The sequence below is a fragment of the Rana temporaria genome, chromosome 2 (genome assembly GCF_905171775.1).
Source record: "Rana temporaria chromosome 2, aRanTem1.1, whole genome shotgun sequence".
In the NCBI taxonomy this organism is placed as follows: Eukaryota; Metazoa; Chordata; class Amphibia; order Anura; family Ranidae; genus Rana; species Rana temporaria.
Window position 1 is genome coordinate 442472981 of NC_053490.1, and position 72089 is coordinate 442545069.

Here is a 72089-nt window from a genome sequence, read left to right on the forward strand (position 1 = left end):
AGATGAAGGCAGCGCCTCTCACTTAACACCACTTCATAAGCTTGCCCTGATGAGCTGCAAAGATTAAACAAATAAAATAAAAGCAGATGAAAGGCTGGCTGGATGGCTAGGCACTGTTTGGAAAAAAGGGTGGATGGTGGATGGTGGACGGCTGCCGCCTCTTTCCTGTATGATTATTTCAAAAGTTATCACCATGGGCTGTGTTTGATGAAAGTAAGAGAAATAAAATGTTATCAGTAAATGGAACTGGAAACTATCACTTAAATAGCAATGTATGTTTTTTTATACATTCATTGCATAATTAGCATTTAGGAAACTTCAATATATATTATTACAATGTGTAGTGGATGGTGTTTTTAAGCTGAATCAATTCCCCTAAATATATTATATACATATCAACGCGAATTCTAGAAAAAAAATCAAGCATTTAAAAAAATCTCACTGCACAGCTTTAGATACTTGTTTTGCAGATATCATTTGTGGGGATTCATAAAAAATGGGCAAAAGAACTCTCTAGCCAATCATTAATATTTAAGTGAAGTCTCGTCTATTTTTTCTCTTTATAGTCCTGTACCATATCTTATGATTTTAACTTATTTTAACTAGGAACTGCCTTAAATGCCTTTTTCTCATCCACTCTTTTTCTCCCGCACCAGTGTTCTGTAATAGAATGTGTTATTTGCACGAACGATCAGATTGTGACTTGCAATTTACTAAACAGGTGAATAGCTGGAGGGTTCCCAGGCCTGAGGAGACAGGGGGCCACCCACTGAAAGTTCGGTACTCTGTAGCAATTGGGTAAGTAGGTCACCCATGCCGTGCTGTATCTGAGTTCTGTAAATTTAAGGAGAGGAGGATTGTACTGGGGGAAGACTGACCTGGGGGGCAGTGTTCATTTTGTCAACGAAAATGTTTTCGTCAAAGATTTCGTCAGCGGCATTTTTACAGTGATGAAAACTAAACGAAAAGTACAGCACATTTTCATCCACTGACGAAAACTATGATCAAATTGTTCATTAACGAAAACGGGACAAAAATGTGAGTCAGACGTTTACCCTTGTGAACTAACTTCCGTTTTTTCACAGAGCTCCACCTGCTTCCGGAATCCGCTCCCAGCAAGCAAGCACACGGTGACAAGATGACTGCCAGAGACCTGAGAGTGAGAGAGCAGCACTGTGCATTACAGGCCAACCAGGTTGAGGCTCAGGCATGTACTGCCCATTGAGGCTACCGGGAGTTTCCTGGTGGGCTAATGGTTTTAGTGGGCTGGTTTTAGTGACAGTGGAGGTAGAGTGGGCGGGGACTCCCAAACCATGTCCACCAATAAGCTAATAACCCGATATGCAGCTGTTTAGAAAAATAAAACTTCTCCGGGCCCCCTGTGTTCAGTGGGGGCCAGGGGACAGAAAGCGGACTATTTCATCACTTTCAGTTTTGGGTAGATTAATCCGCAGCAGCACACTACCCAGTTGATGGCCAGCCTGTGCTATATCAGTGCACTGAAGCCGACCAGAAGCGCTGCTGTGGATTCATTAGCCTAAAGACGTATTCCCTTGGCTAGCCCTCCCACTTTATGCACTGATGTGAGAAGGAGGAGAATAAGTGAAATAATAAAAGAGGTGAGTGAGGAGTATATTTTTAGGTAACACATTTTCATGCAGAAAAAATTTTTTTGTAAAACTTGGAGGACAGATATATGTTCTGTCCTATGCCTAATAGTGCAATGTTTTTACTTACGTTTTTTTTTTTTTTTTTGCGCAATTGCATATAGTTTATATACAGTTTTTTTGCGTGTTTGCAAAATGAAAGTGGGCCAGTCTGGATGAAGTCCAGGGCCAAATTTTTTTTCAAGTCCAGTCCCGACTCACAAGACGACCGCGTCTCCAGGCGCCCAGAGCAGAGCAGACTGTGAGTGTGTGCAGTTGTGTATTACAATTACAGCACAGCAGGCCTGAGGCCTCCACTTAGGCCACCGTCTGTCCAGACTGAGCACTGTTTGTGCAACTTTGCATTACAGGCCTCCTCTGACCACTGGCAGGGGCATCCAGGGCACTGTGCATTACAGGCCATCCCTCAGACCACCATCCAGCACTGTGCAGCATTACAACAGGCCTCCTCTGACCACTGCCCTCCAGGGCACTGTGCATTACAGGTCATCCCTCAGACCTGCCCGACACCACTGTCCAGAGCACTCTGCAGCATTACAGGCCTCTTCAGACCACCGTCCAGAGCACTCTGCAGCATTACAGGCCTCCTCAGACCAACGTCCAGAGCACTATGTAGCATTACATGCCTCCTCAGACCACCATCCAGAGTTTGTGAGTTTGTTGAAACCTTAATACCATAAATAATAACATGATATTAGATTTTTTACTCCAGGAGTGTATAATGAGTTTTGAAATTCGAGATGCTTAAATAATGCATTATTTAAACACATTCGATTTAGTAGACTAAAATGTACTGGAGATTTAATCGACTAAATAAGACTAAAACAATTGCAGAAGACTAAAATGGGACTAAAACTAAAATGCCCTTTTAGTCCTAAGACTAAAACTAAATCGAAATTTGCTGCTGAAATAACACTGCTGGGGGGGGGGGGTGTAAATGATTGCACTTGAAGACAGACTTACCCAGGGAGGGGGGAATATGCTGGAGGACAGACTGACCTGGGGGGGTGTTGTACTGTGTGACAGATTGACCTGGAGGGGATGATTGCACAGGGGGAAGACTGACTTGGGGGGAGGACTGTACTGGGGAAAGACTGGCCAGGTAGCTGACCTGGATAGGGGGGATTATATTGGGGGACAGATTGGCCTGGCGGATTGTACTGAGGAATAGACTGTCCTGGAGATTGTATTGGGGAACAGATTGACCTGTAGGGGATGATTGTACTGGGGGACAGACTAACCTGGAGCAAGGGAAAGATTTTACCAGGGGAAGGGACTGACTTGGGGGGATTGTGCTGGGAGACATAATGGCCTTGGGGGGTGGGGTTGTACTGGGGAACAGACTAACCTGGAGAGGGGGATTTTTAATGGGGGGGTTGTCCTGGGAGACAGACTGACCTCTAAAATTAAACTGGAGGATAGATTGACCTAGGGGGATACTTAAGATTGGTGTTGGGGTGGAGAAGATTAGTGATAAGAGAGTGGATTGAGAGGGGAAGAGGATTTGTGCTGGGGAGGTGAAATTTAGGGTAAATTGTTGTTCTAAGATGGGAGATGAGGGGGAGATTTATTCTTGGAGGTAATATTTGGAGAAAATTAGGGCTGGCAGAGGGGATTTTGGGGAGCTGGAGAATTTGTGCTAGGAGGGTCAAGTTGGGGGGCTATATGTGCTAAGAGGGGGAGGGGGGTTTTGGGTTGAAAGGACTTGTGCTGGGGGAGGATCTGTGCTAAGAGGGAAAGTGTAGGGGGAATAATATTTGTGCTGGGAGGTAAGATTTGGGGGTGGGAGAAGTCCTGAGAGAAGGTAATTGGGGGGGGGGGAAGGTTTTGTGAGTGAAAGCATTTGTATTGGGAGAATTTGTGCGGGAGCTAGGGGATTTGGGGAGGAGAGAATTTGCACTGTGGAAGGGGGAGGAGGCGAAGGAATATGTTGGAACATTTTTCAGTGGTAATTGTGCTGAGATTTATGCATGTCTGAGACTCTTGATTGTGGCACTGCAATAAAAGAATATTTTGCTTTAAAAAAAAAATTATTAAAGTTTTAACAGTATTACAAACACATATTTTGTCTTTTCATTGTGAAATATACAAAGTCAACAGAGAGACTCTTCCATATACCAATTTCTGAGGAAGCCTCCTCACATAGTATGCATGACCCATTTTCACAACCTGATATCACAATCTACTGTGCTACTTTGTCCATGACCTATAGCATGTACTCTATTGCGGGGCCCAGAGCATCCCCCACCCACTGGGAAGAACCAGCTCCCTGTCTGTCTTTCCTCCGGTCACAGGGGGGGGTGGTCCTCCACGCCCCAACAAGGCGATATGTCTCCGAAGGCGAACGGGTAAAAGATGAAAATCAAACTCAACATTAAAAAATGCAATAAGGGGGAAGAAGAATAACGAGAAAAAACGATACAGAGGGGAAAGCAAAGAAAGAAAAATAGGGAGGGGAGGGGGAACTATGGCTCCGTGCTTAGTAAAGCCTCCCTCAGGAGTGCATCTAATTTGTGATCGCCCTGGGATCGTTCGTCAGATATCTGATCCAATCATTTTATCTTGTGCAATTGCTGTTGTTAAACATTAATTTAGCATAAGCCAAGACATTTTATGTTTAACCACTTAAGACCCGGACCAAAATGCAGCTAAAGGACCTTGCCACTTTTTGCGATTCGGCACTGCGTCGCTTTAACTGACAATTACACGCTCATGCGACGTGGCTCCCAAACAAAATTGGCGTTCTTTTTTTCCTACAAATAGAGCTTTCTTTTGGTGGTATTTGATCACCTCTGCAGTTTTTATTTTTTGCGCTATAAACAAAATAGAGCGACAATTTTGAAAAAAATGCAATATTTTTTACTTTTTGCTATAATAAATATCCCCCAAAAATATATATATATATATATATATATATATATATATATATATATATATATATATATATATAAAAAATAAATTCCTCAGTTTAGGCCGATACGTATTCTTCTACATATTTTTGGTAAAAAAAAATCGCAATAAGCGTTTATCGGTTGGTTTGCGCAAAATTTATAGCGTTTACAAAATACAGGATAGTTTTATTGCATTTTTATAAAAAATAATTTTTTTACTACTAATGGCGACGATCATCGATTTTTTTCGTGACTGCGACATTATGGCGGACACTTCGGACAATTTTGACAAATTTTTGGGGCCATTGTCATTTTCACAGCAAAAAATGCATTTAAAATGCATTGTTTACTGTGGAAATGACAGTTGCAGTTTGGGAGTTAACCACAGGGGGCGCTGAAGGAGTTATGCTTCACCTAATGTGTGTTTACAACTGTAGGGGGGTGTGGCTGTAGGAGTGACGTCATCGATTGTGTCCCCCTATAAAAGGGATGACACGATCGATGCAGCCGCCACAGGGAAGTTTACACACGGCTCTCCCCGTTCTTCAGCTCCGGGGACCGATCGCGGGACCCCGCGGTCCCGGAACGTCGGACCGGGTCACGGGCGCGCGCCCGCGACCCACGGCTGGGTACATGTACAGGATGTACCTGTACGTACATGTGCCCAGTCGTGCCATTCTGCTGACGTATATGTGCAGGAGGCGGTGGTTAAGTTGGTCAAATGGCAGGGCTGCAGACCTCCAATTTCTGGCTACAGTTATTATGGCTGATATGAATATAAATGTAATGAGCCTTCCTTGGAGTCTGGATGCTTCAGCTACTCTGCCACCCAGAAGTGCATGTTTTGCGGATTTAATCAGGTTAATCTGGGTAAGGGTATAGATAAAATTGTACACCCTCATCCAAAATCTCCTGACCTTGGGGCATGTCCACCATATATGATAGGTGGATCCCACCTGGCCGCATCCCCTGAAGTGGCTCCAGGCACGAAAGTGGCCGGTACCATATACCATCTCAGTAAAACCTTGTAGTTAGCCTCTATAAATGGAGGTATTTGTGAGCGAACGAGATGCTGTCTCTGACAAAGCGTGCCACTCGTCAAGATCAAGGGTTTCTTGAAGATCTTTTTCCCATTGGGACATGTAGTTCAGTTCTGTCGAGACATGTCAAGATAGCGTATATAGCAGATATGTGACCCCTGATTTTATCATATTGCCTGCACAAGTGTTCCATGGGAGACATTGTTGCTAAATCACCTTTACGGGCTACAGTTTGTACATAATGGTATATTTTAGTAAATCTATAACGCTCAGTGGATGGCATTTGATATTTTTCTACCAAAGATCGTTCTGATAGCATTCTTTTGTGGTCACAAATATCAGCTATCCGTATTAAGCCCTTGTTGGTCCACCATTCAAATGCGGGGGGAGTGAGGCCCGGGTTGAAATCCCTATTTCTCAATAAAGGCGCTAACGGATTGTGGGGAGATTTAAATTTATGAGACCTAGAAAGTCTATCCCAAATTTCTAGTGAGAAGGAAAGAGTAGGACATACTATAGTCGGTTGCTCTTTCATCGGGAGCCACATGATGTGCGATATTGGTTCCGGGCGACAGGAATAGGATTCCATAGTCATCCATATGGCTTTGGGTTTTTGGGAGTGAAACCTAGTGAGTTGGGCCAACTGGGCCGCGTGAAAGTATTTCAGCAGGTCGGGCAGGCCCAGTCCCCCTAGGCCTCTTGTCTCCCCATATAAACTGGAGAATTTTATTTTGAAATGCTTGAAGGTCTGTTCGAACTAAAGACACAGGTAAGGTACGAAATAAATATAGGACCCTTGGTAATACATTCATTTTTATCAAGTGTAGTCTGCCGAACCACGAAGGGGGGTGGATCTGACACCTAGCTAGATCCTCTGTCAGCCTTTTGAGCAGGGTAGTTCTTGCTATACAGCGTTTGGATTGACTAAGTCAAACTTATTCCAAGATATGGAAGATCCTCCGGCTCCCATAAAAATTGGTGGGTTTGTTCTAGCGTTTTCTGGGTGAAATTCAGTAAAGAGAGTTTCAGTGCCCTTGGCTTACTATGGTTGATTTTTAGGCCTGAGATTTCTGAAAATGGTTGTAAGATTGCATACAGATTGGGGAGGAAAGTGATTGGCATGACAGTGCCAGCAGGAGATCATCAGCAAAAAGCAGGCACTTATGCTCGTCCTCCCCACATGCAATGCCCTGAATATCCGGGCATTTACAGATTCTGATAGCCAGAGGCTCTATCGCTAGAGCAAATAGCAGCGGGGACAACGGGTTGGGAAGAGTACCCCCTGAGCATTATTGAAGCCAACAGGGAGTTATACAGCGTCCACGGGAGGGCCAAAAAGCTCTCGCCAAAACCAAAGCGATGTAATACGTCAAACAAGTAGTCCTATGAAAGGGAATCAAAGGCCTTCTGCATATCCAGCGAAAGCAGCATTCCCCGTCTAAGTCCCTTGCAATCTCAGTCAGACTGGATTGCTGAAATTCGAAATTATCCTGCGTGTCTGATCTGGCGCCTGTCAATTTGGGACGAAGCCCGCCTGATCTAGATGAATATAATGTGGGAGGAAAGTATTTAGTCAAAGGCCAGCACTTTAGTTAATATTTTTAAGTCCATGTTAATCAAGGAGATCGGACGGTAATTGGCAGAATCCCCATGATCCTTTCCCGGTTTTGGTATTACATGCAGATAAGCTGCATTTTCAGGATTTGGGATTGCGTTTCCCCGTCGCAAATCGTTGAAGTAGGAACATAAATCGGGGGCAAGTATCTCAATGTACTTTCTATAGTAGTGGCCCGGAGAAGCCACCTGGCCCTGGGGCCTTGGAAGGGTGGATTGCTTTTATTGCCGTCCTAATCTCTAATTCTGTAAATTCTTTGTCCATCAGTTCCTTGTGGTCTTATGTTAGTTGAGGTAGGTGGATGTCACAAAAGAACATTTTCGCTTTAGGCGATGCATAAGTAGTCGGCAAGCTATATAGTCTGGCATAAATTTTTTGGAATTCCTTGAGAATTAATTCAGAGTTCTGTGTGGGGTGCCCAGTGGGCAGTCTCAATTTAGGTAAAGTTGGAGTGTATTGTCGGGGTACTAGCTTCCTAGCCAACATTGTGATTGGTTTATCTCCCATTGTGTAGAATTTATGCTTGTACCAACTAATGTGCTTCTCTGCTTGGGTGGTCAAACTAAGGTTAAGTGCCATGCGGGAGATGTGTCCGATCACTTATTGGTCCTAAAGTATTCACTTAGCTCTTTTTCAATTTCAGTGTATAGTATGGGGTCGTTCAGTAGGCTTGCATTAAGTCTCCATGGAGAGGGACTGGGTTTGGTCCAGAGTCCTGTTGTGTATAGTTTAATCGGGGAATGGTCAGACCAGGGAGTTGACGCCTGCCTTTCTGGTTCAATGTATTCCACACACATCCCCTTCACGCAACAGTGGTTTCCTTGGATTTGGGTTTTATTTCCCCTCTTTTTAGCTCTGAGTGGATCCGCTTGGTTCACTTTGCCATACGAATACCGCCGTGTTTATTTTACATGGCACTCCCTTATGCTCCTCTGCGCGCCTGTGATCTGCTGTTCTTTGCAGACAGTGATCCGCTCTCTCTCCTCGGATAGGCGCTCTCACCACCAAGGCGGGACGCCCATCTATAGACAGGCCCGCCCACTGTTTAGCTACACCCCCAGCATAGACTGACAGGCTGCGACGCCGTGGTCACTTGATTGGCACTGCGATACTACGTATGTCAGCCTGCGCCACGCAGTGACGTCACCAGACAGCGCTGCACTGACATCCATTACCTAGCAGGTTTAAATAGAAGCGCCTGTACACCAGGCAATTTAGGCACCCTCCGAATTTGGGACTAACGCCATTGGGCTTTTATTGCATCTACCTCCAGCAACTGTGAGTACATCCTCCCTTACCATGTGGATGTTGTTGGCTATCCTCTGATTGTGGGTACCTCCATTGCCATATTCTGTCCTCAATCACAGGTCCCCCCCTAAAAATTTCCTCTACTGACTAATCAAGGTTCTTCCTTGATACCCAGACTAGGACTATCCAAACCGGATCCACCTGAGCAAACTTCAAATGTTTTCAAGGGTTTCATTAAAAAACCCCCCCTTATCGGGTAAATATTTTATATATCACTTTGATTGATAGCATAAATATATAAATTCTCGGTAACGCTCAGGCTTCTCCTATTCAATTTATACCAACACCCCCTAGCTAGTCTGTCCAATCATGCAACATTAGTCATAATGCCTCCTCTCCTCTCTCCTTTTTTCCCTCTTCCTATACCCACCCAGGACCTTCTTTTGTTCTTGGACACGCACAGTTGCGCCTCTAAAATCTGAGGGGATCTTATCCTGAGCCCATAAACCACATCGATACCATCAAGGGATTACTCTGTTCGTGCTACAAACGGTATGTGCACCTTTGAACCAATTAAGGTGTTATTAGGATTAGATGGAGCAGTATATCACCCTTACTATGTGTCCCATGCTGCTGTTTTACTATTTTTTAGATTAAGATTTTATACACCTTACACTCCTGTGACCCCTGATGATGGTCTTCTGTTTCCTCACAAGACCAGAAACGCGTCGGGCATCCTCCACCGTCCCTTGGAGAGTGTTTTTTTAATTTTATGTTGTACAATACACTGCTTTTTGTGTTGTTACCCTCCCCTCTTTGCTTATATTCACACTTGGTGCACTTCTATCCTTGGTGTTGTCTATTTGCATACATTTTCGCAACTGTTGTTGTATACATATACCTTGATCGTCAAGGTTTACTTGTTAACAAGCATCAACCGTATCTTGCTTGGTCCATTTAAATAAACTTTTTTATCAATTTTGAGTTTGGCCTTAAAAGTCCTTTTTTCGGGGGTATCTCTCTTTCTTTCGTATTTTAACCAACGTCAAGTGTGGGAGTAAGGGGGTACGCACCAAGATATGATCTATCCAGGAATAGGTATGATGTACCTGTGAGAAGTGCGTGTAGTCCCTAGCTGTGGGATTACTTTTCCTCCAGGCATCAATCAGGTCATAGAGGTGAAGTAGGCGTGCTACCCTACTGCTGCCAGTTGGTGGTCTTTTAAGTATCGGTTTGGCGGGATCTGATTTATCCATAATCCTTTCAAACGGTATATTGCCGTCTCCCCCCATGATCACCTGCCCCTGCACCTTGGGCATCAATATCCTAAGCATTGTACTAAAAAACTCTGTCTGTCCTGTATTTGGGTCATAGTATGAAAAAGAGAGACCAGCTGATCATGGAGGCGTCCAACCACCATAATATATCGGCCACCTTTTGTCTTTCACTACCGTGATGGGCATGAAGGGGGTTCGCTTTGAAAAGCAAACGGCCACTCTGTCCCTTTTGTCGGGACCACAGGCTAAATAGTATTGTGGATATTTCACATTCAGATATCGGGGGGCCGAGGTTTTAGAAAGATGGGTTTCTTGCAGTAAGAGGACATCTGCTTTTTGTTTGTGGTAAAATTAGAAAGTCTTGGTTCTTTTAGTAGGGTAGTTGAAACTATGTACATTGTGAGTAATAATTGAATAGTAAGTGGAGTAACTGTTGGCCATTGTGGTAAGGCAGAGCACTCTTACCTTGTGTCACCGAATAATAATACGAGGCTGCTGGGACAGGCGTCAACTTCTGCTTCACCCAGGACCAGTTAGTAGTAGTGGAGCACGGAGCCAGAGCTCGGGGGGGGGGGCAGGAGGGAAGTGGGACAAGAAGGGAAAGAGAGAAACAAATGAATACAAGAAAGACAAACATTCGGCCATAGGCTTACCAAGTAGGTCATATGCAAACATGTAATGTGTACATAGATAATTGAAGTAGTAAGGTAGGTTCAGGATTTTCATCTATGCATATACATACATGCGTTTTTGTACACTTACCTACCTTATTACTCTATCTAATATACATATTTATGTTTAGAGCCAATATTCCTTATGGACCCATTGAGACTCTTGGGGATACACAAACTCCAATTGACTTCAATGAATGGGATCTGACTTTGATCCTGACAATACCAGGCACTTTGAGTTTGGTATGGTTCTTGAGGAGAAATCCCACGTAAAAAAAAAAAAAAATGGCGTAGAAATCCCCCTCAATTCCATACCAGTCTCTTCGGTCTGGTATCGATTTTAAGGGGAACCCCCACGCCAAAATAAAAAAAATGGTCCCCCCAAAATCTAATATATGAGGTTTCTAGCCTATGTACATAGTGATCCATGTCTGCTCTAGTAGGTAAAGAGCATATATATGATTTCATATCCCATTTTTCCTTCTCCGTTTCCTCCATTCCCGCTAATGGTCTTTCTGTGTCAATTGGTGAGCTATTTCTAAAATGTCCAATCTCCTCTCCCTCTGATGTTCCTAGACTTGTAGATGATTCAATTACGGGTATATTCAGAAACCCCTGTGATACCTGTAGCGTTTGTGATGTTTGTAGGGATTGTAATTGTTGGAAGAATTCCTTGATATCTGCTTGTGTTGATTGTGCTCCTGTACCTGGTACTTTTATTTTTATTTTCTGTTTTAGTTTTCTTTTTCTTCTGTGATTGTGGGGTTACTCTTTTTAGGTGCCATAGTCAGAGAAAAAAAATTCTTTCCCTTTTTTTTCCTCTTATCCTTAATTTCTAATTTCCAGCCTCTACCTTCAGTCCTTTAACAGCCCTTTTAAGACCATACAGAAAACCCAAGAAGGAAGGGGGGGGGGGGAAACTACCAAAGTGCAAAAAGTGACAATTTTTTTTTTTTAGCTCTCCAGTTATAAAAGGAAACACAAGGCAAGGGAAAAAAGGGGAGAAGGAAAACCCTCTCCCTGGATCGTCACTTTCTCCACTTTTCTTGGGATTTTTTTTTTTTTGTGACAAATTTCAAACAAGTTTTAAACAAATTTCAACTTCAAATCTTCAAGTTTTTTGTTCTACTTATTGTAAGAAAAATATTACAAGGCATATATAGGAATATTGGATAGAAAAAGGTCCTGGACTGCCGCACTCCTTAAAACGATGTCTTTTATTGCAAATGAAATCCAAAAAACAACCAAAGTAATGCAGTCAAAATAAAGTGAACAAAAGGAAAAAGGTGGCGGACGTTTCACATCGTCTGATGCTTACTCGCAGCTAAGCTACGAGTAAGCATCAGACGATGTGAAACATGTCCGCCACCTTTTTCCTTTTGTTCACTTTATTTTGACTGCATTACTTTGGTTGTTTTTTGGATTTCATTTGCAATAAAATACATCGTTTTAAGGAGTGCGGCAGTCCAGGACCTTTTTCTATCCAATGCACCTGCGCATAGCCAGCACCCTTTTGGTCCAGTGGGACGGAAGCAAAGCCAAGGGATCAGCAACTTTTAGAGCGGTATATTTTCTCACTTCAACTACCTGGACTTTGCATATATAGGAATACTGTCTTTTAATTACCTTTTTCCTTATTTCACCACTCGACTGTGGTTTGTGGATTCTGTCCCAGAACCCAACCACTTCTTTACTCTCTTGTGGCTCTTATGGCTGAAGTTTATTTTTATTTGTTTTTTTATTTATTTTTCTTCGGCCAAACTCCTCAGGCTTCAGTTTCTTTGAGAATTCCTCTGGCGTCCCTTGTTCGGGATCCCCGTTTTACTTTTTATTCCTTGTATTTACTCCTTTCACACGGACTTGTGGGCTAACAAGCTTGCAGACTTCCGAACCTGCGAGCCGTGGCCTCGTGTACTCTCCGATCTCTTTCGGTTCCTGGCTCCGCCCTCTCTCCGAGCCCGGCCAAGATCCCCTGATCGTTGCCGATTATTCGCCGGCCACTCATCTCCATTGGAGTCGTAACCTCCACAAGTGCCCCGCAGCACTCTGAGTCAGTACCTCCCACAGGCAGGTGGGCGGGCGGTCTCCCAGACTTCTCGGCACTTCTCAGCCTCTCTACATCAGCGTCCGTGTCACAGCTCCACTGCCCAGGTCTCCTGCCCACACCGACCCTGAGCCCAGGCGTCTACCCGGCTCAGGACCAGGGGACCGGAGACCAAGAGGCCAGGAACTGAGTGAGGATGATTTCCTCAGGTAACTTACAAGGTAGCTGGTGGAGCTAGAGTATTTGCTTTCCAGGTTGGGGTTGACCATCTTTGGTATCTGTCTTTGTACCCAAACTACTGATCAGGTTCTGTCTCTTATCAGGGAGAAAGGCTCATAACCCACAGCCATAAGTGCTTCAACCATTAAGATGACATTCCTCAGGTTATCTGCTCGGCCTCTCCTTCGTGTCTGCTTGCAGGCAGTATGCTGCTCTCACGGTGCCACCATCTTGGTTAGCAGCTCCGCCCCAGGTTAATGAAAACAATCTTCTTACCTTCTAAATTGTAATGTTCACCCATCTAATCAATATTTTAGCTAAAGAAAACATGACTGCTGTTCTGTTTAACATATAATGCATTACAAGTATGGAAATGCAAATGAGTATTACCCTTTAGGACAATGCCACCCATTTGGCAATTGTTCAAAATTTGGATAAAGGCCACAGCTGCTGATATTTATAATGGAAAAGACCACATAACATTTATGATGAGGCCCCATAGATAACAAAACATTGTAGTGAAATGCATGAAATTACTGCCATCTACTGATGCTTCAATAAGCGAACATTGGCCAAGAAAACTAAAAAAGAACTAAATATAAATACAATGATTACTTAGTACAGTAAGTGAGACCACAAAATGTCAATGTATGGAATATCTTTATTTGAATTTAATCAAATAAGCTGTAGCAGCTATATTTCTGAGAGGTCAAATTCGTCAGATGAAATACAACCAGAATATCAGTTTGATAAATTTGTTCTATTTAAACTAAGTAATTCAGTTGAATAAAAAATAAAATGTTTACTGTATGTAAAATAAATAGATTAGTGTACCTCTCTAGTAGTTGTATTAATGCACTACCCCAGGCAAACCTTTTAAAAATAAAAATTGATCCACAGACTGCAATATTCACCTTTAATCCAGACAGTACTTTTTTTTTTTTTAAAACAAGATGTCCGCAGTCTCATATTGAACAATGCCCAGCAATACTCACCCTGGAATACTGTGGATATACCATGGGTGCAGGGTCTCCTGAGCCCACCCACTGAGAGGACGTCACCATGGCACCCTTCATTCACAGCATAATAATGGAGAGTGACGCTCGTCATGTCAGCACCACTGTCTAAATTATCTAAGACTACCCCACCAATGGGAGATCAGAAGAAGAGGACCCTGTGCATCTTGTAATAAGCATAAGTCAGCTGTGCCAGCACAAAGCTGGACTGAAAAAATGGATGCTGCCAAAATCAATATACTCAAACAGACCTGGTTTACCTTATTTAATTGCAATGGGAAAAAAGTAAATGGAAATAACATGGAAACCAGAATCCGACACCTTGGGAACGTCTGTGTCACAGGGCCCCTCCATCACTGACACCACAGATTAGACAGAACAGGGAAAACTGCTATTGTCATGTGGAAACTAGTCTTCTTTTCCTCATTAATTCATAATTGCTTGGGTATGACATGCTTAAATAAATTTTATTTAAAATGTTTCCTCATGTGTTTGAATGTCAAATGAATGGGGACCACATAAAAACCATAAACATTTTTCACTGAAATTGCCTTTCTTTGTATATTTTCAGAAGCTGAAATGAATATTGTGCTACATAAAGACAATCTTTACAATAGTGAGCACATACCTAACAATAACTGTGATATAATAGATAAAGATATTATGACAAAAACAACGTTGGTGTTTTTACAAAGCAGTCAAGTGTTTAATAAGCACCACAATGTTCATCCAGAATGGCTGATCTCAAAGCTGAAGACGGCAGGCATTCCCATATGCACCAGTAAGTAATTTTTATGGGGGAGAGAAGTAGTTTTCCCCATAAGATATAATATAGTCTTAAAACCACCTCACAATGTATACTCATCGCGTCTCTCAAGGAAAGGCATCTCATTTCTTCCACTCTTCTTCTAGCTTTGTTTCTTATACTACAAAAACAGAAACAAATGTTTTTTTCCAGAATAAAAGAGAACTCAGTCCATGACTGAAAACATGCCACTGTCTCCCAGCAACTTTCTGATTTAGTGATGAAGCACCAGCTGGATTTTTAAAGGTACATTTTGTTGGCTAAAGCACTGTTTTATCATAAAATGGAATTTTTTTAATAAAATAGTTTTTACCCTTTTTTCATCCTTTGTTGCATCTCCATGCTGCAGCATCTTTGCAACTACTTTCTTTCTATGCATGCACTCCAAAAATGTCTGGATGGCAATTCTTAGGGTCAGTGCCCAGATGGCATTGACAGTGGACCATTCTTGCATTCACTGTGTTGAAATGGCCACGTGTATTCTCCACTGGAAACCCATAAGACAGGGTGACAGTAAAGGAGTACGACTGGCCCATAGGGACAGAGCTTTGTCATCCATACTATTAAGTGGCTGAACAAGGTCCTACATGGTAGGATAACCAGGTATTATTTCAATGAAAGCTGCAAATTAAAAGCGGAACTTTATCCAAAACAACTTGATAAAAAATAAAGTTCTTTAGCAAGGAACACACATTCCACATTAATAATTATGCTACCAAAATTAGTGTGTGCTGTAAATTACCTCCAGCATTGCTTCTGTTTCTTCTTGCCAGAAGCTGCCATTTTACTGAAGTCCAGAGCCCTGAACAGAAGTAAATCATAAGGTGGAACTAAATTCATCAATTTTAAAGGTTTGAAAAAGTTATATTCCTTGAATGCCGAGATTGCTAACTGTCACATTTGCTTGTGTCCTCAACCAAATGGTCAAACTATCAAACGGCTGGTGTCATAACTAATCACATGTGCAGTACCAGGGCAGTTGTAGATCAAACAGAAGCAGCTTCCTTGGCTGTAAAGCATAGGAGGATTTCATTTCACTTTAAGGCTGTCAGCAGATCGGCCTTTACAAAATCGTCAATGTCTAAAATAGAGAGCAACTGAGCATGTGCAGAGCAAAATAAAACAGTGCATTACTGCATTTTAAACAATATAGACACTTCTTGTTAATGTTTTATATAGCTAATTTTCTGACTCAAGTTCCGCTTTAAAGTGGCATTAAACACAAATTCAAAGTGATTACCAATCATTAGATGTGGTGGCTGCATTAGTTTTATTTTGTTTAACACTTTTTCCCTCAGTTCACATGTATGCGAATTGGATGCATTTTTAACCGCATTCGATTCGTATAACATGTGCACCGGACTGGCTTGCAATAGAGCCTGTTCACATATGTCCGGGACAGCTACAGTCTGTTTTTAAAAAGAGTCCTGTGTGATTTTAGGTCTGGTGCAGGTGCAGGTAAAAATTAGAACCTGAATTGGTGAACAAAATTGCACCAGACTCCTTTTAAAAACAGACTGCAAACCACAGCTGGACGGACATGTGTGAACCCAGCCTAAAGTGGAACTGAACCAGTTCATAAACACAAAAACAGTTACATCCCCCACATTCAGTGAATATTAACTATCACATTTGCTTGTTCTTTCAACCAAGCTGTCAAACCATCAAATGGCTGGAGTCCTAACTGATCACATGTGCAGCATCGTAGCAGATCAAACAGAAGCCAAGATGGTGGCAGCTTCCTTGGCTGAAAAGAATAGCCAAAGCTATATGTGTCTATTCAGACACAGAGCCGCGGCCCGCCCCCCCCCCCTCCTCCTCCTCCTCCTCATTGGCTGACTGACTTTGACTGACAGCAGGAGGAGTCAATGGCGCGGCGCTGGTCTCAGCCAATGAGGGGTCCGGGCAGCCGAGACACTCCTGCAACAATCGCTGGATCTAGATGGACCTCAGGTAAGTGTTAGGGGTGCTGCTGCACACAGAAGGCTTTTTATCTTAATGCATAGAATGCAATAAGATTAAAAAAATAAAACTTCAGACTTTACAACCACTTTAAGGGGGGGCGTGGCCTGGACATGCAGCGGTAGAGACATGTTTCTTTGGAGCTCCAGCGCCGACATTGCTAAAAGCTAATACCGTTGCTGCTTCCCAGACCCACACACCCGGTTACCATGAGGAAGAAGTCGGGTAAGACTTTCTCTAAGCCTGGGACTCCCTCGAGCTCCATTAAAAGATTTCTCTCCATGGAGTCGGGAGATGCGGAGGTCGCAGACGGCCTAGGCCGCATTACACGTGGCAGCAGCTCCGGAGTGGGACCCACCCCCCGTCGCAAGACGGAGCACAGGCATCATTCGCCTGCATCGACGGCCTGCTCGGAGGGTGAGAAGAGTTCCCCTGGTCGGTCGGGTATCACAGCCTTGGTGGAAGATTTCCCGACTAAAGCCGAGTTCGCCTCTATGTTCCGGAGCCTTGAGCGCTCGATCAAGAAAGATCTCTCTGCAGTAAGGGGAGACTTGGCACTGGTGTTGGAACGTGTAGAGGAGTCGGAACTCCGTTTGGACCGCCACGCGGCCGCCATTAGAGACTTGCAATTTACAACAAGGTCCCTCACAATAGCGCACAGGATGGCTCTATATAAGATCGAGGACCAGGAGAACCGCGCCAGAAGGAACAACATTCGTCTCAGGGGGCTCCCTGAGGCGACAGGAGATGATGACCTTTTACACTCGGTCCGCGGCATATTTAATGGCCTACTAGGCCTCCCTGCAGACCACCCACTCAAGTTGGACAGGGTTCACAGGGCCCTACGCCCCCGCAACCTGACCTCTGATACCCCAAGAGACGTAATATGCAGGCTCCACTATTACGAGGAGAAAGATCGCATTATGCGGAAGGCCCGCGAATCTCCTACCATAGACTTTGATGGCGCTATGATATCTCTGTTTCCTGACCTAGCCAGAGAGACTTTGGAACGCCGTAGAGCATTGAAACCCCTGACGGAGAAACTCAGGGCCGCTTCCATCTCATATCGCTGGGGCTTTCTGTCGGCTCTTATTGCCCACCATAGAGGTAAGGCCGCTGTGCTACGTTTTCCCGAAGACCTGGAAAAGTTTTGCTCTGACATTGACATTACTCCTCCGGAGCTTCCGGGCTGGCAGGATGTCATCCCCTCTCTTCCCACCGCCCAAACCCCCCAGTGGCGAAATGTAGGCCGCGGACGTCGTTCCGCTACACTGGAGGCCCTTCCGCAGATGGAATAAAGTGTATGGGGTCGACAGAGGCCTCATAACCCCTCTCTTTCGTACATCCTTCATACCAGTTTGGGGGACCCAGCCTGATTGCACTACGTTTTCACTGCCTTCCTGACGTTGCAAGGCTCCGAGCACGGGGTTGTGCTTTTTCCCCAAAGGGATGACAGTACTTAGTTGCACAAGATGATGTACCCTGCCAGGGGCCTTCTTGGCATTTTTTCTTTATTAGAGAATTGACTACGTTTTTCGTTTCGTACAAATCACCATGCGGTTTGCTGGTCCTTATCCCTAAGCTTCGTTGGAGACCCTTCCTCTCTATCTCGCTTAAACGGTTTAAAGTGGTTAAGTTTGTGTTATGTTATCGTTGCAATGTGTTAATTGTCGGCGCTGGGATTCCTCGGCGGCGACCATGACTTTTTCGGTGCTCGCGGCCGGATCCCGGTGTGGTTCCGCCCCCTTCTCGAGGGAGTGCGGCGCGTCCCCACACTCCTATGGCGTGGTCCCTCCGGGGGCTGTGACCGTGGGGAGGTCGGCTCGCTCGCACTGCCCTCCTTTGCACAGCATTCATTTGCGTGCACTTGCAGGTTGCTCCCCCTCGGGGGCTAGTATTGTTTTTTGTGTTACTACTTTCTGTCTCTCTCTTCTTCCTTTTTCTCTGAATTCTCGCAGGTGCCACCTTGCTCATGATGTTGATTTGCTGCCTCGTTGTGAAATCCAATGGCCACGCTGAATTTGATTTCCCTGAACGTCAGAGGTTTGCATTCCCCAGGTAAGAGACATAACTTGTACAGGGAGCTGGGTCGCCTGCATGGGGACATTGTGCTCTTGCAGGAAACCCACCTTACGTATACTACCTCTGTGAAGCTCACTTCTCCTCAATTTCCACAATGGTATTATAGCCTGTCTGATGTTTCTAAATCTAAAGGTGTGGCCATTGGATTCCGCAGAGGGACCCCTTTTACGTTAGAATCCATGCTTAGTGATGACCTGGGCCGTTTTCTATTCTTACAGGGTAGCCTGGGTAACATGCCATGTACTATCGCCACCTTATATGCCCCCAACAGAGATCAAGTCCCCTTTATAACCTCTACCCTTAAAAAACTCAGTGATTTCACGCAGGGCTGCATTCTCCTCGCCGGGGACTTTAATGTACCCCTAGAACCCTCTCTTGATACATCCTTGGGCCAGTCATGTATTTCGCAGAGGTGCCTATCGTACCTGCGTAAATGTTTACATACTGCCCAATTGATGGATGTGTGGCGGGTCATGAATGAATGAATGAATGAATGAATGAATGAATGAAAAACTTATAAAGCGCGGCGCATGCGAACTGAATCGATACTGGGCGCTAGTTGTTCGTGTCTCATGACATCAAAAGAGCAGAGTTTTGATCTGTCTTCTGAAAGTCAGGTGGTTTTCCTCCAACCGAATGCTGGTTGGTAAAGCGTTCCATAGTCTAGGACCCTGAAAAGCAAACCTTCTTTCTCCTTTGGACTTGTATTTGGTTTTTGGTACCCTAACCAGATTTTGGTCGGTGGATCGCAGAACGCGATTCGCATTGTGAGGTTCTATCTTGTCGCAAAGATATTGCGGAGCCTTCCCATGGATGCACTTATGTGTCAGGCAGAGTGCTTTAAATGCAATTCTGTCTTTTACTGGCAGCCAGTGAAGGGTTCTCAACGAAGGTGAGATTGATTCCCATTTTTTTTTCCCAGCCACCAGTCTGGCGGCCGTATTCTGAACGACTTGCAGACGGGAGATTTGGTACTTTGGGAGTCCGAGGTACAGGGCGTTAGCATAGTCCAGTCTGGAATTCACGATTGTTCCCACCACGACTGCTACGTCTTCTTTGGGGATAAATGGAATAAGTCTGCGTAGTAGGCGCAACAGATGGTGCGCTCCGCTGACTACTGACCCTATTTGTGCGTCCATTGTCATGAAGGTGTCGAAGATGACCCCGAGACTTTTGACTTTGGAGCTAGGGGTGATGATTTGGCCCAGAATGGGCGGCGGTGTCCAGGTTGTTGCCAGTTGACTCTTTCGGCTGGCGTGAAACATAAGGAGTTCTGTTTTTGAACTGTTGAGTTTAAGATAACTCTTAGTCATCCAGTTTTCTATCAAAGAGAGACATTTCTCTAAACTGGGATGATGATCCTTTTTGTTGCAGATGCGAAAATACAGTTGCGTATCGTCTGCATAAGAGTGATAGAGTAGTTCTTGGCTACTGATAATATCAAAGAGAGGGCGAAGATAGATGTTGAAAAGCACCGGTGACAGGGGGGATCCTTGGGGGACTCCACATGACACCGTGCGCTTTTCCGACGTGAAAGAACCCAATTTAACTGTTTGTGATCGGTTTTCAAGAAAGGAAGAAAACCATGGTAAATCACCTTCTGCGACTCTGGCTTCCTCAGCCAGTCGCATCAGTAACAGTTTGTGGTCTACCGTGTCAAAGGCTGCGCTTAGGTCCAGCAGAACCAGGAGACAAGATTCTCCTTCGTCTGCGGCCTCGAGGGCATCGTCCCATATTTTGAGTAAGGCCGTTTCTGTCCCGTGTCCGGGACGGAAGCTTGATTGTAATGGATCCAGTAGATTGTGGGTATCTAGATGCTGTTGCAGCTGTTGTACCACTACTTTCTCCATTATCTTGGAGAGAACATTTAGGCCTGTTATGGGACGGCGGTGAGTTGGGTCCTTGGGATCCAGGTTAGGTTTTTTCAAGATGGGCTGGATTGTGCCCTCTTTCAACAGGGATGGCACTGTGCCTTCCTTAAATGACTGGTTTATAAGCTGTGTGATGGGTGGTGCCAGGATGTCGGCACATTCCTTCAGCAGTTTGGTGGGGATGATATCATTGGGCGATGTGCTGTTCCGCAAAGCACCAATGATATTTTTTGTGGTATCGATGGAGATCGGTTCCAGAGTGAACTTTGTTGATTGTAGAGCGTTTCTGTGGGTGTTTTGTGGTTGATTGACGGTAGGGTTGAGGGGGGTATTGTTTTGCATGATGCTTTCCCGGATTCTTTCAATTTTGTTGATGAAGAAATCCGATAGTTCATTACAGAACTCTTGGGTGTCTGAGTTGGGGACTTCAAGACATCCTGGATTCATGGTCTGGGTGACCATCTTGAAGAGTTCGCGGGGGCGGTTTAGGGCGCTGTTAATCGCCATAGAAAAATGATGTTTCTTGGCTTTGAAGATTTCTTTATGATATCGTGTTGTTATTGCCTTGTAGATGATGAGGTTATCCTCTGCAGGGCTTCATTTCCAGGCGGCTTCCGCCCTTCTGCGCTCTTGCTTCAGAAGCGACAGCTGGTTGTTGAACCAGCCGGACTTTCTTTTTCGGATGCAGGCTTTGCGTTTCGGTGCTCAAAATCGGCTGACTGTAGCAGGGCTGCGTTTATGGCATCCAGTGTATCTGCGGCTGTTTGATGTGGATGGATTGTTTTGATTCTGTTTCCCAAGGTAGATTTGAAGAGTTCCGAATGGAGCTTCTTCTGAGATCTAGCCCAGTGTATTGTCACCCATGCATCCCCGCACAAAAGACTATACTCATTATTCCCACCTACACCAATCTCACTCCAGGATAGACCTCTTTTTCATAGACCACCACCATCTCCCTCTCCCCAACAGCCTCAAAGATAGCCGCCACTACTATATCGGATCATGCCCCGATCATTCTCACACTACAGGTGCCCTCTATCCCCTGCAGGTCCACGAACTGGAAGCTCAATGATAATCTTCTCTCGGAAGAGGTTGATAGGAAGGTGCTTCAGAGGGACCTTTCTTGCTACTTCAATGAGAATCAATCCCCAGACATTTCTCCAGGCACTCTATGGGAGGCCCACAAGGCCTTCATGCGTGGTAAATTAATTGAATTGGGCTCGAGGAAGAAAAGGGAACGTACCTTTCACCAGTCAGAACAGATTAAAACCATTGAAGATCTGGAACGTCAACATAAGTCCGGTCTCGCTGCAGCGACCTTTCATATTTTGACCCAGAAGCGTGAAGAGTTGAGAGCTTTGTATCACTTAGACCAGAAACAAACCTATCGTATAGTGGCTCAACGCATGCATGAATGGGGTAACAGACCAGGTCGCCTGTTGGCTCGTTCATTGCAACAAAAAAAGTCAGCGGCTTTCGTTGCACGGATAAAAACTGCCCAGGGTTCCATAACACATGATACGCCCGCTATCGCACGTGAATTTCGCTCGTTCTATCAGGCTTTGTACCATGTTCACAATACGGCTGGACACGGAGAGGTTAAGTCCCAACTTATTAACGAATACTTATCCCAGGCTAATCTACCTAGACTGTCGGCGGATAAACTGACTGCATTGGACGGGGAGATCACTGCCTCGGAGATACGAATGGCATTAAAATCTATGGCTTCTGGTAAAGCCCCGGGACCAGATGGGTTCACAGTACACTATTACCGATCCTTTGCTGATTTATTGATCCCACGTTTGACCGGTTATGCCAATTCTGTCTCGGAGAACAGTGCCTTCCGGCCTGAAACCCTTCACGCTCATATCACAGTCATTCCCAAACCGGGTAAAGACCCTTGCATTTGCGGGAGCTACAGACCCATCTCTCTGTTGAATATTGACGCCAAACTTTACTCAAAGGTCATTGCGAATAGACTTCTCCCTTTGCTCCCCCATTGGGTCTCCATGGACCAGTCAGGCTTTATTCCTGGTAGGGAGGCACGGGATAACTCCCTCCGCACTCTTTCACTGATGTCCTATGTTCGCCGATCCTCCCAGCCCACCCTTCTTCTATCTTCAGATGCTGAGAAAGCGTTTGACAGGGTGGACTGGGAGTATCTCATGGCGACCCTTTCTTTTCTTGGCATAGGCCCCATCTTGTTATCCCGTATTTCGGCCCTCTATTCCAACCCCACTGCCCAACTCCGTATTAATGGTACCCTGAGTGAATCCTTCATTTTATACAATGGCACACGGCAAGGTTGTCACCTCTCTCCTATTTTATTCGCCCTATCTCTCGAACCCTTCCTCTCTACGATTAGATCAAATCCCAATATTCGCGGAATAACGATTGGCCCCACTGAACATAAATACGCCGCTTATGCGGATGATATCCTCTTCTATATACAACAACCCCTCACTTCCCTCCCCAATCTGATATCCGCTTTCTCGAAATGCAGTATCATCTCAAATTTTAAAATCAACATGTCCAAATCCGAAATCTTGAACCTTACCGTCCCAAATACGCTCGCCACTCGTCTGAAGGAATCCTTTCCTTTTAATTGGCAGCCTCAATCTCTTAAATACCTAGGCATTTTCCTGACCCCTAATCTTTCCTCATTATTCCGTGTTAACTACATCCCCTTATTGAACACTATTAAAGCTGACCTACAAAAATGGTCCCAACTTGCTCACTCCTGGTTGGGGAGAATCAGCGTGGTGAAGATGAACATATTACCCAGGCTACTATTCCTCTTCCAATTGATCCCTTTTAAGGTCCCGGTGGGTTTCTTTACTTTAATTAGATCCCTCTTATGTAAATATATCTGGCATGGGAGGCGACCCAGGTTAGCTAGATCCACTCTTATCAGATCTAAGTCTGATGGAGGCCTTGGTTTACCAGATGTTAAGGGTTACTTTTTATCTACTATACTCACCAGGATGCTTGATTGGAAATATCATAAGCACTCTAAACTCTGGGTCTCACTCGAGGAATCCTTGTGCGCTACTGATCTTTCTTCTCAGATGTGGATCCCCAGAAAATGCAGATCTCTGGCTGCCTCCACCTCCCCTCTTACATTCTCAACATTGATGATATGGGACTCACTATGCCGAACCCACAATTGGGTTCATAACTTCCCTTTGATGCCTCTAGCTGGACACAACTACTTCCCCCCAGGGAATACATACATTTCAGGGAAAACTTGGTCCTTGGGCTCCGCGAGGATTCTTCACCAGGTGCTCACCCCCACTGGAATTATACCTTTATCTGTGTTACTGGGTCCCCCCCCGTACCTCTTATGGAACAATGGAAATACCACCAACTATCTGCCTTTGTTAAATCGCTGCCGCGCCCACTCCGAGGCCTTACGGACTTATCTACTATTGAGCTCGCTTTTAGTGAGGAACAACCCCCAGAAAGACCTCTCTCGTACTTCTATAAAGCCCTCCTCTCTCTGTCTACCAAGGGTCAGCCCATCTTCCTGCATAACTGGGAACAGGACCTCAATAAAACCTTCACGGAGTCCCAAAAATCCAAGATTTTGTGTCTGGCTCACACCTCTTCAATCTCTTCCAGGACAGCAGAAGTTAACTATAAAGTTCTTACCAGGTGGCACCTTACCCCTGCAACCCTCCATGGGATATTCCCTCAGACCTCCCCCCTGTGTTGGCGGGGCTGTGGGAACCGTGCGACACATGCCCACGTCTGGTGGTATTGCCCATCTATTCGCCCGTTCTGGCGTTCAGTTCTAGAATGTATGAAGGAAATACAGGGTTTTGAGACCCCTAGTGACCCCGGTGTTGTGTTGTTACATTGTACAGGCGGACCAGTTAGCTCATATAAAAAATCCTTAACGCCGCATTTCCTCAATGCGGCAAAGTCTCTAATTCCTAGGTTCTGGAAGTTGCCCACAGTCCCAACCCTACGTCAATGGCTGGAAGAAGTTGATGTTACATATCACATAGAAGATCTTACACTATCTATTAGAAATAAGGCCGACCTTTAAATTTACTTCTACGTATGCCGACCTGGTATCCTGAACCCTGAAATGTTATTACTCAGTATGCTTTTTCACAGCGTGTCAATTTTATCCAACTGGTTTTGGTGGTTACCTGTTGCGGACTACTCTCATTCCCTCCCCCCCCCTCTTTCCCAACCCCCCACCCCTTCTTAATCTTCTGTTTCTTCCTTGTCTTCTATTTATTTCTCTGCCTCTTACTTTTCTACGTGTCTCTCTCCGTCACTTGGTGCATTTGAATCTTTTGGACCTAGAGGGTACTTGCCCGGGGGGATGGGGGGAGGGGGGGGGTGGTTTGCGGCTGGCTCAGGGAGCATTATTTAACTAACTAAGATCACATTTTACGTATTACCCGATTTATCCTGTCAGCTCTCTGGGCTCGGTTGTGTTCCGCCTCCCCCGACCTTTCCCCCTTCTTTATTTTATTATTTTATTATTTTATATTATATTTTACTTTACGGTAATGTCCTTGACCCTGTATGTGTAGCGTTAATTGTATCCATGTGTCTGAGTGACTTTTGTCCTTTTTCTTTTCTTTACTTGTATGTACTTTATACCCTAATAAAAACTTATTGAACAAAAAAAAAGATACACCTGACATACATCCTCATAAGACTGCTAAAGCATTTGCAATTTTGATGTTGTAAAGTTTGAAAATAAAATAATTATACAACCACTTTAAGCTCTAAAAGGGCTGGTGTCATAGGTGATCACATGTGCAGCATCATAAAAACTGCAGATCAAACAGAGGCTAGATAGCAGCTTCCTGGGCTGTAAAGGGTTGGAGAGTTTAGTCCCGCTTTAAATATGCAATAACTAGTGTAATGTGCAGTTACTGATTACAAGGAATGAAGCTCTATTTTTTTCATCATCTGACTACAGTAAACTGAAACTGATAGCTGCCCAGTTGCTAAGGGTTATTCCACTTTACTTGGAATGGGGTGGGCTGGTGCACTAGAGTAAGGGCCCCCTTGCACCTGTGCATTGTGTCGACACACTCTAAATTGCCCATTTTGCCGTGCATTATCACAAACGCACAGCAACAAGTGTACTACAGTAAGGTGCTTTTCCGTTCATTTTGAAAAGCACCCCAACACATGAACACAAGGCAATGAAGTGCTCAATAGCACACAGATGTGAACAATTGTGAGTTGCAGTGAGCTGTGTTAAGAAAAGTGTAGCACCCACCATATTTGGAGCATTTGGGCTCATTCAAAATGAATAGGCTTTTTAATGCAACCCATTACACACAACAATGTGCATTCACATGTATTAATACAATGCACTGGTGTGAACGGGACCCCTTAGGCCTGCATGGAAAACTGAAATACTGAACAAGATAGGCTGTACTCCCTTGTTTGTATATCAATGCTTATTTTATTGACTGGCTAAATTTGTTTCCAAACAAAAAACTTTGGCTTTGGTTTAGTGTTTTCTTCCACATACCTTATTCATCACCCAGTCAGCATCCTCTATGGCTCTTTTAATGATCTGCTGTATTCGTTCTGGATCATCCTCATCAGCATGAACTTGAAAACTCTGTTAGAAAGCACATTTAATAATTCAATGTAGTCCAACATACATTTTAATTGTTTTAAGTGACTACACCATAAGCACCTGCTTGGATATTTGCAAGCATGCATATTATTTCTAATGTTGCTTTAAATGATGGAAGAAAATATTTAAAATAATGTTATTACTAGTTAAGCTATGGTTGACTTAGGAGCTTTGCATGGTGTATACAAATTCTACACATGGTAACCTTGAAAACATCAGTACAAAGTATCTTCACTTAACCACGGGCACTTAAACACCCTTAATAACCAGACCAATTTTCAGCTTTCGGTGCTCTCACATTTTGAATGACAATAACTCAGTCATACAACACCTGTAACCAAATGACATTTTTGTCCTTTTTTTCCCACAAATAGAGCTTTCTTTTGGTGGTATCTGATCACCTCTGCGGTTTTTATTTTTTTCGCTATAAATGAAAAAAGAACAAAAATTTGGTAAAAAAATGAATTTTTCTTCATTTCTATTATAACATTTTGCAAAAAATAATGTTTTCTTCATAAATTTGGCCTAAAATGTATACTGCTACATATCTTTGGTAACAAAACAAAAAAAAAATGGATATTATTTAGTCTGGGTGAAAGTTATAAGGTCTACAAGCTATGGTACCAATTACTGAAAATTGATCAATTTGATCACACCTGAAGTACTGACGGCCTCTCTCGTTTCTTGAGACCCTAACATGCCAGAAAAGTACAAATACCCCCCAAATGACCCTTTTTTCGGAAAGAAGACATTCCAAGGTATTTAGAAAGAGGCATGGTGAGTTTTTTGAAGTTGTCATTTTTTGCCACAATTCTTTGCAAAATCAAGGTTTTTTTTATTTTTATTTTTTCCCCACAAAAGTTTCATATTAGCAGGTTATTTCTCACACACAGCATATGCATACCACAAATTACACCCCAAAACACATTCTGCTATTCCTCCCGAGTATGGCGATACCACATGTGTGCGACTTTTACACAGCGTGGCCACATACAGGGGCCCAACATGCAGGGAGCACCATCAGGCGTTCTGGAACACCCAGACCAATTCTGACATTCCTCTCCTACATGGAAAAATCATCATTTATTTGCTAGAAAATTACATAGAACCCCAAAACATTATATATGCTTTTTTAGCAAAGACCCTAGAGAATACAATGGCGGTCGATTTTGGAAATAAAACAGTTTTGTGCTTTTAAAAAAAAAAAAAAAAAAAAAAAACAGCTAGAGGTTCGGATCCCGGTCTCGGCTTCATGTGAATTGAGTTTGGTGGTCTCAGCCCGGCTCCCGGTGGGTGTGCTATGCAAGGTAAGCCTGTGCTTAGTACGCCCACCCCCCTCCCACAAAAACCACCACACCTACACACGCACTCTAAATTGGGTTAACACACGCACTTTGACCACGCGGTCTCTAAAAGAGAGGCGAAGGACTAACGGGGCTGGTTGAGCGGGCTAGATCCTCTCACTCCCTTATAGGGAGTCCCTCTGCCCTGTTGGGCTTCAAAGCGGAGCAGGTAGGGCGGGCTGTGTGGGAGGACCCCCTCACACACCCGCCATTGCCACCCGGGGCATGGAGAAAGATGGCAGATTGCCTCTGGGGGAGGCCTGCCTACTCCCAACTCCTGCAGTCCGGCTCCTCTCTCGAGTACACGCACAAAAATACACTTTAAATAAAAAAAAAATAAAAATAAAAATAAAAAAAACATTAAAGTTAGCCCAATGTTTTTGCATAATATGAAAGATGAAGTTACGCCGAGTAAATAGATACCCAACATGTCACCCTTCAATATTGCACACGCTTGTGGAATGGCGCCAAACTTCACTACTTAAAAATCCCTATAGGTGACGCTTTAAATGTTTTTACTGGTTACATCTTTTTAGTTGGAGAAGAGGTCTAGGGCCAAAATTATTGCTCTCGCTCCAACGTTCGCAGCGATACCTCACATGTGTAGTTTGAACACCGTTTTCATATGTGGGCGGGACTTACGTGCATGGTCGCTTCTGTATACGAGCACGCGGGAACAGGGGCGCTTTAAATTATTATTATTTTTTTATTGTTCATTTTACTATATTTATTTTAGTTTGACACGTTTTTCCCCAAAAATAAATTTTTTGATTACTTTTATTCCTATTACAAGGAATGTAAACATCCCTTATAATAGGAAAATAGCATGACAGGTCCTCTTTACAGTGAGATATGGGGTCAATAAGACCCCACATCTCACCTCTAGGCTGGGAAGCCTGGAAAAAAAAAAACGATCCTGGCTTCGATCGCAGCGGTGAGTCGGAAGAAGCACCGGAGGGCAAAGGGAGTGGGGACGTCCCCTTTTGCCTCCCATAAGAACGATCAAAAGGGGGAACAGCCGCCATGATCATTCTTATGGTGTAGAGAATCGCCGGCTGAAAAAAATGATATCTGAATGATGCCTGTAGCTGCAGGCATCATTTAGATATCCCTGCACAAAGTCAAGGACGTCATATGACGTGGGCGGGAAGTGGTTAAAACGCATTTTTTTCCCCAGAGTATTTTCTGGGTATTGCAGAGTATTGGTCGGGTATTGCAGAGTATTCTGCGGGGGGTATTGCAGAGCATTGTGCGGGGGGTATTGCAGAGCATTGTGCGGGGGGTATTGCAGAGCATTGTGCGGGGGGTATTGCAGAGCATTGTGCGGGGGGTATTGCAGAGCATTGTGCGGGGGGTATTGCAGAGCATTGTGCGGGGGGAATTGCAGAGCATTGTGCGGGGGGTATTGCAGAGTATTGTGCGCGGGGTTTTGCAGAGTATTGTGCGCGGGGTTTTGCAGAGTATTGTGCGCGGGGTTTTGCAGAGTATTGTGCGCGGGGTTTTGCAGAGTATTGTGCGGGGGTATTGCAGAGTATTGTGCGGGGGTATTGCAGAGTATTGTGCGGGGGTATTGCAGAGTATTGTGCGGGGGTATTGCAGAGTATTGTGCGGGGGTATTGCAGAGTATTGCGCAGAGGGTACTGCAGAGTATTGCGCAAGGGGTACTGCAGAGTATTGCGCAAGGGGTACTGCAGAGTATTGCGCAAGGGGTACTGCAGAGTATTGCGCAAGGGATACTGCAGAGTATTGCGCAAGGGATACTGCAGAGTATTGCGCAAGGGATACTGCACAGTACTGGCAGGGGGTACTGCAGAGTATTGCGCGGGGGTATTGCAGAGTATTGGGCGGGGGTATTGCAGAGTATTGCGCAGGGGGTATTGCAGAGTATTGCGCAGGGGTATTGCAGAGTATTGCGCAGGGGGTATTGCAGAGTATTGCGCAGGGCAGGAAGAGTATTGCAGGGGGTATTGCAGAGTATTGCACAGGGAAGGAAGAGTATTGCAGGGGTTAATGCAGGGATGGCTGAGCAGGGATGGATGGATCTGTGACTGCAATAGTCACAGATCCATCCCACAGTGCTGCTGCCATCCGCGCTCTCCTCTCACACTGTAAGGATCGGTACAGAGAGAGGAGGGAGGAACCGGCGTCATCAAATGACGCCGGTTTGTTTACATGTGATCGCTCCGTCATTGGACGGAGCGATCACGTGGTAAACGGCCGCTATCAGCGGCAATTTACCGTGATCCGTGATGCGCGCGATTCTGGGAGGACGTTATATAACGTCCTCCCAGAGTTAAGCAACCACCTTGCCGCCGTTATTTGACGGCGGCTGGTGGTTAAGTGGTTAAAAGGCCAATTTATAAAGCAGGACTCACACAATTGAAATAAGTTGTTATTTTCCACGCTGGTAAAATAGGTGGAGCTGCTGCGTGCCCCCAAAGCTCCACAGAGTGGAGTTGGTAAGAAAGATAAGAAAAGGGGAGGCGAAATGGCTCTGCCTAAATCCAATAAGTGGTTGTGTTGGAAAAATAAAATAAACCGTCTAATAACGTGTCCTCTCTCTTCAAATTACAAACCACACAAACATTATTAGTGTTAAATCGTACGAGTGCTCAATATAACATTTGCAATCCTGAAGGGCTAATAAAAAGTTCCAGGAAACAAAAAAATACACATATAAAGTGCTCAGTGTGCTTATTGTGCAAAGTGTCCATAAAAACTGGATTATACACCGTATAAACAAATATATATGTTAGAATCCACTGGTGTAAACCAAAAAGATCACAGTTCAAAAATTATAACTTCCAAAGTGACTTGTGCCTGGATAAACGATATCTTTTGGTTACCAAACTAATATGGCCCCAGTATCCAATGACTTTTAGGAGACTTATATCTATATCCATAGTTGTCTCTCTTTTTCCTCTTTTAATTAGTGTTCTATGACTTTTGTTTTTTTTAAAAAAGGTGTATTGTGCGAGTTTACTTTGTAGTATCTGGGTTGAATTAACTAGTTACTGCTAAATTGTACTGTTTGTATTGTTTGAGTTGCCTGGCAATACTCCTTCTGACCACTGGAGGCTCAGTCATGTGAAACACATGCCTTGCAATGATGGGCTGCGTGTGATTTCCATGGTTATCAAACTAATATGGCCCCAGTAGGCGCCAGTGTGTCCTGGCAATAATTTTCTGTTCGAGGTGGGGTTCACCGCTCCAGGGAAATCCCAAGTGCAATTGTGGATAAGTCCAGGTGGATGTGGGTGCTGGCAATGCACTAGGCAATGGAAAGTAGCAAAGGACGGATGGACGGCCGCACACCAAAGAACTCTTGAGTTGTCTTTATTGAAGGACCATGAGCAAACACCGCAAATACACAGCAGAAATCAAAAACAGCCGACGCGTTTCACACTTAGTTAGTGCTTATTCATGGCCTCATGAATAAGCACTAAGTGTGAAACGCATCAGCTGTTTTTGATTTCTGCTGTGTATTTGCGGTGTTTGCTCATGGTCCTTCAATAAAGACAACTCAAGAGTTCTTTGGTGTGTGGCCGTCCATCCGTCCTTTGCTACTTTCCAATAATTTTCTGCTGACCACGGGGGGGGCGTCTTAGTAATGTGGAATATATGCCCTGTATTGACGGGCCATATATGACTCCCACAGCAACTAAATTGCGTCCTGTTGGCAAGACATGAGATGCTCCAAAATGGTGCCGCTTGTGATGACTAAACACGTAAGCTGGAGCTTGGAGCACCATCACAATACTTGCAGTCTGTGGAACACAAGGTGCCCCAGATCCATTGCTGTGGTATTTGTACTGACCCTGCAGCACTATTGAAAATGCGATTTAAAAAAATTTGACTTGAATAAAATTCATTTTTATGGATTTACGCTATGAAGACAATTTCTTTCCATTCACCCATATGTGAGTGTACCCAATGACCAGACCCACCGTGGAGAAGGAGATATCGCCAGACAAGAGATGACCCTGCTTGAATGCGCTTTACCCCTGCAGGGGTACATCTTTCTGGTGAGTGTGGAACCGAGAGGGGAGCACCAAGAGATATTGTTTATCCAGGCACAAATCACTTTGGAAGTTATTATATTTTTTGAACTGTGATTTTTTTTGGTTTACACCAGTGGATTCTTACACATATATTTTTTTTTTTAGACGGAGTATATTCCAGTTATCATGGACAAATATTTTGTATGGACACTTTTATGAAACGTTTTTATTAGCCCTCCAGGATTGCAAATGTTATTTGGAGCACTCATTTGTAATTTGTGCTGTTTGTAGTTTGAAGAGATAGGACATGTTATTAGACAGTTTATTTTTACAACTATTACACAACTATTTATTAATTAGATTTAGGAAGCCCTATTTTACCTCCCCTTTCCTTATAGGATTCACACAATGCCTGGCATTTAATGGATTACTCCATTGCGGACTGTAAACTTTGGGGTCCAGCAGATACAGGTATCGACTGTCTACCAAAAATGGGCCCCCAAAACTAAATAATTGCATCTGCTCTGAGATGAACTCATGGACATCACTAGCAGTGGCAATTACAGCAATAATAATGTCACACAATCAGGTAAGCAGAGAGTGGACTGCGCCCTGCTGAAAATTGGGACTAGCTAAATAGGCACACAAGAGAAGTGTGACAATGTGTTTATCTACAATAACACAGGTTTACAGGTTAAAACCCCTGTGCCCCCTAATCCACACACTTCTAAAGAATGCCAATCCCTTGTATGGCAACAGCTGTCACTCACAGCACTACATCAATAAGCAATGTTTTCCCACTGAATAAAAAAACTGGACTCCAGCTTTACCCTAATGCCCCATACACACGAGTGGTGTGTATGGTGTGTCAAGCCTGCCTTGCATACACACGGTCACACAAAAGTTCGGTGAACTTTTGACTGCCGAGAACGTGGTGACGTAAAATACTACAATGAGCCGAGAAAATTAAGTTCTATGCTTCTGAGCATGCGATTTGTTTCCGAGCATGCATGTTTTTTTGCGTGTTGGAAAAGCATACAGACGAACGTTTTAGAACCTACTCTCTTTCCGACAGTTTTTCTGTTGGAAAAAGTCAGATGGAGCATACACATGGTCGGGATTCCCGACCAAAAGCTCTCATCTGACTTTTCTCCTGGTTAGAGGTCATCCAGCTCATTTTTGTAAAGATTTTATTATATCTTTTCATGTGACAACACTGAAGAAATGACACTTTGCTACAAAATATTGACACTTTGGGTCCAATTTGGACATTTTCACTTAGGGGTGTACTAACTTTTGTTGCCAGCGGTTAAGACATTAATGGCTGTGTGTTGAGTTATTTTGAGGGGACAGCAAATTTACACTATTATACAAGCTGTACACTCACTACTTTACATTGTAACAAAGTGTAATTTCTTCAGTGTTGTCACATGAAAAGATATAAAATATTTACAAAAATGTGAGGGGTGAACTCACTTTTGTGAGATACTGTATATACTGTTGCCCTGCGAAAGTTAGGCCCCTTTAACGCTTGTGTGACTTTTCCTGCGACTTTGGTCATCAAAGTAGCATGACAAGTCATGCCCCATGATTCAGAATCATAACCATTCATATCTGTGCGAATTCAAGTCGCACAACATCAAAGTAGTCCCTGTACTACATTAGTCCGACTTTGATGCGAGTTGAGGCCCATAGACCTCAAGTTTACAAGGCATTCCCTGAAATCGCAGCAAAATCTATCGACTTTCAAGTCGAGGAAAGGGGCCTCAAAGAAAACAAAAATATCATGTTACCCAAATCTTCCTGGCAAGGGAAATGTAACTACAGTGTACCGTATATCAACATTTTGGATATACCTTCATTATGTACAAGTTATTTTAAAATGAATTGCGATATATCCAAGCTTCTGCACATTAAAACATACCTGTCGTACTGCATGCCTGTAATGATGCTGGAGATTCTCATTTGGAAGTTGCTTGCAACAACGAATAAGGTACCGATAAAGCTGTAGGGGTTTATGTACCATCTCTGCACCAGCTAGTGGTACCATTTTATGTTCAGTTTCCTTTTAATAGAAGCAAAAATATGTTACTAGTAAGCCACGTGTCACTACTTCTTCTTGCATACAGCTAATTCGCTGCCAGTTTGCATCTTTGACCTTGAATAGAAATAAAGCACCTAACTTTCACTGCCATGACCACCAATGCAGGAAGTGGGGGGAGCGGGTTAAAGTTGTATTAAAAGTTCAGCTTTTTTTTCTGGTTCAATCATTTTTATTGCAGATATAGCATTAAAAAGAATGTTGGAGGCACTTAGGCTGCCCATGCAGGGGCTAGGAGTGGCACATAGAAAACATGGAACATACAACCCAGCTTTTTTTCAGTGGTTTTGCACAGAGCAGCCCAGGTCCTCCTCTTCCTGTGTCCCCTGCCAACACTTGTGGCTCCTCCCCTTCACCAGTGACCCCCAAAAGCAAGCCGCTTGCTATGGGGGCACTAATGCATGCTCACTTCTGAGCCCCGCTCTGTGTGTCCATAAAACACATAAAGCCGCTCCTCGGCCCCCGCCTTCCACTCTCTCCTCATTGGCTGGTATTGACAGAAGTGGGAACTAACGGCTCACACTGCTGTCTCAGCCAATGAGGAGAGGGAGTCCAGGGACAACTGAGGCATCTCGTGCACATCACTGGATCAAGATAGAGCAGCACACAGAAGGTTTAGGGGGGGGGGGGGGGTTAACGTTCACTGTCATGCCCACCAATGCTGGGGGAGATGGGGAGGTTGACCTTTACTGTCCTGACCAGCAACATAAGGGGAGGGTTAACTTCCACTGCAATGCCCACCAATCCTGTGGAGGATTGGGGGGGGGGGGGGCGATTAACTTTTACTACCATGACCACCAATGTGGGAGAGTGATAACTTTCACTGACCACCAATGTGTGGAGGGAGGGTTAAATTTCACTGTCACTGACCACGTGTGTGTGTAACTAGGGTTGCCACCTCATCCCTTTAAAACAGAACACATATTAATTACACAGGTTCTGTGGCTAATTAAGGTGGTAATTAGACTCATTTGGTGCCTTACCTGCATTAAATTAGCCTCAGAACCTGTGTAATTCATATGTGTTCCTTTTTAAAGGGATGAGGTGGCAACTCTATGTGTAACAGTACTGACACCAGTGATGGGTGCTACTATTGCAGCCACTGACACCAATATTTCCTGTCACTGACATCAATGCTAAGGGGTTATTGTGCTCCAACTTCTTCAATGTGCAGAACGTTGCAAAAAAATGCAGCAAGACTGATATTTTTGGCCATTGAGGTGAATTATAATGCAAGAAAATGTGCTGCTATTATGTGACCCTCTGGAAGAGTTGAAGTCACACTGCATGCGAATGTCCAGGTGCATTTAAGATATCGGAAGTGAAGGGAAATTTTTCCCAATGGTGTATAGACAGCAAAATAAATAAAAAAATAACTTGGCAGGGGTTTTAACCCTTCCCCCATCTAACCAAAGCAAAATAAAATAATCTGACTACACATACACCAAAGGCGCCATTCACAACTAGCATAAGTCAACAACTTCATGCATTTATCTGTCGGTATTCGGAATGTCGTTAAGAATTAATGGCACTGCCAGCGTGACTCAGGTTTTTCACGCATGCGGGCAGGTGTGAATGCAGCCTTAGAGTAAGGTGATCAGATTTTTAAAATGAAATCCGGGGACATATTTTTTCTTTACTAGTAATGGCAACAATCAGTAACTCTCTGCCCGTCGCTGCCCGCCTAACAGCCTCTCAAGTCTTACTCTTCGGGGCCCCGGCTACTACTGGATGGGGAGCAGAGGAAGATCACTCCACCAGGGAAGACAAGGAGATAGGCAGATGGCTGGCCAGGATTTGAGTCAAGGCAGAAGAACATGCGATCGAAGCAGAATGGGCATGCACCCGAAACTGAAGAAATATTCCCTCCGCTCCGACCAGCACATGATCATCAGAAAGGGGCAAAGATAATGGGAAAAATACAACCCCCCTATGCTAAAAGGCACGGCAAAGCGGGGGGGTGTAATTCTAATTTTTTAATTATGCACTGACTGTCTTTGAAATTGCCCCTGCCCCCTATTAAATCCAATCTGGGGACAAAACCAGGGACAGACTTGGTCCGGGGACAGTGTCCTCAATCAGGGGACTGTCCCCTGAAACTGGGGATGTCTGGTCACCCTACCTTAGAGCCCTTTTTACACTGTGAGCGTCGGCGGTAAAACGCTGCTATTTTTAGCGGTGCTGTATCGTCGGATTTGTGACGCTTTTCGACCGCTAGTGAGGCGGTTTTACCCCCGCTAGCGGACGAAAATGGTTTAAAACCGCCCACAAAAAGTGCCGCTACAGCAGCATTTTGTCAGCAGTACGGCGGCGCTACCTATTGATTTCAATGGGCAGGAGCACATTAGGAGCGGTGAGTTCACCGCTCCAAAGAAGCTGCTGGCAGGACTTTTTCTGACGCCCTGCCAGAGTGAATGGAGCTGCTGTTTTAGGATGCTTTGCAGGCGCTATTTTTAACACTATAGCGCCTGCAAAAGGCCCCCAGTGTGAAAGGGGTCTTAAAGTGGTATGTTGTTTTCTTTTAAATAATATACTTACCTGCTCTCTGCAGTGGTTTTGCACAGAGCAGCTCCGATTCTCTTCTTTTTGTGTCCCCCGCCAGCACTCCTCGCTCCTACCCCCCGAGCAGTGCCCCTAGAGAAAGACGCTTTCCCTGGGGGCACCACTGCGTGCTCGCTCCTGAGTAAGGATGAGCTCTGGCGTGTTCGCATAGAACACGTGCAGAGCCCGCCAGGAAGTGTGCACGACGCTGTGCTAATCACAGCCAGGGAGACATTGTCCCGATGCTCGGCTGCAGGGATCGTGAAATGTCTCCCTGGCTGTTATTAGCGCAGCGCTCACTTCCTGGCGGGCTCTGCACGTGTTCTATGCGAACACGCCAGAGCATCCATAAGACCCATAGAGCCGAAACTTGGCACAACCTCCTCATTTGCTCACTGGATGTGATTGACAGCAGTGCCGCTGCTGTCTCAGCCAATGAGGAGGTAGAGTCCTGGGACAGCCGAGGCTATTGGGAACATCGTTGGATTGGAGGGGGCTCTGGTAAGTATTAGGGGGGGCACCGCAGCACACAGGTTTTTTTTACCTTCATACATAAAATGCATGAAGATAATAAAACCTTAGCCTATAAAACCACTAAGGAATTATAAGGATTCCCTCCCACCTAAAACAAGTCAGCTCTCTCTCATATTTGTATAATGAGGATCTCTGTCACGGTCACCCAACACCGTGCTGAGCATGCAGCCTTGTATGAAGTCACCATGACATTGGTGGCAAGGTGAACAGTGCCATAGAGGGCAAGATGTGCTGTAATAGAAGAGTCCATGCTGCTGATATGGGGGAACAATAACCATCGGGCTCCTCTATGTGTACGGACCTTGTTTATTGTGGGACCCTCGCGGCCTCTTCACTTCCGGTCTTCTCCTCACACTCGTCTGCTCGTTATCCTGTATTTTCTGTCTCTGCGAGACCAAAGCTCCCCCTGGTGGGAGACAGATGTTACTGACGCTTCATACATTACTTTGCATCTCATCATGTGCACAATACTCATTGTGGTGAGTGGCTTATCATGTACCAAGGACAGCACTTTGCTACCACTTGCCTACAGGGCACTTCCTGCCCTTCCTGCCCAGGCTAAGGAATATTCATTGTATAGTGTAGAGTACAGTACAGACTTACATTTACACCCTGTCCCCCATGCTGGTGATCTATTAAAGGGTCACTAAAGGAATTTTTTTTTTTAGCTAAATAGCTTCCTTTACCTTACTGTAGTCCTGTTTTCATTTCCTCAATGACATCAAACGCTGCAACTGTGCCCATCAAACGCTGTGACTGTGTCCATCAAACGCTGCCACTGTGCCATCAATTGGGGCCACTGTGCCCATCAAACGCTGCCAGTGTGAGTGTGCCCCCCACCCGCTCGCCATCTGCACTTACCCTGTGGGGCAGCGGGTGACGGCGACGAGCGGGGTCCTTCACGTCTCCATTACTTCTCCCGTCCTCATGTCCCATCAGATGTCCAATAGCGGCGCCTGTTGCAATGCATGAATCTATTTTTTGGTGAGAGAGAGAGAGTGACAGGAGAGGGGGGGGGGGGGGGCGGCGCTCCTGCGCCCTTTATGGACGCACCGCCACTGCCCGCAAGTGCTTTATTTTACCACTACTATTCCTTTATACTGGCTTTTGTAATTTACAAATGCAGCAATTTAGAAATTCGATAAAAGCTTTAGCACCGGGAATCACTTTTTGAAAGATAAATAGTGCATTTTATATACAACTATATAGATCAGACCAAAATGAGGGACAAATGAAGAGGAAAGAGGGACAGAGGGACTTTCTTCCAAATCAGAGACAGTCCCTCGAAATCAGAGACAGTTGTGAGCTATGCCTGTCTCCTATACTGGCGATTAGTGATGGGCTTGGGCGTGTTCGGATCGTACCCGCCAGGAAGCCGTCACCGCACACCCCCAATCATAAGCAGTGAGGCATTTTCCGACCAGCAGCTGCACATATACACACTGCCTATGATTGGTGGTGTGCCGTGCCAGCTTCCTGGCGGGCTCGATCCGAACACGCCCGAGCCCATTCCTACTGGCGATATTTTCAGTACAAAGCATAGAGTACAGTAAAGGCTTACACCTACACCCTGTCTCCTATGCTGGTGATATATTCAGATTACAGCACAGAGTACAGTACAGGTTAACATCTACAAAAAATGTAGATATTCAGAATGAAATGTACAGTAGAGGTGTGCATCTACCTGCGCATTGTGCTTGTAGACCAGTGGTCTCAAACTACCGGCCCGGGGGCCATTTGCGGCCCGCGGAACGGTTATAAATGGCCCGCAGGCAGGGCGGAGGGTGCCGCGGAAGAGGGGGGAGTAGATTTCCTCCACATGCAGAGTAGCGCAGGAAGCGTCTCTGTCATAAGTTCACTTTTCTGTCTCACGCTGCGGCTGCTCCCCGCCCCCCGGCGACCCCCCCCCTTTCTTCTCGTCCATCCCCATTTGCTTGTGATATCAGATGGGATGGACGAGAAGAGAGGAGGGGGGCCGCCGGGGGGCGGGGAGCAGCCGCAGCGTGAGACAGAGAAGTGAACTTATGACAGAGACGCTTCCTGCGCTTCTCTGCATGTGAAGAAAAAAGACGACAAGTAAACGCTGACCTGTACCCCATGTACCCTGATTGTGCCCCATGTACCCTGATTGTGCCCCATGTACCCCGATTGTGACCTCATGTTCCCCATGTACCCTGATGTGCCCCATGTACTCTGATGTACCCCGATTGTGCCCCCATGTGCCCCATGTACCCCGATTGTGATGTCATGTGCCCCATGTACCCTGATGTGCCCCATGTACCCTGTTTGTGCCCTCATGTGCCCCATGTACCCTGAATGTGCCCCATGTACCCTGATGTGCCTTAATGTGCCCCATGTACCCTGATGTGCCTTAATGCGCCCCATGTACCCTGATGTGCCCTGATTGTGCCCCATGTGCTCTGATGCGCCCCATGTACCCCGATGTGCTCTGATGTGCCCCATGTACCCTAATGTGCCCCGATTGTGCCCCATGTGCTCTGATGTGCCCCATGTACCCTGATGTGCCCCATGTACCCTGATGTGCCCCATGTACCCTGATGTGCTGGGCTCTGTACCCTGATGTGCTGGGCTCTGTACCCTGATGTGCTGTGTCCTGTGCCCTGTACCCTGATGTGCTATGCCCTGATGTGCCATGTCCTGATGTGGCCTGTTGTGCTGTGCCCTGATGTGCTGTGCCCTGTACCCTGATGTGCTGTGCCCTGTACCTTGATGTGCTGGGCTCTGTACCCTGATGTGCGCTGTGCCCTGTACCCTGATGTGCTGGGCTCTGTACCCTTATGTGCGCTGTGCCCTGTACCCTAATGTGCTGGGCTCTGTGACCTGATGTGCTGTGCCCTGATGGTGAGTGGTCAGTGTGTAGTGGTCAGTGGGGTGTGTAGTGGTCAGTGTGCAGTCTAGTGGTCATAGTGTAGTGGTCATTGTGTAGTGTAGTGTTCAGTGGTCAGTGTGTAGTGTTCAGTGGTCAGTGTGCAGTGGTCAGTGTGCAGTGTAGTGGTCAGTGTGTAGTGGTCAGTGTGTAGTGGTCAGTGTGCAGTGGTCAGTGTGCAGTGGTCAGTGTGTAGTGGTCAGTGTGATGTGTAGTGGTCGATGTACATTGTAGTGGTCAGGGTTAATAATGCATCCACTGACACCAGTGCTGGGGGTAAAAATGTGTCCGCTTACACCAGTGCTGGTGGTAATAATGCGCTCGCTGACACCAGTGGTGGGGGTTAATAATGTGTTCGCTGACACCAGTGGTGGGGGTTAATAATGTGTTCGCTGACACCAGTACTGTTGCTTTTGAAGTTTGAAAGTTTGCATGCGGCCCCCCATGGGATATGAAAACTTGTCTTGTGGCCCTCAGGTAATTTGATTTTGAGACCCCTGTTGTAGACCCTTAATCACTTGCCTGCCAGCCAACGTCATTGTATTGCGGCAGGTCAGCTCGTTCCCGCGAATCGCCGTCATTGTACGTCTGCTCGGGAACTCTAGTTTGTGGGGGGCTCTGCGCATGCACACTGGCCATTGGGGGAGCAAATCAGCAAGTGGGGCAGACCTGATGTCTGCTGGACACCTGCCATTGTTCCCCGCAGTGACAAAACGTGGATCTGCCTGTGTAAACAAGGCAAATCTCCATTCTGACAGAGAAAGACGGATCAGGCGGGAAACACACAGTGAGACAACACATTTAACCCCTTGATCGCCCCTGATGTTAACCCCTTCTCTGCTAGTGTAATTAGTACAATATCAGTGCAAAATTTTAGCACTGATTACTGTAATAATGTCACTGGTTCCCAAAAAAGTGTCAAACATGTCAGTTATGCCCTTTACACAAGATCGGAATTCCACTCAAGCTTGGCTTGCATACACACGGTCACACAAAAGTTCTCTGTACTTTTGTCCGTCAAGAACGCAGTGACGTACAACACTTCGACGAGCTGAGAAAATGAAGTTCAATGCTTCTGAGCATGCGTCTAATTGTTTGCGCGCATGCGTCGGAATTTTGCGCGTCAGAATTGCTACAGACGATCAGATTTTCCAATAGGAATTTTTTCCGTCTGAAAAATTGAGAACCACCTCTCAATCTTTTGTTGGCGGAAATTCCGACAGCAAAAAGCAAAAGTCCAATGGAGCGTACATATGGTCGGAATTTCCGGTTAAAAGCTCACATCAGACTTTTTCTGTCGGAAAATCCGATCGTGTATACGGGGCATGAGATGTCTGATCTAATCGGCCGCAATGACCAGGTCCCGCTAAAAAGATCACCGCCATGACTAGTAAAAATAAAATAATAAAATGCCATAAATCTATTCCCAATTTTGTATAACTTTTGCGCAAACCAATTAATATACGCTTATTGCGATATATATATATATATTTTTTTACCAGAAATATGTAGAAGAATATATATCGGCGTAAACTAAGGAAGAAATGTGTTTTGTTTTTTTTTGGGGGGGGGGGATATTTCTTATAGCAAAAAGTAAAAAAACATTTTTGTTTAGAGTGCAAAAAATAAAAACCACAGAGGTCATCAAAAACAAAAGCAAGTTTTGTTTGGGTACAGCGTCACACGACCGCGCAATTGTCAGTTAAAGAGACGCAGTGCCGTATCGTAAAAAAATGGCCTGGTCATTAGTTGGAAAATCTTCCAGTCCTTAAGTGGTTAAAGACATCATCTGCATTCTGCCATGGCAGGCATACAGCAGTAATGTATTTATAAGAGACCTGTGTTGTACACCTATTCTAGCAGCAACTTTTTCTATATTTTTATTGTGATTTTGTGTATGGAAGGTAGATGGTGTATATCAGTTCACATCATCCACATCGATACAATGGAAGCATGAAAAAAATATCAGCATACAAAATGCAACCATACTAACTATAATTATTAAACAACAATGTACTTATTTTTGGTTAATCCATTACATTGCACTATTTTGCTTTTTTCACATTTTTCAGATGCCTGCAGGTGGAGCCAGTGCCTTATTTTGGAATCCTGAAGGTTTGAGAGCTGTGTCTGTTCACTGTGTTCATTATTTCAGGGACACCCTATCTTGATTACACTTACGCTTAGACTGCTTTTCATTCCAGCCTTAGTAATCAATTCATCAATATTTCAAGTACTAATAGTTTAGGTAGTTTTGTATTATGAAAATATTTAATTAACATTATTTTATTTTTTTGCCCCTTCTTCTTTTTTTAAAATCATTCATAAAAATGTGTATGAAAATAGTAAAAATATGTATGAAAATTGTATCTCTAATGAAATTATTTAAGTCTTTTATTATAATTATTTAGTCCAATACTACATCAGTAATCTTAATGAATGGCTCAGAAATATGACTTAGTAGTAGTCCTATGCAGAGGTTATTTTACCACCTTTTCTTTATGCAAAAAAAATGAAAAATTATTTACCTTGTGTGTTATGAAGCGATGTACCTATAAATTTTTTTATAGTGGACTGAGCATTAGCACTTTTTCTTGTTAAAGTGAACCTGAACTCAAAAAGGGAGGAGGTGCTCTGTTTTATCGAACATTCAGAAATGATAATTGTGCCTTAGCAATATCCTAAAAATGTACTGATGTTTAGGGCCTTTTGCAATCATGGGATACATCCCTAAAGCATACAGCCCTAAATGTGAGTACCACTCGAAACAGCATCCAGCCGCCACATATTTCAGACTTAGATTTTTACAGGCTGTTGGCAGTGGGGCTGAAAACTGCACCTGCACTTCCTGGGTGTTTGAAAATGCCAGGACTTGGCTTACATGGCAAAAAACACTCATGGGTATGTGGCCTACCTCTTAACCTCACTGCCAATATTATAGTGGGCCTTGAATGAAAATGCAAAGTCCACTTTAATGATAGCTCTCCATCCCCCACATACAGTTGCATAAAAGCGATGGCACCATTAGAAGAAGAAAAAAGCTATGTCAGACTCCACATCCTGGAGATACCAGTGATGTTACTGTGTCACGTATGTGGCTCAGTTAATGTTTACTATTGCCTGCCGTAGGTTGATTATATACTGTAAGTTTCCTTTAAATAATAAAGGGTACCGTATTTGCCGGCGTATAAGACGACTGGGCGTATAAGACGACCCCCTAATTTTCCAGCTAAAATGTTGGTTTTGGGATATACTCACTGTATAAGATGACCCCCTTCCTACTAGTCATGCCTCCCCTCACCTCACTGTGCCATTACATGCCAGACTGTGCACCATTACATGCATCACTGTGCCCAATTACATGCATCACTGTGCCCAATTACATGCTTAACTGTGCCCCACTACATGCCTCACTGTGCACCACAGCATGCCTCACTGTGCCCAATTACATGCTTAACTGTGGCCCACTACATGCCTCACTGTGCACCACAACATGCCTCACTGTGCACCACAACATGCCTCACTGTGCCCAATTACATGCTTAACTGTGCCCCACTACATGCCTCATTGTGCGCCACAACATGCCTCACTGTGCCCAATAACATGCCTTAGTGTGTCACTGTTTACCTTATCCGTGACACGGATGCCCTCTCGTCCTCGGTCTCGGACGAGAGGGCATCCATGATAGGCGGAACATTAAACACAGTGTCTTCTGGGAAGCAGAGTGTTCGGCCTATCACGGAACAGCAGAAAGAGGGGCGCGGCTTTTGAAAAATGGACGGACTGCATGTCACGGTCCCGGATAAGGTAAGCATTAGGTTACCGGCGTATAAGACGACCCCCGACTTTGAAGAAGAATTTCAGGGGTTAGAAAGTCGTCTTATACGCCGGAAAATACGGTACATATATATAACTGATCAGCCATAACATTTTGACCACTGACAGGTAAAGTAAATTACACTGATTATCGCGTTACAATGGCATTTGAAGGTGAGTGGGATATATTAGGCAGCAAGTAAACATGCTGTCCCTGACATTGATGTATTTGAAAGCAGAAGAATTGGGCGAGTCTAAGGATTTTACTGCGACTTTGACAAAGGCAAAATTGTAATCATTAGATGACTGGGGCAGAGCATCCCCAAAACTGCAGCTCTTGTGTGATGTTCTACAGTAGTCAGGAGTGGTCCAAGGAAGGAAAACCAACAAACCAGCAACAGCATCAAGGGTGGCGAAGGCTCACTGTTGCACATGGGAAACGAAGGCTGGCCTGTGTAGTCTGCTCCAATAGAAAAGCTACTGCAGCTCAAATTGCTGAAAAAGTTAATGCTGGTTCTGATAGAAAGGTGTCAGAACACACAGTCCCTTCGCAGTTTGATGTGTATGGGGCTGTGTAGCCAAAGAATGGTCACAGTGCCCACGCTGTCCTGTGTCCATAGCCAAAAGCACCTATAATGGGCATGTGAGCATCAGAACTGGACCACTGAGGCTGGGTGCGTGTGCATCACTTACCTGGGGAAGAGATGAGGCACTGTGATGCTTTGGGCAATGTTCCGCTGGGAAACCTTGACCCTGCCATTTATTAGATATGTGCATTCCCGTTCGTACGAATGTTATTTTCGTACGAAAATGTTAATTTTCGTACCCGCAGAATAATGTGTACATACGAAAAAATGTAAGCACCAAAATACGAAAACGACGGGATTACGAATGAGTCGCATAACGAACAACCGCAAATACGAACGAACGATCCGACGAAAATACGACAAAACGAAAACGGCAAAAGAACGAATATGACATCTATAACAAAAGACTTGCATTCTTTATTTTGTTTGAATCCTTGTTCTGTTCGTATTTTGATTTTCAGTCGTATGTTCATATGACATCTAACAAAAGATTTTCATTCTGTATTTTGTTTGATTCCTTTTTCTGTTTGTATGTTCATATGACATCTTATAACAAAAGATTTGTATTCTGTATTCTGAATTCCTTATTTCTGTTCGTAATTTGGTTTCAAAATACAGAATGCAAATCTTTTGTTATAAGATGTCATTTTCGTTTTTTTGAATGGACAGTGAGTGTAGTTAGTTAGTGAAGCAGCTTCTCTTTTGTGCTGAGTACAGTAGTACAGTAGAGCCAAATAAACTTTTCTGTGGATTTTCGTCTGAAGGGAGAGATCAGTTGGCTAGACTTTTGAACCTGGAACCCAAAAATGGTTTTCTGATGGAGTTTAAAAACGAACGAACGGTAAAACGATCGTTTTTATGTTTGTTGTTAAAAAAGTCTGACCAAGTGTATGGGGCTTAACAATAGTTAATATGGATGAGCCGCGTGTTGAAAGTGCCGCGAATCCCGCGATATATTTACAAAAGTACAAAATGATGAAAATTCACGAAAATTATTGTCTAACAAGTAACGAACATGAATTAAACAGAATAACGAACCATCCCGCATGTACGAAAATAAAACGGTAACCAAAATACGAAACGATCGGAATACGAAAAAATCGCGTCGTACGAAAAAGCGAACGGGAACGAACAGGAAAACGGGCGTCTTACGAAAAATGAACGGGAACGAACCTACGGAACGATACGAAACAGAACAAAAAAAAACGAAAAAAAATTCTGTGCACATGTCTACTATTTATGTGGATGTTATTTTGACACGTACCACCTACCTAAACATTGTTGCTGATCAAGTACACCCTTTCATGTAAACAGTATTCACTGATGGCAGTGGCCTCTTTGAACAGGATAATGTTGCCTGCCAAACTGTAAAAATGGTTCAAGAATGTTTTGAGGAACAAGAGTTTTGAGGTGCTGACTCCAAATGCTCAAGATCTCAATCTAATTGATTGTAAAATTGTACGGGTCTATGCCTGTATGTATCAATAAGTGGACAAAAAATATGAATTGATAACATCCAATTGCTTTTTTCACTTATATAAAAATACTATTTAATAGTCCATCCTAAAAAATAGATAGTCCTTTCTTATCCTAATAATTGTATCTGTAGTAAAAGTAGCTATTATCACGAGATGATATTTTTCCAGTCAGGTCAATGTCAGAAAGCAGCAGTAGACACCAAATTGTGGTTATTGTCAGGGGAACAAAGGGTTTGTAAAGGTACCATTTTTTTTCCTAAATAGCTTCCTTTACGTTAGTGCAGTCGTCCTTCACTTACCTCATCCTTTGATTTTGCTTTTAAATGTCCTTATTTCTTCTGAGAAATCCTCACTTCCTGTTCTTCTGTCTGTAACTCCACACAGTAATGCAAGGCTTTCTCCCTGGTGGGGAGTGTCGTGTTCGCCCCCTCCCTTGGACTACAGAAGAGTCAGGACGCCCACTAACACACAGCTCCTTTCTCTATCTGCAACGTAGAGAGCGTCCTGACTCTCCTGTAGTCCAAGGGAGGGGGCGAGCACGACACTCCAAGAACAGGAAGTGAGGATTTCTCAGAAGAAATAAGGACATTTACAAGCAAAATCAAAGGATGAGGTAAGTGAAGGAGGACTGCACTAAGGTAAAGGAAGCTATTTAGGGGAAAAAAATTGTACCTTTACAACACCTTTAACTAGGTTCATTTTTTAAAACCAATTCTTAAAGTTTTCTTTGAAATCATGACAGCACTGATGGGTTTGGTGCTTTCTGACCATCTCTGCCCCCCCCCCCCCCAATATGTAAACATCCGTGCTTATACAATGTGAATGCAATTGCAGTCTAAAGTAAAAAATAAAAAAAAGACAATTTGGCTGTCCGCTAATAACAGCACATCATAAGGCCTCCCGATTACTAGATGGAGAAAAATACAAAAAACTAAATAATATCAAAGTCCTGCTACAAAAACATTTCCTAGAAAAAAGATCTGAAACATTCTGATCCTTCTTAAAACATGAACTGTACCAATTTTAAAATGCTTTTGGTTTATTTCTCTTAAGAAATTTGTAGAAAAACATGTTTTTCTGTGTACAAATGCCTCCTGGATGTATAAAAATAGACTCCCTCATTTTAGTCTTACCCAAAGCCCAATTGTGTCTTAAAGAACCTCTATTTAATTAGGTAACATGACAGAATGATAAACTGGATTAATACAAAATATTTGAAGCATATGTTTACATGATGCTAAAAGTGTCTTAATAAATGTTATTTTTTTAAATCACAAGGGCCCAGATTCAGTAAGCAATTGCGCCTGCGTAACCATAGTTACGCAGCGCAATTGCTGACTTGCGCCGGCGTAACGAGTTCTCCTGATTCAGAGAACTTGTTACGCCGACTGCAGCCTAAAATTCGGCTCTTATGCCACACAGATTTTAGGCTGCATTCTTGCGATGACCGCTAGGGGGCGTTACCATTGTGGTCAGCGTATAGTATGCAAATTGCATACTTACGCCGATTCACAATGTTGCACGCCCCCTGCGTACGCAAGTTACGTCGTTTCCGTACGGCGTGTTTAGCGTAAGGCTGCCCCTTCTAATAGCAGGGGCAGCCAATGCTAAACTATACCCGGCGTTCCCGCGTCGCGACGTTCGAATTTTACGTTGTTTGCGTAAGTGAATCGTGAATGGCGCTGGACGCCATTCACGTTCACTTTGAAGCAAACGTCATTGCGACGTCATTTGCCGTAATGCACGTCGGGAAAGTTTCCCGACGGAGCATGCGCTCTACGCTCGGCGCGGGAGCGCGCCTAATTTAAATGATTCCCGCCTCCAGCGGGATCATTTACATTGCGCGCGCTTACGCCGGGCAATCGAGGGCAGCGCACAATATTTGCGGGGGCGCAGGGCAAAATCGTTGCCCTGCGCCTCCGCAAATAGAGCGCAATTCTTTCTGAATCCGGGCCAAGGTTTTTATTGCTCAAAAAAAATAAAGCGAGACAAAACAAAATAATACATCACACTTCGATCTGACATTGAGAAATCAGTTACACAAACATCAGTCATACCTTACACTAAACAGGTGACATTAAGCATTTATTGCTTGGCACATACAGGGTTAAATTCCATATGGCGAGATATTTCGAACCCTTGCCATTGTAATGGCAGCCATATTATTCCCGCCTTTTCCTTACAATGTGACATATTACACAGGCAATCATTTCTCCGGGGCACTCACTATGTCTATGGGCATCTGAGCAGCGTCATCTGTACCAGTTCTCTGGCACTAATTCCTGGTGTGTCAAGCCATGCGGCCCATAGTCTGTCAAATTTCCCAGGATTCCCCCTATGTTGGTATATATATTTTTCCAGGATAAAGGTATTATCCATGTGCTGAACCCAGGATTTAAGCAAAGGTGAAATGGCAGATTTCCAGCTCATAAGTATCCTTTTCCTAGCTTGGAATAAGGCTCTGGCGAAGGCAGGGGAGGGCTGGCAGGGGGGGCAGGGTGGAAATCTCCCCCCGGGCTGGTGACACTATGCACAGCCACCGGCCGCCACTACCAAATGCTGTTTTTGCAGAGCAGGAATATGTCTGCTGGAGCTCTGTTAACACAGTTCACGGCCGCTGCTCACCTCCCACTGGCGGACTCTGATGTACGGGGGGGCCTCTGTGCGGACTCTGATGTAAGGGGGGCCTCTGTGCGGACTCTGATGTAAGGGGGGCCTCTGTGCGGACTCTGATGTAAGGGGGGGCCTCTGTGCGGACTCTGATGTAAGGGGGGCCACTGTGCGGACTCTGATGTAAGGGGGGCCACTGTGCGGACTCTGATGTAAGGGGGGCCACTGTGTGTACTCTGATGTAAGGGGGCCTCTGTGCGGACTCTGATGTAAGGGGGGCATCTGTGCGGACTCTGATGTAAGGGGGGCCTCTGTGCGGACTCGGATGTAAGGGGAGCCTCTGTGCGGACTCTTGTGATCATGAAAAATCTTAGACTGTTTTCCTCGATCCATCACTTTTCCACGCTCTATGGGCCGCTTGACTGGACTTGCCCCCCAGGCCTAAGGCTGCCAGCCCTCCCCTGGGCGAAGGAGTACCCCCTCCAGTACACCTAGAAGGCAACACAGTGGATCAAGAGGGACACTGGTTTGAAATACCTGGTTAAGCGTGGCCAGGACCCCCCTCCAATATCTATGGAGTTTGGGGCAATGCCAGAGGAGATGTATCAGGTCACCTGGCACTATTTTACACTTGCCACACAACGAGTTTGCCCATTTCATGTTGTTTTACTGGGGTATAGTGTGCTCTCAACAGTATATACAATTGGGACACTTTTTGCGTTACATTCAGCGAAAAAGTGTTACCAGCTTGAATGGCCTGTTCCCATTGCTTTCCTGTAATGGGGCCTAAGTCTGCCTCCCACTGGGTCGCTGCTTTCATAGGGTATCCCTCTAAGAGCATGGATAGGAGCATAAGATAGCACTAAGATAATAAATGTTATTTTAATTTAATATGAATCCAATCCAAATATTTTCATTTTATTTTAAGAAACCACTTTAAAAGCATACCAGGGCATATGTACTGGTATCAGCGTGGTGGATGACCTTTATGGTAAACAGTTATCCAGACATGATTTATATAGAGACCTCTCAGTAAGAAGAAAATAACATAATTTTAAAGTACCATCATCCTAACATAATTTTGAATAAGGAGCAGGTTCGTTGGGACCCCAGAGACCCAAGGAGACCAGGGGGAGTGGGTAAGGGCTAGTGGACTGTATCGGTACTAGATAAATCAGTTGTACAGAGTAAGTATAGTAAAGGTAAAAAAGTTTAATTTATTAAAAAAGTACATAGCATAGGAGAATTAAGGAATACACAATGTTTTTTAAAAAATACAACAGTAATAGTGTGAAACAGATTATACGACCAGCCAACACGTCATCGAGAGGCCCTAGTACGTGGGCAGCGATGAGGCGGAGGGGGTCATATAGATCAGAATCTCAACTAGTTTCGCTACTTGTTGGTAGCTTTGTCAGGAGAAATTGGTCTGTACACACAAATTCACTCCTTGGGGGAGCCTGGGCCCAACGTGGAGAAAAGGGATCTCACACGGGGTATGAGGTGGAAGAATTGCCCCCTAGCAAGGTGGGGATCAGCGCATGTGCCAGGGCCGGGTGATTAACATGCGCTGATGGTATACCTACCATAAGTGGTCTCAACCTCCCTTACCTTTATTGCTGGTACCCCTAAAGATTGGCTCTTTTTAGCGTCACTTTCTGGCAGTCCCTTCCTGGCTTCTGCCCTTTACTAGTCAGTTCCTAGGGCCTTAAAAGTTTTGAATATTTCATATAGTCACCACAGATCCCCACCTTGCTAGGGGGCAATTCTTCCACCTCATACCGAAGCTACCAACGAGTAGCGAAACTAGTTGAGATTCTGATCTATATGACCCCCTCCGCCTCATCGCTGCCCGCGTACTAGGGCCTCTATATACCATCTCGATGACGTGTTGGCTGGTCGTATAATCTGTTTCACACTATTACTGTTGTATTTTTTAAAAAACATTGTGTATTCCTTAATTCTCCTATGCTATGTACTTTTTAATAAATTCAACTTTTTTACCTTTACTATACTTCCTCTGTACAACTGATTTATCTAGTACCGATACAGTCCACTAGCCCTTACCCACTCCCCCTGGTCTCCTTGGGTCTCTGGGGTCCCAACGAACCTGCTCCTTATTCAAAGTTATCCAGACATGGAATTTCTTGGTGCTTCCCAAGTATGGAGTGGCACACACTTTTTAATTTTTTTTTTTAAAAAAATTGTAAAAAAAAACTTTTATAGCACCCATGCCTTTGCAACACAGAATCAGCACTGTGGACAGCTCAAAGGACCATTTCATAGCATTCATTTTACACACAGTAATAGATGTTATAGTAATGCTATAACTGAATCTGACACTTTGAAAAGCAGGCAGCACTTTGATCTACTGTTGGCTCCATGCCCACTCTGACGGGGTCCCTTTTAGCCCATAGTGAGGCACAATAGACAGGAAGGAGGGAGCAGGTAGAGCTGGCAAACATGAAGCCTTTTTGCACATTGCAGTGCACCTGAAAGTGCCTGCACTACATCTTAAAGTAAAACACCGAAAAACAATGTAGTCAGGTATAAAGTGCTTTTAGAAGCCCAGTTATATGAATGTGAGGCTGTTCTGAAGGACAAAATAGTTACACTTCCAGGTAATGTAAAAGCTTGTGACTCCCTCACACTTTTTACACAATTCTGCCTTACTCATTGGGCCGTAGCAATGTACAGGAGGCAGACCTGTGTGGGTACCTTGACCATCTGAATAGTGAAAGTGATTCTGCGCAACGTATATCACATCGCAGTGACACACAAAAATAAAAACACAATAAAAAAGTGAAACACAATAAAAATAAATATTACACTGAGTAGTCTGTGCAATAAAGTGATATAAGAGAGCTAATCCCACTCAAATATTGAAACAAAATATAAGTGCAAACCAAAGTCCAAGCTAAGAACCAAATAAATGGTAAATTGAGTGATAGTGAAAGAAAACAAGTCCTTAAGTGTAAATAAAATGACAAATGAAAGCTGCCAGATGATATGCTAAATGATGCTGAATCCAGTATTTAGATATTGACAAGCAGATGCTAGATCGTATCCTTCACTAGGCTCACAAGCCTCTTACCTCCAGGTAGATATAGATGAGCATCGAATCTCTCACACAGTGGCAATCCTCTATGGGTAATTCCTGTCCGTTCACCCCTTGAGCTGGCACCGCGTCTCTTTCATAGATCCGTATAGTACTCCGCCCAAATAAATAAAAAGAGAGAGAGAGAACAGAGAGGAGCCTCCGATGGTGAAGTACAGTAAACCAGGGTGTACTTTATTAAAGGAAAAGACCTGTGCTTACATTTAAAAGTAACAGACGTGCAGCAATTTAAAATGAGCGGCGTTCACAGCGCCGGCTTACGTCACTCCAGGTGTACACCAATGGCGTACACCTGGAGTGACATAAGCCGGCGCTGTGAACGCCGCTCATTTTAAATTGCTGCACGTCTGTTACTTTTAAATGTAAGCACAGGTCTTTTCCTTTAATAAAGTACACCCTGGTTTACTGTACTTCACCATCGGAGGCTCCTCTCTGTTCTCTCTCTCTCTTTTTATTTATTTGGGCGGAGTACTATACGGATCTATGAAAGAGACGCGGTGCCAGCTCAAGGGGTGAACGGACAGGAATTACCCATAGAGGATTGCCACTGTGTGAGAGATTCGATGCTCATCTATATCTACCTGGAGGTAAGAGGCTTGTGAGCCTAGTGAAGGATACGATCTAGCATCTGCTTGTCAATATCTAAATACTGGATTCAGCATCATTTAGCATATCATCTGGCAGCTTTCATTTGTCATTTTATTTACACTTAAGGACTTGTTTTCTTTCACATCACTCAATTTACCATTTATTTGGTTCTTAGCTTGGACTTTGGTTTGCACTTATATTTTGTTTCAATATTTGAGTGGGATTAGCTCTCTTATATCACTTTATTGCACGGACTACTCAGTGTAATATTTATTTTTATTGTGTTTCACTTTTTTATTGTGTTTTTATTTTTGTGTGTCACTGCGATGTGAGATACGTTGCGCAGAATCACTTTCACTATTTTGATTCCTGTTTTTGTGTATGGTAAACACTGCTAGGTTTTGCTGCACTGTATATATTTTGTTGAGGTTATTGAATATTAAGGATCTATATTAGCGCGGAAGCACTTGTCACTTTATACCTTGACCATCTGAATGACCAAGCGCTTGGGAATACCAACAGAATTAGAGGTTGCATTTGGCATGTGCAGGTACTTCTAGGTGCTTGCACCTTAAACATGACAGTTGTACTAGTCAGATTTGCTTTCATCCGCAGTTTTATAGCATTGCCACGTTATACTTTAAATTGAATGGTAAACTAACATGCAGCATCATCAGTGAGTGAGGGAGTGATCAATCATGTGAAATATATATATATATATATATATATATATATATATATACTGTATATATCCCTTAGGGTGTGTTAGATCTTAAGGAGCCCATGGGGGAACCTTTTTTAAACACTATGACAACACTTGTCGTTTATCAAATTGTGTAAAAGTAATGATTACTTTCTGTATCTCTGCATCAATTGTTTAAAATAAAGATCATTAGAGCATGACGCTTTTTGTGATATGTGTTCTTATTTTAAGAATACTGATGGCGTAATAAAACAGTTCCCATTATTCTAGACCTAAACTTTAGTTCAAGCGGTAGTTCACCCTCACTGACTTGATTTTACCATCGAGACAGGCATTGTAGCGTGAGCTACAGTATGCCTGTCCCGATTTTTTTAACCCCGGACTCACCTTGTAATCGTACATTATAGATTTCGGCTCCCGCGGGGAATGGGCGTGCCTATGGAGAGGGAGGATGATTGACGGCCGGCCCTGGCACGTCACTCTCCCCGAAGACAGCCAGAGTAGGTCTCGGCTCTTCACGGCGCCTGCGCACAGGCTATGCGCAGGCGCCGTGAAGAGCCAAGCCTATTTCGGCTATTTCCGGAGAAGCGTGACGCGCCAGAGCCGGCCGTCAATCATCCTCCGTCTCCATAGGCACGCCCATTCCCCGGTATCTTCGATGTACGAGTACAAGGTGAGTACGGGGGTAAAAAAATCGGGACAGGCATACTGTAGCTCGCGCTACAATGCCTGATTTTATGGTAAAAGAAAAAAAAATTTTTTTTTGCGTTCATAGGGTGAACCCCCGCTTTCAGTACTCTACTATAATATATTAGACTTCCCTGAACATATCTGAGTCAAATTTGATAGAACAGTAAGAATATTGTGCAGTTAAAGATCATTGCCTTGTCATGCAGTGCTGATGGATAATGTAGGGTGACATGGGAATGTAAAACCGGAGATTGAAACATATCACATCTTAACTACTTTATGTCAATGTATATTTAGTGCCAGCAGTCTTGAGTGAACTTAATAGGTACATAAATTTTGCATCAGCAGTAGTTGTGCTTGGTGACAGAGGCCTCATCCTGAGATCAATTAGGTGATCAGCCTGCACTATCAATCAGCTCTGTAGTATAATGTGCTATTGAGCTGCACAGCGCTGCAGCTTGAGGTTCCTAACAGTGACAGACTGTGCATGCAAATCAGAGCAGATTGATGAATGTCATCTGGAGGTGCCAACATGTGATTATTTCTAGAGAGATCTCTATTTAGCTTTTTTACGTAGAATGATGCATATAATACTGTTATCACCAGATGTTGCACCCCTTTGGTGATGCCAAGAATTTCCAGCTAAGTGCCTCTGCACCAGATAACCCCTGAGGAAATACTTAGGAAGAACATACGCTAATGACTCAGTTCCTCATCATTGACAATAACTGACAATGTCATCTATCAGTCTGAGGACATTTAAATTATACATAGGTCACGTATCTGCACTTTCACTTTACATGCAGGAGATTTGACAGCCTAACCAAGTTGGCAATTCATTCCAATGTGGAATATGCCATAGACTGTTGGTCTGAAACAGGAGATTAAATATAAAAGATAAGTACATTACCGGTTAAGGTTAAATGACAGCTTTTTATATACAGTATCTCACAAAAGTGAGTACACCCCTCACATTTTTGTAAATATTTTATTATATCTTTTCATGTGACAACACTGAAGAAATGACAGTTTGCTACAATGTAAAGTATTGAGTGTACAGCTTGTATAACAGTGTAAATTTGCTGTCCCCTCAAAATAATTCAACACACAGCCATGAATGTCTAAACCGCTGGCAACAAAAGTGAGTACACCCCTAAGTGAAAATGTCCAAATTGGGTCCAAAGTGTCAATATTTTTTGTGGCCACCATTATTTTCCAGCACTGCCCTAACCCTCTTGGGCCTGGCGTTTACCAGAGCTTCACAGGTTGCCACTGGAGTCCTCTTCCACTCCCCATGACAACATCACAGAGCTGGTGGATGTTAGAGACCATGCGCTCCTCCACCTTCAGTTTTGAGGCTCAATAGGGTTTAGGTCTGGAGACATGCTTGGCCAGTCCATCACCTTTACCCTCATACATATTTGGGACATGTATGTTTTAGACTGTGAGACACAAAGTAGATGTTAATATCATCAGCCCAAACCACTGGGGTTTCCTGCTATAATGTGTTATTTGAGTCACCTATTGTTTCTGTCTGCTCATCTTGAAGTTGTGATTAATATTGTGTCCATGTTACCTTGTCATTGAACTATTGAGGGATGTTACATGTTTATGTTTATGTTGAAAAGAATTTTCCCAAATGGGGTTATTGCGCAGCTCAAAAGGAAAGAGGTAATACCATGTAATAAAAAAGTTGTGTTTATTCACATGTTAAAAAGTGGACAGTGTTAACATGTGAATAAACACAACTTTTTTATTACATGGTATTACCTCTTTCCTTTTGAGCTGCGCAATAACCCCATTTGGGAAAATTCTTTTCATCATTTTTATCGGGGTGAGCAGCCACATTCTCTCCACCATAGTGTCCTGTCTCTTTTCTACATGTTTATGTTTATTAGCTTACTTAGAATATGTTTATGTTGGCTGTTCCTTAGCTATGTAATTATATCCCTGTTTACAGTTTGTAATGTATTAGATAATGTGCTCAGGCTCAGCTGATATTGTGTGGTATATAAATTCTGTGTGAGTTTTAAATAAAGAGAGTTCCAGTTTGCATCTAAGCTATTGTCGGCTAGTCTTGAATTGTCAGCTATAATAGCTGGTTTTTGGTTCCAGACAGGAGGCAGCTATATATTGATGGAAGCACCCAAGCTGGGTATTGGGCATTTACATCAAATATGGTGGCAGCAGTGGGATGGATCTTGAAGTCTAGGGACATCCACCATGGAAGAGAAATTTGTAAGGAGACTACAAGAGATGCAGGTGTAGCACAAAGAACCAGTGCCAACGCAGGTCCTGCTGGGATGGTAAGACTCTGTCTGCTGGCTACTCTGGAAGGAAGAGCTGGACCGAGAGCAGTGCTGCCAGGGAAAAATTCTCTTCTCCACCCAGGAAAGGTACTGGTTGCAGTTCAAAGTGCAGGTGCTGTTGTTGGGGGAACAACTGCACAAGGAGTGGACAGCTGAGTTAAGCAGGGGGGTTTGGGCAGAGATGCGGTTGGACGAGAGCTACAGAGCCTTCCATTGGCATGTAGCCCAAGTGTCCCCCTGGACAGTGGATGGAAGGCTTTGGCTATGGCAGCCTGGGGCTGCTGTACATAAAGCTGTCACAGGAACCTGATTTTGGGAGTGTTCTTGAGTGACATTTGGAGGAAATCATGGAGTACAGAGGACAGATACTGAACATTTCGTAAGTTCGCTGGGCACAGAAAGATTTGGAGTTTCTAGCTGTTCAGGAATGGGAGCTGGAGATTGCCTACAGATGGCTGCTAGACATTGTTCAGCAGCATGGCATGGCTTCAAGCTCTGAAACCCCAGCTGAAGTTTCGGCAATGGGGAAGAGTAACATTGTGCTGTGCCCACCTCCAGCTATGGAAGCTGAGCTTTTATGGCGGATGCAGCAAGTGTTGACCCACCTTGACAAACCTGTTTCTGCACAAGACGAGATTGGATGGAGGAATGCGTCTGCCCAGCAGCCAGATGAGGTGTGGAAGATGGAGCAGCCGGCTCAGCTCCCCAGCGGCATATTAAGGACCTGGGAGAGGAGATAGTGAACCTCTATCCCCAGCCACCAGCTCCAGAGACTGGGGATTTAATAGACTTTTGTGCTAAGGAAGACCAACCCAGTGAGCCTCCAGCAGAAGAACTTGCATCAAGGCAGACTGCTGCGGACCCCACAGCAATCAGTGACCCTGTAGGATTTGTGCAAGGCCACCGACTTTTCACTTTACTTCCCAGTGGAAGAGCTGGCATCAGGGCAGAACATCACTGAACTCTGCCCAGCACCAAAAGCAGCTTCAGCAACCAGCCTTTCTCCCACACTGCCAACAGGGACATTGGATTTCATGCCATCAACAGAGCTGGCATCAGAGCAGAGTTCTACAGACCTCCGCCCACACCCATTGCAATTCAGGAGGCCCAGGGTGAGAAAGTGGTGGTTCTTTTCCCCAGCAGAAGTCAGAGATGCAGGGAGGGCAGCCAGTTCATCTTCCCAGCAGCAGTTCAAGGACCAGGGAGGAGAGAAAGCCACCCTCCCTCCGAAGCGGCATTCAAAGATGCTGGGAGGGGAAGAAGTCATCCTCCCTCCCCAGTGGCAGATCCACAGTCCACAGTCTGAGAGTGGAGGAAGCCAGCCTCCCTCCCTAACAGTTAGCCAGAGAGGATGATGTGGGATCCCCAGCAGAAGAGCTGGCATCAGAGCAGACCAACCTCTGCACAGCACCGGCAACAACTCCGGAGTTTCAGGGAGCCAAGGCAGATGGCCCCTCTCCCCGGCAAGAAGCTGATGTAGTGAAGCTCCTACTCCTAGCTGAAAAGCTGGCAACAGGTCAGAGTGCCACTGGCCTCTGCCTAGCATCTATAGTGTCTCCACGACTTCAGGGAGCCAGGGAAATCAGCCCCTCTTCTAAGCAACAGACTGAGCCACGGAATATTAAAAACCACCCAGCTGATATGCTGGCAGCCGGACAGAGATTCCATTACCTCTGTCCCACACCTACTGATGACAACCTGCCTGCGGCCAAGAATGGACATCATGTGGACCAACTATGTGGGTTCACTCTGCCCAACTAATACAGGTCCAGCCCAGATGAAGGTCTTGGACCTTGTTAGTCTACCTTTAATGGGGGAGAATTGTGACTGACCCAACTGGTACAGAGGCTTTTGGAGAGGGCTGCAGTGTGGCCTCTTGCCTACTGACTGTGGGCCCTGGCTTTTAATGGAACACTACTCTTTGGAAGGTGTGTGCCTGGGGGACCCTTGGAGTTGTCTTGCTTCTGATTCAAGTCCATATCTCCCCAAACACACAGACTCTGGGAACTAGAGGACCCATATACATATTTGGGGCCTGTATGCCCAAATCAGCAATGACTGTTTTAGACTTTGAGACTCAGAGTAGTTGTTAATATAATCAGCTCAAAACACTGGGGTCTCCTGCTATAATGTGTTTATTGTATAAAGATCTCTCCCATTGTGTGCCTCCTAGGTGTGCATTCCCATTGTTATTTGAGTCACCTATTGTTTCTGTCTGTCTGCATATCTTGGAGATGAAATTAATATTGTGTCCATGTTATAAAAATATTGTGGGATGTTATACGTTGATTAGTTTACTTAGTTATGTTTATGTTGGCTGTTCATTAGTTATGTGTCAGAAACCATGAATCAGACCGAGACAGAAGTACAGTTAAATCAAACTTTTTTAATAATAATAATAAAAAGATAAACAGAGTAAGCATAGTCAAAACATAGCCAGATTTCAGGAACCGGATCGGATAGTCAGCCAAGCCAAATGTCAGAGAGCCAGAAATAAACGTAGTAGAACAGCAAGCAGGATCTGGAGCCAGAAGGAACGTCAGCCAAACAAGTCTTCAACAGGAATGCAGGATATAGTCTCTGATGTTGACCAAGGCGAAGGCAGAGATCAACTGAGCTGGATGGCTTAAGAAGGCAGGACTAACGAGTAGGATATCATCAACAGGTGAGTCACTGTGGAGAGATAGGAGCTGGTAGTTAGCCAACAGATGAGTGGCCAGCTCAGAGAAGGAAGGGCTGAATCCAGCCCAGATAGTACCCCCTCCTCAATGACCCCCCCCCCCCTCGGAGGACCACGGGGCTTGAGGGGAAAACGTCTATGGAAATCACGGAGGAGAATAGGGGCATGTACATCCGAGGATGAGACCCAAGAGCGTTCCTCCAGACCGTGCCCTTTCCAATGCACCAGGTACTGTATGCGCCTACGGGAGTCAAGAATGGACTGTACTTCATACTCCTTATGGTTCTCAACATGTATAGGGTGAAGACATGGCACAGAGGTGGTAAAGCGGTTGCGGACCAACGGTTTTAATAAGGAGATATGAAACACATTTGAGATACGCATACTAGAAGGAAGGTCCAACATGTAAGCCACTGGGTTAATCCTGCAAAGGATATGGAAAGGCCCAATAAACCAAGGTGCGAACTTCAGAGAAGGAACACGAATTCGGAGGTTGCGAGGTAACAGCCAGACCCTGTCCCCATCCTGCTAGGAGGGCGCCGGCAGGCATCTGCTGTCAGCATGGAGTCTGTACCTATCATTAGCATGTCGCAAAGCCTCCTGGACTTGTGCCCAAGTGGAACGAAGACCACGGAGGTGCTCTTCTAATGCAGGAATGCTCTGCGGAACAAACGAGTCAGACAACATGGAAGGTTAGAAACCATAAACGGGGGCAATCGGGAAGCAGAGTTCAAGGCACTATTGTGAGCAAACTCCGCCCACGGTAAGAGGTCTGACCAGTTGTTATGATGGTCAGAAATATAGCAACGTAAGAATTGCTCCAAGGACTGATTGGCTCGTTCTGTGGTCCCATTAGACTGCGGGTGATTCGCAGAGGATAAAGCAAGCTGAATTGCCAACTGTGCACAAAAGGCTCGCCAGAACCGGGACACAAACTGACTACCCCTGTCCGAGACAATCACCTTGGGTAGCCCATGTAAGCGAAAGATTTCCCGAGCAAAAATGGAAGCCAGTTCCTTAGAAGTTGGCAACCTCTTTTCAAGAACCGGTCAGCCACCATAAGTATAACTGTGTTGCCCTGGGAGTTGGGTAACTCCACAATGAAATTAATAGACAGGTGGGTCCAGGGCCTCTATCTATTGGGTATGGGTTGTAGGAGGCCCACTGGAAGGTGACGTGGAGTCTTACTCTGAGCACACACGGAACAGGCAGCTACAAAGGCGGTTATATTAGCACATAGTCTAGGCCACCAGAATTGTTGGGAAATGGCCCAAAAGTGTTGATTCTTCCCGGGGTGGCCAGCAGCCTTGGGAGAATGGTAAGTCTGGAGCACGGCAGTAAGGAGACTCTCTTGGACAATGCAGCGGTCACAAGGTTTCTCGGGAGGAACATGGACCTGAGCAGCAAGAATTTTGTCACCCAAAGGAGAAGTGAGACTGGTGGGAACCATAGCCAGAATACGATCAGGAGGAATCACAGGAACCATAACGACTCCATCTTGGAAGTGGAGGGAAATTTGTCGTGACAAAGCGTCAGCCCTTACATTCTTAGTACCGGGTAAGAATGAGGCAATGTATTTAAAACTTGACAAAAAAAGAGCCCATCACGCCCTTCTGGGAGAGAGGCGTTTAGCCTCAGACAAGAATGTGATATTCTGATGGTCAATAAGAATGAGAACCGGCACAGTGGTACCTTTGAGGAGATGTCTCTATTCTTTCATGCTCTCTGTCACCAATCTGGTAATTGCACTCCGCAGGTGACAATTTCTTGGAAAAGTAGCCACACGGATGCATATCGCTCACAGAGCTAGGACGTTGAGACAGAAGGGTGCCAACTCCAGTCTCTTACATTGCCTTTTATCCTCAAGGATAAAAGGCAATGTAAGATCAGGATGTGCCAACACAGGAGCAGAAACAAAGGCAGCCTTGAGACTCTCAAAGGTCCTAATGGACTCCGGAGACCAACTCTGAGGGTTTCCGTCCTTTCTGGTCATATCAGTCAGGAGCTCGACCAGAGATGAGAAGTTACAAATAAACTTCCAATAATAGTTGGCAAAACCAAGAAAACTTTGCAGAGGATGTAGACCCACAGGTCTGGGCCACTGTAGGACTGCTGAAAGTTTCTCTGGGTCCATCGAAAAATCACAAGTGGAAATTACATAACCCAGGAATTTAACCTGTTCACGATGGAATTCGCACTTCTCCAATTTCCAATATAGAGTGTTCTCTCTTTGTTTCTAAAGTACAAGACAGACATCTGTGTGGTGGCTCTCCAGGGAAAATATGAGGATATCGTCGAGATAAACCACCACACATAACTGCAACAAATCTCGGAGGACATCATTAATAAACTCTTGGGAAAACTGCCAGAGCGTTACAAAGGCCAAAAGGCATTACAAGGTACTCATGATGACCTGTTCTGGTATTAAACGCAGTTTTCCAATCATCGCCCTCCTTAATCCTCACAAGATTGTATGCCCCTCTCAAATCAAGCTTTGTGAAAACCGTTGAGGCGGTCAAATAACTCTGTAATCAATGGAATCGGATAGGCATTCTTAAACGTGAAATGATTGAGGCCTCTATAATCAATACAAGGTCTCAGTTCACCACTCCATTCACAAAGAAGAAACCAGCACCAGCAGGAGGCGAGGATTTGTGGATGAAACCTCGAGAAAGTGCATCTGCAACCTACTCCTCTCTGGCCTTATCCTCCAAGACCGACAAAGTGTAAACCCGGCCACGAGGGGGTATGGCACCAGGTTGAAGGTCAATTGCGCAATCATACAACCGGTGTGGAGGCAAAGTACCGGCTTGACCTTTGTCAAAGACATCGCTAAAACCGCTAAAATCGCTAAAAGACATCTTTAAAATCGCTAAAATCGCGGTACTTGAGTGAAGAGGTGCGCAGGACCTTGGCTACCTTCTGGAAGCATCTCTTACTGCATTGTGGCGACCAGACAAGAACCTCAGCACGGAGCCAATCAAAAGAAGGGTTGTGCCTCTGTAACCAAGGATAACCAATAACCAGTGGAAACTTAGGTGAGGAAATAATTTGGAATTGGATTATCTCATGGTGAAGAGCCCCTACGGCCATGGACAACAGAACAGTCTCATGAGTCACACTTGCAGGCTATAGAGGTCTCCCGTCAAGAGCCTCAATGGCAAGTGGAGTGTCACGCAGCTGCAACGGAATCAAGTGTTTCGTTATAAAGGCAGCATCAATGAACAGGCCTGCAGTCCCAGAGTCTATTAGAGCCTTTATCTCGACAGATGACTCAGTCCAAGAAAGGGTAACCAAAACCAGGGGCTTATCCATCTGGATAACTGGAGAGGAAACAACGCCACCTAAGGTCTGTTCGTTAAGGGACCTCAGGGTTCAGGCTTTCCCTGGACGGATAGGACAAGACTTCAAAAAGTGACCTGCCTGGCCACAATAAACGCACAATCTCTCCCTCCTCCTAAAGGCTCTCTCATCTGCAGAAAGACGAACAAAGCCCAGGTGCATAGGTTCACCTTCACTGACTGACTCGGTACCAGGAGGCATTGGAGGTGAGGGAGGCAAGGGTGGGACTGCAAAGCTCGGGGACAAATGTACAGGAGGCTTCAGCATGCGCTCCTTAAAAGAGAGTCTTTCTCTGAGTCTGGAGTCAATGAGGATGGCAAAAGAGATCAACTTCTCCAGCTTGGTGGGTAAATCTCAGGCTGCTATCTCATCCTTGATGGTATCCGAAAAGACCATGAGAAAAAGCAGCCACGAGGGCCTCATTGTTCCAAGCAACCACTGCTGCCATAGTATGGAATTCAATGTTGTAATCGGCAACAGTTTGATGGACATTAGGCACTTGGCAGCAGAAGCGGAGCGTGCCGGAAAAGCAAATACCGTTTTAAAAGAAGCCACAAACTCTGGGTAACTTAAGGTTTTTGTGTCTCCCATAGAGGGTTTGCCCAGACCAAGGCTCTCTCAGAAAGCAAAGATATCACGAAACCTACTTTGCTTCTGACCGTGGGAAACGCCTGGGGCAGCATCTCAAAATACATCTCAACCTGATTGAGAAACCCTTTGCATTGGACTGGATCGCCCCCAAATCACTGGGGAAGCAGAGCGGAACCAGACATACTTGAGGCGGGTGCCTGCACAGAGACTGGGGCAACAGCAGGGTCGGCCTGCAACACAGGTTCTACCAGAGCAACCACAGTGGGAAATTCCAGATGAGCCGTGCAACTCAGGAGCGTTTGTAACGCCATGGCAAACTGATCCATGTGGTGATCCAGATCATCCAATCTGGAAAAAATCTTACCAACAGAGACAGAAGTACAGTTAAATCACACTTGTTTAATAATAATAATAAAAAGATAAACAGAGTAAGCGTAGTCAAAACATAGTTCAGGAACCAGATCGGATAGTCAGCCAGGCCAAATGTCAGAGAGCCAGAGATAAACGTATTAGAACAGCAAGCAGGATCTGGAGCCAGAAGGAATGTCAGCCAAGCAAGTCTTCAACAGGAATGCAGGATATAGTCTCTGTGATGTTGACCAAGGCGAAGGCAGAGATCAACTGAGCTGGATAGCTTAAGTAGGTAGGACTGACGAGCAGGATATCATCAACAGGTGAGTCACTGTGGAGAGAAAGGAGCTGGTAATTAGCCGACAGCTGAACGGCCAGCTCAGAGAAGGAAGGGCTGAGCCCAGCCCTGACACTATGGTAATTATATTCCTGTTTACAGTTTGTATTTTTTACAATAATGTGATCAGGCTCACCTGATATTGTGTGGTAAATAAATTCTGCCTAAGATTTCAATAAAGAGATTGTCAGCTAGTCTTGGATGGTCAGCTATAATATCTGGTTCTTGGATACCGACTGGAGGAACCTATATCTTGATGGAAGCACGCAAGCTGGGTGCTGGATGGTTCCATCATTTTGACCTCTTGTTAAAACAATAAAGTCAAATGCAATTGTTTATGCCAGATACACTGTATGCTGGATCAGAATGGACTCTTGTACAGTACACCAAATGCACCATATAATCAATCCTCCACTGATAATAAAAGTACTCCAGTATCCCTTTAAATTCTTTCAAAAACATTGGATGTATGTAGAAGTAACAAAAATAAAAGGGAAAGCCTATCCATTATAATGCATGTACTTCTACAATGGAGGCTCTAAAATTTTCGAGTTATATTAAGCAATTTTGAGTTTTGTGTGCAAACTAAACCCCTGTTTTTAATGCATACTGTTAGGCCCCATACACACGAGAGAATTTATCCGCGGATACGGTCCAGCGGACCGTTTCCACGGATAAATCCTCTCAAAGATTTCCGCAGATTTCTATGCGATGGAGTGTACACACCATCGCATTGAAATCCGCGCGGAAATCCTCTGGCGATGACGTGTCGCGCCGTCGCCGCGATTATGACGCGGCGACGGGCGCGATGCTGTCATATAAGGAATTCCACGCATGCGTCAAATCATTACGACGCGTGCGGGGAATCCCTTTGGACGGATGGATCCGGTGAGTCTGTACAGACGAGCGGATCCATCCGTTGGGATGGATTCCAGCAGATGGATTTGTTGTGCATGTCAGCAAATATCCGATCTGCTGGAATCCATCCCAGGGGAGATTTATCCGCGGAAAAAGATCCGCTGGCGTGTACACACCATAGGATCTATCCGCAGAAACCCATTTGCTGGGATTTATCTGCGGATGGATTCTATCGTGTGTATGGGGCCCTAGACAGGAAAATTTGCTTGGTTGCAGGCTGGTTGGTAAGTTGAACTGGGAATTTTCTTTGGTTTTGTTTGACATGTGTTTCCCTCCCATGTGCTCCTTGCTGCAAAGGCCAGTTATAGGTGGGGACAGTGGCCATTTGTTTGTACTGTTGTAATACTGGTGAGGGGATGCACTGGACACCATTCCTGCCATTGTGCTATACGCTGAGTGTCCAGTGCACCCCTGTGCCTTTTAGGAGGGGTGGGCTCCCTCCAGGATCACCTGTCCTCAGCCTATCCATTTTAATGCTTGTGCTTCTACTATGGAGTGTCATGAAGATCCTGCCAGAAACAGGCGACTTCGATTTTGCGGTTCCCGATCGCGGCTGCGATCACGCATGCGTGTGCATGCACGGGTGCACACGCCTATTGGAGCCAGGCGGGGTATTTAAGCCGGCCCCTCACACACCATCCCTGCTGTCTGCTCTACAGCGTTGAGTACCTGAAACCTGATCTGAGACTTACCTGTGAAAGACCCCGGCTTACCTGTGACTATTCCAGCCATCCGCCTGCACCTGATCCTTGGCCTGTTCTGACTACCCTTCTGCCTGCACCTCTGTACCTCGCTGTCCGCCCCGATATCTGACCCGGCTTGTCTGACCTTCTGTGCTGATCCAGTCAGCTCCAGTCTGCTGAAAGATTCCAGTTGTCCTAGTTCCAGTCCAGCTGAACGATTCCAGTTTGTCCTAGTTCCAGTCCAGCTGAACGATTCCAGTTTGTCCTAGTTCCAGTCCAGCTGAACGATTCCAGTTTGTCCTAGTTCCAGTCCAGTTGCTGAGCTGATCCGGTCTGCTAAGCTGATCCAGTCTATTGGACCTATCCTCTCTGCTGAGCTGATCCTGTCTGGTGTGGGTTTCCAGTCTGCTAAGCTGATCCAGTCTATTGGACCTATCCTGTCTGCTGAGCTGATCCAGTCTATTGGACCTATCCTCTCTGCTGAGCTGATCCAGTTCCGGTATTCCAGTTCCTGCAAGAAAGCTTCTACTAGACTGACCCACTGCCTCTTCCTGTTGATCCTGCCAGGCACCCGTGCCCCTCCTTACTCCTGTGCCTTCTGTTATCCTATCAGGGGGCCACGAGTGGGAGCTGTAAGGGAAGCCGACCTCTGCAATTCGGGCTCATCACCATCAAGTACGTGACAGGAGGCTCTCAAAATTTAGATTTAGGACTGCAGATAATACTGGGGTGCCATGAAGTGGCTCTGTAGCTCACCCATGTATTTGCAAATGTGTGCAAACTAAACCCCTATTTTTAACCCATACTGTTAGACAGGACAATTATGTTGGTTGCAGGCTGGTCGATAAGTTGAGCTGATGCCGCGTACACGCGATCATTTTTCGGCATGAAAAAAATGTTGTTTTTCAAAAACGTCATTTAAAATTATCGTGTGTGGGCTACACATCATTTTTCAGGTTCTGAAAAACGACAAAAAAAAAATCGAACATGCTGCATTTTTTAACGTAGTTTTAAACAATGTAGTTTTTCGGGTTGTAAAAAATGATCATGTGTGGGCTAAAACGATGTAAAAAACCTACGCATGCTCAGAAGCAAGTTATGAGACGGGAGCGCTCGTTCTGGTAAAACTACCGTTCATAATGGAGTAAGCACATTCATCACGCTGTAACAGACAGAAAAGCGCAAATCGTCTTTTACTAACACGGAATCAGCTAAAGTAGCCCAAAGGCGAATGGAACTTCCCCTTTATAGTGCCGTTGTACGTGTTGTACGTCACTGCACTTTGCTAGATCATTTTTTTAAAACGATGGTGTGTAGGCAATGTCGATTTAATGATGAAGTTAGGAAAATTTCGTTTTTTCGACATGCTGAAAAACAAAGTTTTTTTCCATGCTGAAAAATGATTGTGTGTACGCGGCATGAGAATTTTTTCTTGGGTTTTCTTCCAGCAGCAGGGTGCAGCAGCAGGGTCCCGAGGCTTCTCTAGACAGAGTGTTGCCTTAAAGTAGGCTGTGCCCCCAAATTGCAGGGTCTGCTTTTTAAATGTAGAAATTTTAATTTAGAAATGCTGCATAAAACTTTAAAAGACACATGTGTTTCCCTTAGCTTCTGGCTGCGGTGGCTTGGTGAGTACATTTATGTAAGTGTGCAGGAACTAGCATGGTGTTTTCACTATTGTAGTATGGTATTTTCCCAGGTCTGGTGATCTGTAATATCACAATGACAGGTTGCACAACCATCTCAGCAGGCCCTCAGCTGCAATCCTAAGAAACAGAACATCCTAGATCCGTGCCCATGCATCTTGATATGTTTAGACTAGAGTAATCATTTATTATCAACCAGTGGTTACCCATCCACAGGTAATGAATTGCATTAATGATCTGTGCAGAATATTAAAGATATATTGCTGCCTATAATTTATACGCCTCCACAACATTACATGGAAAAGTTAATCAACATCTTCCCTGCTCTAGTCAGCTGTTATAGAATTGACATGCCAAATAAACTGTGTTTACTTAATAAATAATAGCCCGCATAGCTATTACTGGTTAATAACCTGACTGCATGCCTGCTATGCTGTTTATTATGAAATTATGGCATAGTTATGCATGATAATTATCTTTCAGCAATACTTGCCATTTTATAAAAGTAACTGCATTATAATACTAGGTTTAATGGTAATTAACCAGTAAACCTAACAAATGCTGTCTGATTTGCCAATAATTCATTGCAAATATTTCTTCAGCTACATCTTAAAAGAAAATCTATTGTGAAGGTTAATACCTATCTCAGAAGAATCTTATGGAAATAGTAATTTTCTGACTTCTGCTTGAAGAAGTGGATAGATGCCAGGTTCTCTGAAACTTTTCTTAATAGCACCAAAACGAAGTAAAGATCATTTGGGTATACGATATCTGGACTCTAGTCATCTTAGGTTGTGATTGGGTAAAAAGGATCTAGAATTTAATTGTCTTGTATATAAAAGTGTTCCAGTGCTCAAAGTGCTTCTCAAACAGTGAGGATTGATATAAAAAATAGAGATCACTTGCACTTTGCCGAAACTCTCATCATCGAACCTCAAGACAGCTCCGTGACCTCGTCAGCAAGATTCAGCCCCAAGGTCCACACCACAGGAATATATGCCACCAGCCTGCTCCAGCAAGAATATATATTAGACACAGGAAAGGAGACGCCTCATAGCACTATAGTGTTAAAATCCTATTTCATGAAAAGTAATTTCACTTACAGTGGTAAAGAATTCACAAGCAGTAATCAAAATCCACAACATGCCCACAGGACCATCCAACGTGCCTGTGCGTGATGATGTCATAGTTGTTATCTGTGTCCTTACTGCAGAAAAGCCCCACCACTTGTCCTCAAAGGAGGTAAAGGGAAATCTCCCGATTAGGGTCAAACATAGCAACAAAAACCTGAAAGAGTTTCTAATCTTTTCCCCTGCTATATCTAGAAAAATGGTTTGAGTGGGGCTTTAAAGGAAATCTTAAAAGAGAAAAATGAATATACTGCCATGTCTAGACCCTCATAAAATTACTAATTGCCTGGCTGTTATACTGAGCCAAAGTTTTAATACTTTCTGCGTCAGTGACTTGAAATAAATATGCAGATGAGATGTTCCCTTTATATTGTCTTTTCTTACTGCATGTCTGTTCAGGGTCACTGAAAGTGTTGTGTTTTAGCAGTGGTAGCCCACATATTTCTCCCAGTATGCATTGTATGTATACAAGTGTAGCACTACCCCCGGAGGAGCTTCTGGTTATTTTTGGGTGGCACGTTACCTCTATATTCTCGCTGTCCAGGGTGAAAGGAGAGTCTGAAGAATTTCAATGTCCACACGATGCACTTCTTTTGCAGAACTTCAGTAGAAAAGAAGGATAAGGGGTGGAAAAGGTAGATACAGTAGGTTTGGGTGCATAGTCACAAATAGGAAACACTCCTGCTTCCAGCAAACAGTTCTTGTCGCCCACTCTAGCCAGAGTTGGTATTGCTCACTCGGATAGGTCCCTCTCACTGGCCTAGCAGCCGGGATGGCGCACGAAGTAAAGTACAGTCTCTGCCACAGACCTTCCTTTATGAGGACACAATTTGGACCGGAATCCTCTGCCACAGGATTCAGCACCCAGATCTCTTTAGCTTCGCTTTGGTAGAACTTTTGGACCCGACAGGCGACACTGTCAAGCCTCTCGGTGCGCGGTGCATCCTTTGATGAAGTTTCCAGGCCTTCTTCCAAGGTACCAGCCTCTTGCATGGCCCTCTCCAGGATAGGTTCTCCCCTGGCTTCCTTCATACAGTGGCTTCCTCCCGCAGGACGGACAGCACAGGATCTCCTTTGCAAGGCAGGCCCCAGCCAGACTACTGGGCCCACAAACAAAGTCACAGCCCTGGGCCAACGTGGTCCCGGAACCAGGATTCAGGACAAGCACCTCAGGCCAGGCAGCCACGGGGCGCGTGGGACGACAGAACGACCTCGCCCTGATGACGTCTGTCTCTTAAAGCGGGGGTTCACCCCAAAAAATATTTGAACATTAGATTTAGGCGAGTTAGAATCACAATCAGGTGTTTTTTTTTTAAATTGTTGCCGTACATACCGTTTTATAGATATATGTTCACCGCGACTTCCGGGTATAATCTGCGGGACTGGGCGTTTTTTATTGATTGACATGCTTCCGACCGTCGCATACAGCGCATCACGAGTTGCCGAAAGAAGCCGGACTGCGAGTCGGCTCTATAAGTCGCCTGCGCACCGACGTTGGGCTTCTTTCGGGCAACTCGTGACGCGCTGTATGCGACGGTCGGAAGCATTTCCATCAATTAGGAACTCCCAGTCCTGCAGATTATACCCGGAAGCCGCGGTGAACATATATCTATAAAACGGTATGTACGGCAACGAAAAAAACCACCCGATTGTGATCCTAACAACTCGCCTGAATGTAATGTTAAAACATTTTTTGGGGGGTGAACACCCGCTTTAAGTACCCCTCCCCAGCATGCACAGCGAGCAACCACTCCCACTGTTTCGTTTCTGAGGAGGATACCCAATACACCTTGACCTTGAAGCTGCCACCCTTGGACTGGGGTGGTAATGACACCCCCAGGCGAACAATGGTTGATGCTCCCAGCACAGTCACAGCTGGAACAGAGGCTAAATTGCCCTTAATCACTCTTGTCTGAGCCAAATAACAGCTCAGACCCCACTAAATTTAAAGCAGCGCCTGATCAACAGGAGCAGGGCGCTACAATCCAGTCACTTTTTAAACCCTTCTCAGAGAATCACATCCCTGTAAAGAAAAGACTGAATACTCCTCTTTTGTCACCCACAGTTTCTGCAGTTCTTGCTGGTTCTTCTGTCTGACCTACACATCACTGTAGACAAGAGTAATGATGTTAAGGTCAACTAGAAGAACCAGTGAGAAATGTGGAGGACCACAAGGATTGACACCTTTTGGAAGTGTTGTTTTCCCAGGTGATTTTAGAGGACTATTTCACAGGAGAGGTGAGTATTATGTCTTTTCTTTACAGGCACTTTCTGAAAAGTGTTATTATGTGAAAAGTTCTTTTTATACCTCCAAACTATAATGATATGAAAAAACCCCTACTGTTTCCTCCTTCATAGCTGTATATTGTCTCCATAAAGATGACAGGTGCCCTTTATATAGGTTCTAGCACAGGGTATTTCTGTCTCGATATTAACATTCCATGACTGCTGATTTGGATGACTGACGTGATTCATAACGAACGAGTCGACTAGCCACAACATATTCCAGCAGCTGGCAGCCAAGTAGCAGCAAACATTTTCCTATTGCTAGGCCCTGATCAGGTCATTTATTTTTTTTATATTATTTTCGCTCTGGCATTCTGATAGAAAGCTTGTTAGGTTCTTGCCACTGACATAAACATAAAGTGGAATGTATTTATTACACTCCATTTCCCCCTGTGCTGAGATCCTGTCTCTCATGCTGACAGTAGGGAAGGAGAGAGATCGGCACACGCTGACAATTGTTAGGTATGGTTGGAAGCTTTTATTTAGATTCATTTCATAAAATTATGGATATGCAACCTCTGTCAAGGCAGTAAATTTAACAGTGACATTGGTATTTTCCAGCTTTAAAGCAAACTATAATTATAAACAAAGAGGATGAAGAATTTTATCATGTCTGTCTTTTTGGCCTCAGCAGTGCTGGCACTTTGTAATCAAGCAAATACTTTGCATAGTGGGCCCTTAATTAACTCATTCACTACTTGAGTGTCAATGTTTTTTTACTTAGAAAACTGGCAAGTTAGGCCTTGTACAGACGAGCAGACATGTCCGATGAAAACGGTCTGCGGACCGTTTTCATCGAACATGTCTGCTGGGAGGTTTTGGTCTGATGTGTGTACACACCATCAGACAAAAATCCCTGCGGACAGAGAACGCGGTGACGTAGACGACACCGACGTTCTCTGACACGGAAGGTCAATGCTTCCACGCATGCGTCGAATCAATTCGACGCATGCGCGGGATTTCGGGCCAGCGGACATGTCCGATGAGTCGTACTAACCATCGGACATGTCCGATGGACAGGCTTCCAGTGGACACATTTCTTAGCATGCTAAGAAACTTTTGTCCGCTGGAAACCTGTCCGCTAGGCCGGAAAACTGTCCGGTAGGCCCTACACACGGTCGGACTTGTCCGCGGAAACTGGTCCGATGGACCAGTTTCAGCGGACATGTTCGCTCGTGTGTACAAGGCCTAACTGATAAATAACAACCCAAAGTTATACAGTACTTCCTGCTGATGTAAGTCATGAAAAATGTATTATAATTCATAGGCCAATTTACAGGTACTGCGTTTTTCAATATTTTTATTTTGAAGTGGAAGGAAAATGATAAATGGTTTTCCAAATTTTTTACAAATACATATCTGAAAAGTGTTGTGCACATTTGTATTCAGCCCCCTTTACTCTGATACCTCTAACTAAAATCTAGTGGAACCAATTGCCTTCAGAAGTCACCTAATTAGTAAATAGAGTCCACCTATGTTTTAATCTCAGTATAAAAATACAGCTGTTCTGAGACGCCCTCAGAGGTTTGTTAGAGTACCTTAGCGAACAAACAGCATCATGGAACCAAGGAACACACCAGACCGGTCAGGGATAAAGTTTTGGAGAAGTTCAAAGCAAGGTGGTTAGGTTATTAAAAAATATCCCAAGCTTTGAAAATCTCACAGGGCACTGTTCAATCCATCATCCGAAAATGAAAAGAGTATGTGTACCAACCGCAGGGGTCCTTTCACACTCGCAGCATGTCAGTCATTGGCACTCCTGTTGGTGGCCTGTGTCCTGTGGCACCCCAGTGTGAGTATAGTGAGGCCTCTAGCACATGTCTGATGGCATCCTCACATCAAGATGGCAGCACCAAAGTGCTTCTCCACAACTTTATCCTTGACCTGTCTCGTGTGTTCCTTGGTTCCATGATGATTTTTGTTCGCTAAGGTACTCTAACAAACCTCTGAGGGCTTCTCAGAACAGCTGTATTTATACTGAGATTAAAACACAGGTGGACTCTATTTACTAATTAGGTGACTTCTGAATGCAATTGGTTCCACTAGATTTTAGTTAGAGGTATCAGAGTAAAGGGGACTGAATACAAATGCACAAGAACTAGATGCGAATGGTGTGTTTATTCAATAATGTCAAAGAAAATATGCTACTACAGCGCTACTACTTCTATAATCAAGGAAAAACACTAGCAACAGAGGGCCAGATCCACGAAGCCCGGGCGCAACTTAACTTTTCGGATTTAGGTTACACCGCCGCAATTTTTCCAAGTTAGTGCCCGATCCACAAAGCACTTACCTGGAAATTTGCGGCGGTGTATCCTAAATCCGGCCGGCGCAGGGCGGGCCAATTCAAATGGGGCGAGTCCCATTTAAATTAGGCGCGATCCCGCGCCGGACGTACTGCGCATGCTCCGTTTCCGTACTCCCGCCGTGCTTTGCGCGCCGTGATGTCATTTTTTCGAACGGCGACGCGCGTAGCGTAATTCCGTATTCACGGACGGCTTACGCAAACGACGTTGATTTTTAAATTTCGACGCGGGAACGACAGCCATACTTTAGACAGCAATACACTTGCTGACTAAAGTTAGGGCAGCAAAAAAAAAGTGTAAATTTGCAACGGGAAACTATACTAGCGGCGACGTAGCGAACGCAAAAAACCGTCGTGGATCGCCGTAACTCCTAATTTGCATATCCGACGCTGGTTTACGACGCAAACTTCCCCCAGCGGCGGCCGCGGTACTGCATCCTAAGATCCGACAGTGTAAAACAATTACACATGTCGGATCTTAGGGATATC

General features: G+C 44.7%; 1 protein-coding gene across 2 annotated transcripts; it reads right to left on the bottom strand.

Moving 5' to 3' along the window:
• Positions 1–13315: 13315 nt before the first annotated feature.
• LYRM9 (LYR motif containing 9) lies at positions 13316–36956 on the bottom strand. Of its 2 annotated transcripts, XM_040338430.1 has the most exons (5): positions 36850–36956; positions 33297–33437; positions 25918–26010; positions 15236–15295; positions 13316–14614 (listed from the first exon to the last, which is right to left on the bottom strand). In XM_040338430.1, the coding sequence occupies exons 2-4, from the start codon at positions 33420–33422 to the stop codon at positions 15278–15280; spliced, it is 237 nt and encodes a 78-aa protein (XP_040194364.1). In that variant the 5' UTR covers positions 33423–33437; positions 36850–36956; the 3' UTR covers positions 13316–14614; positions 15236–15277. The 2 variants fall into 2 exon arrangements, with proteins under 2 accessions (XP_040194364.1, XP_040194363.1); XM_040338429.1 differs by lacking the exon at positions 15236–15295.
• Between the last annotated feature and the right edge of the window lie 35133 nt (positions 36957–72089).

Excerpts from the sequence above, each read along its gene's own strand:
- LYRM9 (XM_040338429.1), bottom strand. The coding sequence starts at position 33,422 with ATGGTACCACTAGCTGGTGCAGAGATGGTACATAAACCCCTACAGCTT. Across the intron at positions 26,011-33,296 it reads ACAGGCATGCAGTACGACAG|AGTTTTCAAGTTCATGCTGA; the intron begins GTATGTTTTAAT and ends GCTTTCTAACAG.